Source organism: Leucopleurus acutus (genome assembly GCF_964270905.1).
Source record: "Leucopleurus acutus genome assembly, chromosome: 20".
Classification (NCBI taxonomy): domain Eukaryota; kingdom Metazoa; phylum Chordata; class Mammalia; order Artiodactyla; family Delphinidae; genus Leucopleurus; species Leucopleurus acutus.
Genome location: NC_139162.1, coordinates 53,394,507 through 53,465,432, shown reverse-complemented (window position 1 = coordinate 53,465,432; position 70,926 = coordinate 53,394,507). Strand labels below are relative to the sequence as shown.

The 70,926-nt window shown below is 49.1% G+C and overlaps 3 protein-coding genes and 1 pseudogene across 4 annotated transcripts in view; all 4 read right to left on the bottom strand.

The window, feature by feature from the left end:
* The window catches only part of SIGLECL1 (SIGLEC family like 1), a gene marked incomplete at both ends in the record, with an annotated part of 6,109 nt that extends 5,387 nt beyond the window's left edge, over positions 1 to 722 (bottom strand). The window contains one exon of the mRNA XM_082861935.1: positions 703 to 722. Coding sequence (XP_082718061.1) covers positions 703 to 722 — 20 coding nt within the window. The remainder of the gene's footprint in view (positions 1 to 702) is intronic.
* Positions 723 to 7,615: 6,893 nt separating this feature from the next.
* On the bottom strand, positions 7,616 to 8,268 carry LOC309976993 (UPF0193 protein EVG1-like; annotated as a pseudogene). The gene has a single exon. The product of its transcript is annotated as a UPF0193 protein EVG1-like (transcript).
* An 11,847-nt stretch (positions 8,269 to 20,115) lies between these two features.
* LOC309976361 (sialic acid-binding Ig-like lectin 5) lies at positions 20,116 to 50,879 on the bottom strand (the record flags this gene model as incomplete). Its single annotated transcript, XM_082861934.1, has 16 exons — positions 20,116 to 21,381; positions 25,846 to 25,927; positions 26,278 to 26,374; positions 26,683 to 26,967; positions 27,053 to 27,310; positions 29,702 to 29,749; positions 29,971 to 30,249; positions 30,465 to 30,848; positions 32,133 to 32,218; positions 36,657 to 36,826; positions 39,456 to 39,537; positions 40,465 to 40,561; positions 49,647 to 49,694; positions 49,923 to 50,201; positions 50,402 to 50,779; positions 50,846 to 50,879. The coding sequence occupies 16 exons, from the start codon at positions 50,877 to 50,879 to the stop codon at positions 21,199 to 21,201; spliced, it is 2,790 nt and encodes a 929-aa protein (XP_082718060.1). The 3' UTR covers positions 20,116 to 21,198.
* Positions 50,880 to 54,218: 3,339 nt separating this feature from the next.
* LOC309976360 (myeloid cell surface antigen CD33-like) lies at positions 54,219 to 66,439 on the bottom strand (the record flags this gene model as incomplete). Its single annotated transcript, XM_082861933.1, has 12 exons — positions 54,219 to 54,255; positions 54,568 to 54,630; positions 54,669 to 54,713; positions 55,059 to 55,155; positions 57,417 to 57,464; positions 57,692 to 57,970; positions 58,171 to 58,548; positions 58,615 to 58,675; positions 58,803 to 58,854; positions 62,354 to 62,467; positions 62,813 to 62,909; positions 66,223 to 66,439. 12 exons carry the CDS (start codon positions 66,437 to 66,439, stop codon positions 54,219 to 54,221), a joined length of 1,488 nt encoding a protein of 495 aa, XP_082718059.1.
* Positions 66,440 to 70,926: the final 4,487 nt, after the last annotated feature.

Sequence of the window (70,926 nt, the reverse complement as noted above, 5' to 3'; positions counted from 1 at the left end):
GAATTCTGTGAGTCCTTGTGAGTTACTGAACCTGAGGGTGGTCTTGAAGACTCCCAAACTGCACCAGCCCAACCTAGTCTGCTGGGTATTTTTTAGTTCTCTTGTTGTTGGTAGTAACTGTATCTTGTAACCTTGGTCATGTTGCATCATTTCTGTATCGTAGTTTCTCAAATCAGAAAAATGGGTACAGGGACTTCCCTGGTGGTTCAGTGGTTAAGAATCCTCCACCAATGCAGGGGACATGGGTTGGATCCCTGGTCCGGGAAGATCCCACATGCCGCAGAGCAACTAAGCCCGTGCACCACAACTACTGAGACTGCACTCTAGAGTCCGTGAGCCACAACTACTGAGCCTGTGCTGTAGGGCCCACGAGACACAACTACTGAGCCCAGGCACCACAACTACTGAAGCCCGCGTGTCTAGAGCCTGTGCTCCGCAGCAACAGAAGCCACCGCAATGAGAAGCCCGTGCAGTGCAACGAAGAGTAGCCCCCACTCACCACAACTAGAGAAAGCCCGCGCGCGCACCAACAAAGACCCAATGCAGCCTAAAATAAATAAATTTATTTTTTTTAAAAAAAGAGAGAGAGATTAAAGACCCTGCCTGAGGTCATAGAGAAAAGAGTAACAGCATGAGACCTGGACCCTGGCTTCCCACACGTGAAGTCCAGTCCCCAGCTCATCACATTGGGGATCTCGATACACTTGGTTCTGGGCCGCCATGCCTTTTGTCTTCTCCAAGACTTAACAGCACCCACAGCACAGGTGATGATGTTGAGAGAGCAGATGTGGATACATTGATCATTTGGGTTCTAGAGTGCCTGGGCACAGCATGAAAATGGAACTAGGAGTCAGAAGAGCTGAGCACTCCACTAGCTAAATTTCTAGTGACTTTGGCCAAGTCGCTTAACCTCCCAAAGACTGTTTCCTCATCTGTGAAATGGGGACTGTAATTCCTCAGGGAGTTGTTGGGTAGAGAAAATGGGACACAGGGTGGGTCACAATGGCAAGCACAGAAAGTGCACATGGAAGATGTCTATTACGTATTATTTATCATGCATTTAGTTCTTTAGGTCCTCACCTCTTCACCTGACCTCAGCCCAGCCCAGCTTCCACCCCCACACCCACACCCATCCCAGCACTTCCTTGGCTTTCTCAACCACCTCCTACCTGGCCTCTCGTTCCACTTACCCAACCGTAACAGTGGTAGTACCATCAGCAGCAACAGGATCTCAGGGACAAGAGAGGATCAGGACCTATTACGCTGCTAACTCTTGATCTCAGGTCCACATGTCCTGGAGGGCAGGATTTGGAATGCATAAGGAGAGGAGAAGCAGTTAGAAGCAGAAGGTGGAGGTAGAAATAAATTCACTGTTTACTGGGTATTCTTTTTTTTTTTTTTTTTTTTGTGGTACGCGGGCCTCTCACTGTTGTGGCCTCTCCTGCTGCGGAGCACAGGCTCTGGACGCGCAGGCTCAGCGGCCATGGCTCACGGGCCCAGCCACTCCGCGGCATGTGGGATCTTCCCGGACCGGGGCACGAACCCGTGTCCCCTGCATCGGCAGGCGGACTCCCAACCGCTGCGCCACCAGGGAAGCCCTGTTTACTGGGTATTCTTATCTCTGCAATCACCCTTAAGGTCCATCCACCTGTGAGTTAGGAGCCTCATGGGACCAGAGGCTGAGCACCTTCAGGAACAGGGACAGGGAAGGTTCCCCGTGACTCTCTGTGGAGTCTCAAGACCATGTCTTCTTTCTTCTCTTTCCTCTAGTCTTCACTCCCAGCCCCTTCTCCCTTTAAAGGAGCTTGGGCTTTTTCGCAAGTCAGTGGGGAAGTCGTGGAAATCATGGAAACGTTTTGAACCATGGTGGGGGGGCAGACAACAGGTGTGGATGTTATAAAGGTCTCTGTGGTCTGCATTGAGGAGGAAGCAATAGTTCAAGAGAAAGATGATGTGGTCTGAGCTGGCCCAGTGGCTATGGGGGATGGAGAGGATGGGGTATATTTACGAGACATTTGAGTGATAAAAGACATTTCTACGGCTGGCAAGATAAATTCCAAACTCCCTTGCCTTGCATCAAGGCTGTCCATGATTTGGGCTCACACTTGCCCTATCTCTACTGCTCCCCTTTCTGCCATTCTTTGCAAGCTTAAGAGAAACAAGTATGTATACATATATACCACACCTACTCCGTGCATTCCTACCTCTGTATGTTTACTTGGGCCACCGCCTTTTTCACGGCATCCTTCTGCAACTCTCCCCTCTGCCCACATTCAAATCATACCTCTCTTTCTAGCCCAGGTCAAATGTAACTTCCTCCTGGTAGCCTTCCTGGATCCTCACAACCACAAAAAAGCCTCCTTTCTCAGACTTTCTTCAGCACTTATATATATTCATCTCTTTTAGAACAATGTCTCAGGAAGAGCCCAAGAGTTGCCTGATATCTACCGTCTTGTATGTTCTTATTATTTCAAATTTGTTCAGGTGGTGAAGTTATCAGTTTAAAAAAAAAACCCTATTTCCCTTCCTCTTTTACATCTAGGGCTGGCCACGTGACAGAGTTCTGGCCAATGAAGCAAGTACAAGAAAAATGCTATTAAATTATTATCACCAAATAGAAGTCCATTCAGCCGTTACCCCATTTTTTGCCATCACAATTGAGCTCTGAAGGTCTGTTCTTTGCATATAATACTAACTAATGAAATTTGAGAGCTCTATTTTTTAAAAAAATAAGTGTTCATGATAAAGGAAACGTGTCTCAGAAAGAATTGAAGATGTTCCCTTCCCCTGCAACTGTAAATCAAAAGATACGGTTTTGTGTTATAAAAAGGTTCAGGGAGTCTGATTTGATATTGTGCAAAACTGAGAATGTTTATAAGAACATAATTTATGTTCTCTGCAATATACAGTTTCATGTGAATATTCAAGACTGGTACTGATTTGTTCTGTTCTCTGTTGATATAAGTCCGCCCTTGGAAGAACAATTCAAACAAAGCAGTCTTACGATACTCCAAAGACATTAGAAATTATTCCATGTCTTATGAAAATGATATCCAAATAAAATGGAATTCTGACCAGTGGTCTTACTTGATAATTTTTTGCTCTGGTAACAATAACATTGTAATTGACATCTCTGTTTCTTAAATTGTATACCTATCTGTAGGACGGTACTGTTCTCTTCTCCCATGTGAACAATGCAAAAATAAAAACCACAGACTCTGCTGTTAGATTTATTATTACGCAAATATCTTGAAAGACTTGCCTACTTGAAATACCAAATGTCTGAGGCTATCTGCTGGAGTCTTTTGGGGAGTTCTGGTTTTCTGATATTAGCACCGCTACTTTCTTCTTGTTGCTTTTCTTCTTCATTTTCCCTGGAATATAGATGTGATACGGGAAGTGGAGCAGCCATCTGGCGACCATGAGGAACCATGTAGATCAAAGCCACAGACTGAGGAAATTATTGACAACAGTACAGGGATCCTTATTCCCTGACAGCCTTGTGGAGCTGCTACACAAACTTGCACAGTCTACTGCACGCTTCTTCATTTGGTTACTGCTTTCATTGGGAAACTGATGAAATACCCTACCAGGGAATCTATCCAAGAGTCAGCTCCTTGAGAAAAGGCCCTACATCAAATACACCTTTGTGTCCTTCCCAGTGCTTAGAAAGGTTCTCTTCTGAAAAATATATTCCTTATTATCCTTGTAATGTCTTTAGGATCTGTAGTTATAACTACTCTTTCATTCTTGGTATTCAAAATTTGTGTCTTCTCTCTTTTTCTCAGTCAGTTTCCTTAAGGTCTATCAATTTTATTGAGTTTTTTTTTTTTAAAGAATAAGCTTTTGGTTTCAACCGATTTTTCTGTATCGCTTCTGTTTTTTTTTTAATGAAAAAGCCACTTTATTGAAAATTTAGTTGTTTCCAATTCTGGAAGGTTAATTTTTTTTAACATCTTTATTGGAGTATAGTTACTTTACAATGGTGTGTTAGTTTCTGCTTTATAACAAAGTGAATCATTATACATATACATATGTCTCCATATCTTTTCCCTCTTGCATGTCCTTCCCTCCCACCCTCCCTATCCCACCCCTCTAGGTGGTCACAAAGCACCTAGCTGATCTCCCTGTGCTATGTGGCTGCTTCCCACTAGCTATCTATTTTACGTTTGGTAGTGTATATATGTCCATGTCACTCTCTCACTTTGTCCCAGTTTACCCTTCCCCCTCCCTGTATCCTCAAGTCCATTCTCTAGTAGGTCTGCATCTTTATTCCCGTCTTGCCCCTAGGTTCTTCATGACTTTTTTTTTTTTTTTAGATTCCATATATATGTGTTAGCATACGGTATTTGTTTTTCTCTTTCTGACTTACTTCACTCTGAATGACAGTCTCTAGGTCCATCCATCTCACTACAAATAACTTAGTTTCATTACTTTTTATGGCTGAGTAATATTCCATTGTATATGTGTGCCACATCTTCTTTATCCATTCATCCGATGATGGACACTTAGGTTGTTTCCATCTCCAGGCTATTGTAAATAGAGCTGCAATGAACATCTTGGTACATGACTCTTTTTGAATTATGGTTTCCTCAGGGTATATGCCCAGTAGTGGGATTTCTAGGTCGTACGGTAGTTCTATTTTTAGTTTTTTAAGGAATCTCCATACTGTTCTCCATACTGGCTGTATCAATTTACATTCCCACCAACAGTGCAAGAGGGTTCCCTTTCCTCTACACCCTCTCCAGCATTTATTGTTTGTAGATTTTTTGATGATGGCCATTCTGACCAGTGTGAGATGATACCTCATTGTAGTTTTGATTTGCATTTCTCTAATGATTAATGATGGTGAGCATTCTTTCATGTGTTTTTTGGCAATCTGTAGTATATTTTCTTTGGAGAAATGTCTATTTAGGTCTTCTGTCCATTTTTGGACTGGGTTGTTATTTTTTTTTGATACTGAGTTGCATGAGCTGCTTGTAAATTTTGGAGATTAATCCTTCGTCAGTTGCTTCATTTGCAAATATTTTCTCCCATTCTGAGGGTTGTCTTTTCGTCTTGTTTATGGTTTCCTTTGCTGTGCAAAAGCTTTTAAGTTTCATTAGGTCCCATTTGTTTATTTTTGTTTTTATTTCCATTTCTCTAGGAGGTGGGTCAAAAAGAATCTTGCTGTGATTTATGTCATAGAGTGTTCTGCCTATGTTTTCCTCTAAGAGTTTGATGGTGTCCGGCCTTACATTTAGGTCTTTAATCCATTTTGAGTTTATTTTTGTGTATGGTGTTAGGGAGTGTTCTAATTTCATTCTTTTACATGTAGCTGTCCATTTGTCCTAGCACCACTTATTGAAGAGGCTGTCTTTTCTCCACTGTATATTCTTGCCTCCATTATCAAAGATAAGGTGACCATATGTGTGTGGGTTTATCTCTGGGCTTTCTATCCTGTTCCATTGATCTATATTTCTCTTTCTGTGCCAGTACCGTACTGTCTTGATTACTCTAGCTTTGTAGTATAGCCTGAAGTCATGGAGCCTGATTCCTCCAGCTCCGTTTTTCTTTCTCAAGATTGCTTTGGCTATTCAGGGTCTTTTGTGTTCCCATACAAATTGTGAAATTTTTGGTTCTAATTCTGTGAAAAATGCCAGTGGTAGTTTGGTAGGGGTTGCATTGAATCTGTAGATTGCTTTGGGTAGTAGAGTCATTTTCACAATGTTGATTCTTCCAATCCAAGAACATGGCATTTCTCTCCATCTATTTATATCATCTTTAATTTCTTTCATCAGTGTCTTATAATTTTCTGCATACAGGTCTTTTGTCTCCTTTGGTAGGTTTATTCCTAGATATTTTATTCTTTTTGTTGCAGTGATAAATGGGAGTGTTTTCTTGATTTCACTTTCATATTTTTCATCATTAGTGTATAGGAATGCAAGAGATTTCTGTGCATTAATTTTGTATCCTGCTACTTTACCAAATTCATTGATTAGCTCTAGTAGTTTTCTGGTAGCATCTTCAGGATTCTCTATGTATAGTATCATGTCATCTGCAAACAATGACAGCTTTACTTCTTCTTTTCCAATTTGGATTCCTTTTAGTTATTTTTCTTCTCTGATTGCTGTGGCTAAAACTTCCAAAGCTATGTTGAATAATAGTGGTAAGAGTGGGCAACCTTGTCTTGTTCCTGATCTTAGTGGAAATGGTTTCAGTTTTTCACCATTGAGGACGATGTTGGCTGTGGGTTTGTCATATATGACCTTTATTATGTTGAGGAAAGTTCCCTCTATACCTGCTTTCTGGAGGATTTTTATCATAAATGGGTGCTGAATTTTGTCAAAAGCTCTCTCTGCAGCTATTGAGATGATCATATGGTTTTTCTCCTTCAATTTGTTAATATGGTGTATCACATTGATTGATTTGCATATATTGAAGAATCCTTGCATTCCTGGGATAAACCTCACTTGATCATAGTGCATGATCCTTTTAATGTGCTGTTGGATTCTGTTTGCTAGTATTTTGTTGAGGATTTTTGCATCTATGTTCATCAGTGATATTGGCCTGTAGTTTTCTTTCTTTGTGACATCTTTGTGTGGTTTTGGTATCAGAGTGATGGTGGCCTTGTAGAATGAGTTTGGGAGTGTTCCTCCCTCTGCTATATTTGGGAAGAGTTTGAGAAGGACAGGTGTTAGCTCTTCTCTAAATGTTTGATAGAATTCGCTTGCGAAGCCAACTGGTCCTGGGCTTTTGCTTGTTGGAAGACTTTTAATCGCAGTTTCAATTTCAGTGCTTGTGATTGGTCTGTTCATATTTTCTATTTCTTCCTGGTTCAGTCTTGGAAGGTTGCGCATTTCTAAGAATTTGTCTATTTCTTCCAGGTTGTCCATTTTATTGGCATAGAGTTGCTTGTAGTAGTCTCTCATGATCCTTTGTATTTCTGCAGTGTCAGTTGCTTCTGTTTTTAATTTAATTGATGTCTGCTTTCTCTTATTTCTTTCCTTCTGCTTGCTTCAGGTTTAATTTGCCCTCCTCCTCCTCCTCCTTTTCTTTTCTTCTTCTTTTTTTTTCACGTTAAATATGTTTTATTAGCCAGTTGATCATACTGGTTAAATATTTGCCCAAAACTGTAAGAAGTCAAATAAGTAGGTCCTAAGACAGGTAGGAAGAAAAGAATCATATTCATTACTAAGTTCAGGAAACCTAATGTGCTGGACACAGGGACACGCAGTCGGGGAGGCGGAGGGAAGGGGGCCCAGTGGATGCCCTTAGACACACACCCAAGATGGTGAGACTTGGATCCTTTCTTTCACTGTGTGTGTGGCTCTTTCCCCAAGAAAAGAGTCACTGTGTGTGTGTATGTGTCTGTATTTGTGACTGGTCTCAGAGGCTCAGCTGACTGAGGATCCCTGGGCAGAGTCTCAAGGAGAATCAGCTCATTTTCTGAGACACGGTCCATTTTCTAGGGTGCTATCTATGTCCAGGGTACCCTAGGTGGGGGCAGTGCTATACAACCATTTACATGGCTGAAGGCTGGGGTGGGTGGGCTGACCTGGGGATGACCCTGCTTGGCAAGGGGGTGGGCTCCAGTGGTGGAGGTTGGGTTCCCCCGCCCCCCTCCGGAGGCAGATTAAGTGGTGGCAAGAGCCTTCCTAAGTTCCTCACTCCTCTTGTGGTCAAGGTCTTCCATTTCCTGTAGTTTCTGGGAGATTTCAGTAAGGATGAGACCTCGGTACTGTCTGCGCTGCCCTAGGGCCTCCATGTCAGCCAGGAATTCTTTCCTCTCCTGGATTTCCTTCACCAATTCTTCACACCGGTCCAGCTCAGGGGCCGGGCCCTCCTGTCGCATAGGAGGGGCTTTCTTTTCCATTCCTCTGGCTCTTTCCTGGTGGCAAAAATATTTCGGAGTCTTCGCTTCTCCTTCTCCAGATCTCGGGTGGCTTGAGGCTTCAGCTGCTTCCGGCTGCCGGCCCCGTTGTCTTGGCACACGCTGGCAGTCCGGACGTGGGACCGGGCAGCCAGGATGGGAGGCGAGCAGATGGCTGAGGCCGGCGGCTTGGAAGGCAAGACCCTCTAGCTGGAAGTTGAGCTGCACTGTAGGGGGAGAGTGTCTCCTCGTTTCATGGTGTCCATGATGTGGCGCTGTTGGAAGTGTGTCAGTTTGGATTCCTTCAACATCACTCTGAGCAGCTCGCAGGTCCCTGGGGTGTAAGTGGCTGGCTTGGGGCAGCGCCAGAACCCAGTTCCTTTGGTCACTGTCTCCACCCTCTCCTGGGAAGCCATGGGAGGGCTCCTAAGTGTTTCAGATTCTTCCTGGAAGTAGACCAGGAGTCAGAAAGCCTAATCTTTGTCTCCCGCTTCTGGAAGATTCTGGGTAAGTCAGTTCCATCCCTCTTGGTCTCTGCATCAGAGGTTGCAAACTGGTGGTACCCAAGCTGGATTTGACCCATAAATAGATTTTGTTTGGCCTCCTAAAAGCTTAATTTATTAAATCAACTTTTTTTCTTGTGTGGGGGGGATAACATTTAAAAATCAGGCTATTTCACACAAAAAAGTGGCAGTCCAGTGGTTAGGACTCTGCTCTGTCAAGGGCCTGAGTCTCATGGGGTTGTTCTTAGGATTAAACAAATTACTAGGACAGAGCCTTACATAGTATACACTCAATAAATGTTAGTTACTATTTATTAAATTACCTACTTGGCCTCTCTCAGCATTTGAATTGGGACTACTTTTTTCCACCTCTGTTCTTCTGGTGTTAGAACCAGCTCTCTGCTTTCCTTTTTTTTTTTGTTTTTTCCTGGTTCTAGAACCAGAGCTCTGCTTTCCTTTCTTTTTCTTCCTCTCTTTTCTTTTTTCCCCCTTTTTTCTTATACTTCAATTTTTTTCTCTCTCTCTTTTTAAATTTTTTTTAATTTATTTTTTTTCTGTGTTGGGTCTTTGTTGCTGCGCGTGGGCTTTCTCTAGTCGCGGTGAGTGGGGGCTACTCTTCGTTGCGGTGCGCGGGCTTCTCATTGTTGGTGGCTTCTCTTGTTGCGGAGAACGGGCTCTAGGCACATGGGCTTCAGTAGTTGTGGCACACGGGCTCAGCAGTTGTGGCTCGCGGGCTCTAGAGTGCAGGCTCAGTAGTAGTGGCGCACGGGCTTAGTTGCTCCTCGGCACGTGGGATCTTCCCGGACCAGGGCTCGAACCCGTGTCCCCTGCATTGGCAGGCGGATTCTTAATCACTGCACCACCAGGGAAGTCCGCTCTTTCTGTTTCCACTGTTTTTCTGGTTTAGAGCCAGATCTCTGCTTTCTTTCTTTTTTTTCCTAATATTTTATTTCCTCTCCCCCACGCCCACCCATTCTCCTGCTCCATATTTCTACATGCTTTACAGGATCCCTTTGAGTGGACTCTGCACCAACCCTTAATCCCCACATGTCAAAACAGATTTCCTTTCTCCTACTTACATAAATAAGATGCTGTCCAGGCTTCCAGGTAGTGAAGTATTTTCTCTTCTTCACACCCCACAACCATTCCCTTTTTGCACTGCCAATTTTTTTTTTTTTTTTCCTTTTCCGTTCTCTTATTTAAAACTGCATTGGGGTGTTGGAACGAGCCCTGTCTGGGTCCTGGCCCAGGCTTAGCCATTAAATCACGGAATCACCTTGGTCAACTATATCCCTCTCTCTGGCTTTCCTTTTATTTCTTCCTCTGTAACATGAGTGGGCTTGATTGTCTGAGATGCGATGATCAGCCTTGCTCTAAAATTCTGATTTCTTCTTGCTCCTCTCTGCCAGCCTTTAGAGATACATGGGATGAACCCTCATTACCCTCTTTTCTGTCCTGCCCTTCTACTGCCCTTCATCCATCACTTCTCCTCCCAATTTTACCTTTGTTTCTCATTCCAAGGGTTCCAGGAGATTCTTTACCCTCAGCACACCTCCCTCAGCAGAACGTAAGTAATGCAAAGGGCTTTCCAGATTTCCTAAGGGCGGGACTGAATTTTGGATGACCTACTTATGTTGCCTGGGAAACGAGTTTTCTAGAGAAACCAAGGACTAACAGTGAAACTGATTAGCTGGTTTACAACACGCGGGATAACTGTGTGACTAATGCCTGAGTGCCTTGTAGGGGGATTAACTTATTAAGAGGCTGATTTACAGGGACCCTAATTTGACTGATTAACAGGGCAGGCTGTGAAGGGGGCGGATGATCTGATTAGCTGATTAAATGATTGACGAGGGGACTAACTGTTGACTCATCAGGGCGCTAGCCTGATCCTCCATCGACACACCGATTGGCGATCTTACTGATATTGGTGACCCCCTAGTTCCCCTTCAGGCTGACTGGGTGACCCACTTGGTGGCAGGCTGACAAATACAGAGACAGGCTCCCAGTGAACTGGCTGGCTAGTTGGAGAGCTAGCTCTCAGGGAGCCTTCCAATCTGATCCAGAATTGGCCTTTCTGACTAAGGGGATCTCGGGAGCCTCTCAGGCCGGACAGCCACCTTGGGAGACCTCACTGACGTCGTAGCTGCCTAGCTGCCCAAGGTCACTCGGACTGACAGAGATGCCTTACTTTCATGGAAGCCCAGTTTGGACAGTCCCAACGCAGGTTCTACACTCAATAACTGACGGGAAAGCCAACAGGCCCAGCGCGGCCCCGTGAGGCCCTGCAAGGCCCCGCGGGGCCTGATGCCCTGGCCTGTCTGCAGGTGGAAGTCTGCAGCTCAGCGCCACGGGGAAACTGCTCTGGATCCAGGCTGTGTGCCTCCGCGCATGCGCTGTACGCATCTACCTGGCAGCCAATCAGCTACTGCATGGGCCTCTTTCATAGCCAATCAGCGACTGCATGGATTAGTAGTCCACAGCCAATCAATGAGGCAGATGAAGCTTTGGGAGTTGATGCACAGCTGCAAGAGCCAATCAGGAGCTGAAAGCACATGCCCCCCCCCCTTTGTGTGTGGGGGCCTGGTGGGGGAAGGGGATCAAGCTTCAGGGCTTGAGCCAATCAGTAGTGTGGGTGGTGCTATGGAAATTTAGGAGCCAATTTTCTTCTCAGAGAAGCCTTTTTTGACCATGTTCATGAAAACCATGCAGGGGTGGCCAATTAGGAGTTTGGGATGAACAGATACACATTACTATATATAAAATAGATAAACAACAAGGACCTACTGTATAGCACAGGGAACTATATTGAATATCTTGTAATAAAGTATAATGGAAAAAAATCTGAAAAAAAAAATAGTCACTTTGCTGTACACCTGAAACTAACACAACATTGTAAATCAACTATACTTCAATAAAAAAAATTTCAAAAACAAAAAACACTCTACCCTCACCCTGATGGCTCTCATTCACACACACACACACACACACACACACACACACCCCTTCCAGAATTCTGATTGGGATTTCATTGAATTAACAGATGAATTTGGGGACAATTTGACCAGGAACACGGCACAATATTCTTTTTAAAAACTGTGATAGGCCTTTTCTCACCTTCTGAGATGGCCCACACTATGTCTGTGGAGTGTGTTTCTCTCTAAATAAATCCATTTCTTACCTTAAAAAAACATTGCGATAAAATATACATTACATAAAATTTATCATTTTAATCATTTCCAAGTGTATAATCGAGTGTCACTAAGTACATTCACATTGCTGTGCAGCCATCACCTCTATCCATCTCCAGAAAACTTTCCATCATCCCAAATTTAAACTCTGTAACCATTAAACAGTACCTCCCATTCCTCTCTCCCCTCAACCCCTTGTAATCACCATTCTACTTCCTTTCTCTGGGAATCTGACTAGTCTAAGCACCTCATATAAGTGGGACCACATAATATTTATCCTTTTGTGATTGGCTTATTTCACTTAGCATGTTTTCAAGGTTCATCCATGTTGTAGCATGCAACAGGATTTCTCTCCTTTTTAAGGCTGAATAGTATTCTGGTGTGTGTGTATGTATGTATATATATATATATATATATATATATATATATATATATGCCACATTTTGTTTATCCATTCATCTGCCAATAGACACTTTGGTTGTTCCACCTTTTGGTTATTGTGATGCTGCTACTATGAACATTGGTTTACAAACACCTGTTTGAGTCCTTGCTTTCATTTCTTTGGGGTATATACCCAGAAGTGGCATTACTGGGTCATATGGTCGTTCTATGTGTAATTTTTTGAGGATCCTTCAGACTGTTTTCCACAGTGGCTTCAACATTTTACATTCTCACCAGCAAGGCACAAGGGTTCCAATTTCTCTGAAACTTCATCAACCTCCCTATTTTTTCTTTCTTTGATAATAGCCATCCTAATAGTTATGAAGTAATATCTCATTATTACTTTTATATCTTCTTTGGAGAAACGTCTATTCAAGTCTTTGACATTTTAAAAAATTGGATCATTTGTATTTGTTGAGTTGTAGGAGCTCTTTATATCTTGTAGATGTTAATCCTTTTTCAGAGATATGATTTGCAAATATTTTCTCCCATTCGGTGTGTTGCCTTTTCACTATGTTGATAATGTTACTAGATACACAAATGTTTTTAATTTTGGTGAAGTCCAATTTTTTCACTTTTCTTTTGTTGCCTCTGTTTCACTGTCATATCTAAGGAATATTGGTCTGTAGTTTCATTTTCTTGTAGTCTCTTTGTCTGGCTTTGGTATCAGGGTAACGTTGGCCTCAAAGAATGAGTTAGGAAGTGTTCCCTCCTCTTTGATTTTTTGGAAGAGTGTAATAAAGATTGGTGTTAATTCTTCTTTAAATGTTTGGTAGAATTCATTCATGAAGCCATCTGGTCCTGAGCTTTTCTTTGTTGCAAGGTTTTAAATTATTGATTCAATCTTATTACTAGTTATAGGTCTATTCAGATTTTCTATTTCTTCATGATTTAGTCTTAGTACATTGTGTGTTTCTAGGAGTTTATCCATTCATCTGGGTTACCCAGTTTGTTGCTATACAATTGTTAATAGTATTCTCACAATCTTTTTTTTTTTTTTTAGAATCAGTAGTAATATTCTCACTTTCATTTCTGATTTTTGTAATTTGAGTCTTTTCTCTTTCATTCTTAGTTGATCTAGTTAAAAGTTGGTCAGTCTTGCACTTCCCTGGTGGTACAGTAGTTAAGAATCTGGCTGCCAATGCAGGGGACATGGGATTGAGCCTTGGTCGGGGAAGATTCCACATGCTGCAGAGCAACTAAGCCCGTGCACCACAACCATGGAACCTGCGCTCTAGAGCCTGCGAGCCACAACTACTGAGCCCACGTGCCCCAACTACTGAAGCCCTCACGCCTAGAGCCCGTGCTCTGCAGCTAGAGAAGCCACCACAATGACAAGCCCACACGCAGCAACGAAGACCCAACATAGCCAAAAATTAAATAAATAAATTTATATAAAAAAAGGTGGTCAGTCTTGTTGATCTTTTCAAAGAATCAACTTTGTTTTGTTGATTTTTTCTATTGCTTTTCTATTCTCGTTCATTTATCTCGATTCTAATCTTTATTATTTATTTCCTTCTGCCAGCTTTAGGTTTCGTTTTGTTTTGCTTTTCTAGTTTCTCTATCTGTAAAATTATGTGGCTAGTTTGAGATCTTTCTTCTTTTTGAATGTAAGCGGCTACAGCTCTACGTTTTTCTTTTAGCACTGCTTTGACAGCATCCCATGAATTTTGGTATGTGTTTCGGGTTTCATTTGTCCCAAGGTATTTTCTAATTTCCCTGCTGATTTCTTCTTAGACTCTTGATTGTTGAAGAGCGTGCTGTTTAATTTCCACATATTTGTGAATTTTCCAGTTTCCTTTCTGTTATCGATTTCTAGTTTTAGTCCACTGTGATTGGAAGAGATGCTTTGTATGATTTCCATATTTTAAACTTTATTAAAACTTGTTTTTTAACAAAGAGAAGTTTCCTTTTCCCTGTTGCAATAATCCCATTCCCCTTATTGCAGTAATCGTTTTGAACAAACTCTCTTTTTATCTTAATCCAGATTTGTCTTTTGTGTGACAGACTGAAGGAGGAAGTCCAGCCTCCTCAACATGGCTACAAAGTCTTTGGAGAGCAAAGACCAGTCAAAGTTTCTAGGGATGTGACCTCACCTTGTCTCCTTTACCCCAGTACTCACTACTGCGCACTGATCTCTCTTGCCCAAACAGCTGCCAGAGTGTCTCCCACCTCCTTGTTTTATACCTGATGTTATTACTACCTGGGCTGCTTTGCATTTTCTCTGCTTGGCCAACTCCTACTTTTCTCTTAATACCCTATGTCCATCTTGATAGGAACCACATCACACTGTGTTTTAATAGGTTACGGATTTCTGTTCCTTCCCCAAACCTTACCCCATGAACTTGAACTCCTCTGAGTCAGAAACTGTGTCTTCTTCCTTTTGTTATTCTTGGTGTATGGTAGAATGCAGATTGGGAACAACAACAAAAAGAAGTCTGGGGAACAAAGAAATGAGGAACAAAGGTAGGAATTTCCCATGGCTCCCCTCATGAATGCGAGGCAAAGGAACTGAAACGCACTTAATTGTTTTGAAACTTTTCCAGGAGTGAAGAAATGGTGTTTGTGGTGACTTTGAAAAGGAGAACTGGAGAAAGTTTGTCGTTCCACTGAAGTATCTGTGTGAGTGCAGAGGAGGGAGGCTCTAACCCAGTGGTTCTGCTGGGGGTGGGGGACGTTTTACTCTCCCACGGGCATTTGGTAATGTTTGGAGACATTTTTGGTTGTCAAAACTGGCCAGCGGAAGCTACTGACATCTCATGGATAGAGACCAGAGGTGCTCCTTGACATCCTACAATGCACAAGACACACCCGCACAAGAAAGAGTCATTCAGCCCCCAACTGCCCAGATATCAGCAGTGCTGAGGTTGATAAACTGGACTCTAATCCACCCACGGGAAAGTGCAGGGTGGGGGCGGGGTAAAGCAGGGAATGTATTGATAGCTTGTTTGAGGAGGTGATACTCGAGTCAGATCTCAAAGGATAAGCATGTATCGCAAAGACGGAGAAAGGGGACAATATTATAGTGGAATGGGACCCTATGAATGAAGGTTGGAGAGACAGGAAGGGGTATGAGGTCTTCATGAAGTGAAAGGGATGTGGCTAAGATGTGTGAAGTGGTGGCTAAAAGGGGGTGTGTTTAGGGTAGATGAGAGCGCCAAATCCTAACCACTAGACCACCAGGGAGTGCCAAGGGTAGATGAAGGTGTGAGCGTGAAAATTCTTGAATAACTCTCACTGAAGTTGATATTTCATCTTGAGGGAAAGGGGCAGGCATGGAAGGACATTTAGGAGGAGAGGGACAGAGTTGGAGCTGCACATTCGCTCCCTCTGCTGCTGCTGGTGGTGATGGGCTGGATGGGATGACACCGGAGCCCAGATTTTTAAGGAGGAAGTGTTTACGGAGCACAGGCTCCGGACGCACAGGCTCAGCGGCCATGGCTCACGGGCCCAGCCGCTCCGCGGCATGTGGGGATCTTCCCGGACCGGGGCACGAACCCGTGTCCCCTGCATCGGCAGGCGGACTCTCAACCACTGCGCCAGCAGGGAAGCCCGAGGAGGGTGTTTTAATGATCAAGGGAGAGAGGCCAGGCTGGGCTAGAGAAGAGGGGACAGATCAGGGAGTTGTTGGCTCAGTGGGAACGGGTGAAGAAAGCGGGGGGGGGGGGATTGAAACAGAACCCTGACCACGAAGGCTTGAAATAAGCCTCATACTTCTCCTTTGCTAACTTGCATGTCAACATCCTTTACCCATGACCGCAGAAACACCCACTTATCAGGGTGCCGCACGTTTACAGCTTCAAACCTAGCAGTTGTTTAGTAAGTTTAATGATTACCTGGACGGTGTTTCTCTGGGTACACTCTGACCAGCCACCTGCAGGTGACAGTCACTGCCGGCTCACCAAGCACAGGGCACGGCACCATGCCTGTGGGCGTGAATTCACTGAATTCTCAAAACAACAAAATGAGCTAAGGAAGGTTGTCCTCCCCATTTGACACATGAGCAAGTGGTAGTAGCGAGAGGTTAAGTGGTGAAGCAGGTGCTTGAATCCTGGTGGAAGGACTTTAAATGATTATTATTAGTATTATCATTATTATTTTAATAAAGGAGAAATTATCATGACATAAAATTAACCATTTTAGGGCTTCCCTGGTGGCGCAGTGGTTGAGAGTCCGCCTGCTGATGCAGGGTACACGGGTTCGTGCCCCGGTCCGGGAAGATCCCACATGCCGCGGAGCGGCTGGGCCCGGGAGCCATGGCCGCTGAGCCTGCGCGTCCGGAGCCTGTGCTCCGCAACGGGAGAGGCCACAGCAGTGAGAGGCCCGAGTACCGCAAACAAAACAAAACAAAACATTTTAAAGTGAACAATTTAGTGGCATTTCGTATATGCACAATATTTTGTAACCAGCACCTCTATCTAGCTCCAAAACATTTTCCATCACCCCAAAAAGAAACTTCATACCCATGAAACAGTTACTCTCCAGTTCCTCCTCCCCAAAGCCCCCGGCAGCCCCTCATCTGCTTTCAGTCTCTATGGATTTATCTATTTTGGAGGTTTCATATAAATGGAATTTTACAACATGTGACCATTTGTGTCTTGCGTCTTTCATTTAGCGTATTATTGACGTTCATCCACGTCGTAGCGCGTATCCGTGCTTTTATGGCTGAATGATATGCCATTGTAGAGATGGATCACATTTTGTTTATCCATTCATCCATTGATAGATATTTGGATTTTTTCCATTTTGTGGTTATTAGGAAAGGGCTTACAATGTTTTTCTTTTCCATTATGGTTTATTACAAGATATTGAATATAGTTCCCTGTGCTGTACAGTAGGACCTTGTTGTTTATCCACGCTATATATAATAGTTTGCATCTGCTAATCCCAAACTCCCAAGCCATCCCCTCCCCTCTTCCACCCCTCCCCTCCTCAGCGACCACAAGTCTGTTCTCTATAACTGAGTCTGTTTCTGTTTCATAGGTAAGTTCATTTGTGTCATATTTTAGATCCCGCATGTAAGTGATATCATATGGTATTTGTCTTTCTCTGTCTGACTTTCTTCACTTAGTGTGATCATCTCTCCGTCCATCCAAGCTGTTACAAATGGCATTATTTCATTCTTTATTGTGGCTGAGTAATATTCCATTGCGTATGAATATCACATCTTCATGATTCACTCAACTCTCGACGGACATTTAGGTTGTTTCCATGTCTTAGCTACTGTAAATAGTGCTGCTGTGAACATTGGGGTGCAGGTATCTTTTTGAATTAGAGTTTTCTTTGGAAATATGTCCAGGAGTGGGATGGCAGGATCATATGGTAACTCTATTTTTAGTTTTTTAAGGAACCTACATACTGCTCTCCATAATGGCTGCACCAATTTACATCCCTACCAACAATGTAGGAGGGTTAGGGGCTTACAGTTTTAATAGCTGCCCTCCCCTGCCTTCACTAAGACAGGTTAGACAGCCTCTAGGCCCTGTGATTAAAACTACAGTGGAGAGATGAATGAGGTCTGCGGGGTTCCAGAGGAGGGAGTTCCAGAATCTTCCCCAGAGGACTTCCCTGGTGGCACAGTGGTTAAGACTCTGCAGTCCCAGTGCAGAGGGCCCGGGTTTGATCCCTGGTCCGGGAACTAAATCCCACATGCATGCCACAAGTAAGAGTTCTCATGCCACACCTAAGGAACTGAAAACCTGCAACTAAGGAGCCGGTGAGCCTGCCGGCTACAACTAAGACCCAATGCAAATACATAAATAAATATTTTTTAAAAAGACTCTTCCCCAGATGATAGGACAGGGTTGAAGAAGGCTTCATGCTGAAAGCTGGGCCTTGAATACTACTGGGCCTGGTAGCTGGGTCTTGAGGCACTTTATACAGTGGCCAGGGGAAGCTTACAACCCCCGGGGAGAGAAGAGGATGCAGACTCACCAATTCAGGAAGTGGTTAGGACAGTGGCTTCTTGGAGGAACAGACAGAGAGGAACCTAAATGGAAACCAGAGAGACTGGAGAGGGGAGGAGGCCTGTTTCACAAGATCCAAGACGTGCTGGGCCAGGAGTTGTGTCCTGGTGGGGAGATGGCGCTGATCCAGGCACAAGGGTGCGATGCTCTCCTGGGCTGATACTGCGAGTCAGGCACCATGCTACTGGATGGACATTCTCGAGTCCTGGACGGAGGACCCAGGCGAGAACCAGGCTTGAGGGGTGATGCAGAGTCCGGCTTGGGATACACTGAAAGCAAAGCACCTGTGGTCAATCAGGGAGAGATGTGGAGGAGGACACTGGGATTCAGAACTTAGGACAGAGGCTTGGGCTGGAAACAACATGGGAAGCCTCAGCAGAGCCCGGCTGTGTCTTCCCCTTGCACTTGAGTGCAAATCATTTCAAAGGTTTACTGAGCCCAGTTGATGTGTTGTGTCCAAGGGCTAGGCTCGGAAAACACAAGGCTGGACATGGTACTGTCCCTGCCCTGGGGAAGCTTATCGTTTGGTGGAGATCAGAGTTAGAAACTTGCAAGGATCATCTTTTTAAAGCTTAATGTAAATTTTATTCAAGAGTAATATTCATATAGAAAAGAGCACACATCATAATTGTTTGACTCAAAAATGTTTCATAGGGACTTCCCTGATGGCGCAGTGGTTGAGAATCCGCCTGCCAATGCAGGGGACATGGGTTCAATCCCCGGTCCGGGAAGATCCCACATGCCACAGAGCAACAAATCCCGTGCGCCACAACTCCTGAGCCTGTGCTCTAGAGCCCGGGAGCCACAACTCCTGAGCCTGTGTGCTGCAACTACTGAAACCATGGTGCCCTAGAGCCCACGCTCCGCAACAAGAGAAACCACTGCAGTGAGAAGCCCATGCACTGCAACAAAGAGTAGCCCCCACTCGCCGCAACTAGAGGAAGCCCGTGCGCAGCAACAAAGACCTAATGCAGCCAAAAATAAATAAAAATAAATTTGAAAAAACAAAGGATAGGAGTAGGACCCAGTATTTAAAAAACAACAACCTTTCATAGAGTGAATATATCTGAGCAATGAATGCCCAGATCAAGAAACAGATCCTTACTGGAAACCCCAGGATACCCCTACTGCCCTCCTACAGCCAGTACCCACTGAGGGTAACCAGTATGTGGACTTCTAACACCTACGATTAGGGTTTTTGATTTTTTTTTCAGCTGCGCCACATGGCTTGTGGGATCTTAGTCCCCCAACGAGGGACTGAATCTGGGCCCTCAGCAGTGAAAGCTGCTTTTTAACTTTTTTTTCCTTTTTTTTTTTCAGTACGCGGGCCTCTCACTGTTGCAGCCTCTCCCGTTGCGGAGCACAGGCTCCGGACGCGCAGGCTCAGCGGCCATGGCTCACGGGCCCAGCCGCTCCGTGGCATGTGGGATCTTCCCGGACCGGGGCACGAACCCGCGTCCCCTGCATCGGCAGGCAGACTCTCAACCACTGCGCCACCAGGGAAGCCCCTTGATGTTCTTTAAGGAAACATTTTTTATTGTGATGAAGTACCCATGACATACTGGTTTAACCATGTTTCAAGTGTACAATTCAATGGCATTAAGCATATTCACATTGTGTAACCATCACCACCGTGTGTCTCTAGAACTTTTTCATCATCCGAAACTGAACTTCTGTACCCACTAAACATTAACTGTCCACCGACACCCCCAGTCCCCAGCCCCTGGTAACCACTATACAGTACTTTTAAAAACATTGTGGTAAAAAAAAAATAACATAAAATTTACCATCTTAACCATTTTTAAGTGCACGGTACAGTAATGTTAATGATATGCACATTGTTGGCCATCAAATCTCTAGCATGTTTTCATCTTGCAAAAATGAAACTCTACACCTATTGAAGAGCAATTTCCTAACTCCCCTTCTCTGAGTCTCCCCCAGGGCCCCTCTACCTTCTGTTTCAGAGTTTGATTTCTTTAAATACTTCCTATAGCTGGAATCATGCAGCATTTGTCATTCTGTAACTGGTTTATTTCACTTAGTGTAATATCCTCAATACTTGATTTCCTTGACATTATTTTTATTATCTTAGCCAGTGTGACTATGCAGTTGGCACCACTGTGATTTTAATTTTTATTTCCTTGACAGCTACAGAAGTTGAATACTTTTCTCCATGCTTATTGGCCATTTGACTATTTTGTCTTTCTATTCGGTTGTCTGCCTTTTTCTAATGGATTCGTGGAAGCTCTTTACATAGCCCTTTAAATTTTTTTTCAAATTTATTTATTTTAAAAAATATATATTTATTATTATTATTATTTATTTTTGGCTGCGTTGGGTCTTTGTTGCTGCATGCGGGTTTTCTCTAGTCAGGGTGAGCAGGGGCTACTCTTTGTTGCGGTGCGCGGGCTTCTCATTGCGGTGGCTTCTCTTGTTGCGGAGCACGGGCTCTAGGCATGTGGGCTACAGTAGTTGTGGCACGCGGGTTCAGTAGTTGTGGCTCGAGGGCTCTAGAGCACAGGCTCAGTAGTTGTGGCGCATGGGCTTAGTTGCTCCGCGGCATGTGAGATCTTCCCAGACCAGGGCTTGAACCCGTGTCCCCTGCATTGGCAGGTGAATTCTTAACCACTGTGCCACCAGGGAAGCCTTCAAATTTATTTTTAAATTATTTATTATTAAAAAATATATTCATTATATATCCTGGGTGTCCTTTGTTAGATACATGTATTGGGAAATATCGTCTCCATCCAGAGAGGTAAATGTAGATTTACTTAAAAAAAAAAAATACATGTTTTATCTCCTCCCTCCCGGAAAAACAAACAAACAAAAAATAATTCATGTTCTTAAAAACAGTCAGGCAAAACAGAAATATGTGGTAGAGCTGACATCTCCCTCCATGCTGAGGTTAACTTAACACATAACAATGTAGTTAACAATTCCCAAAGTGTATTTTTCCCACTTAACAATGTACCTAATGGATATTATCCCCATTTTACAGAGAAGGAAACTGAAGCACAGAGAGGTAAAGTGATTTGCCTGATATAACACCCTTAGGGTTACCAGGGTCTGGATTTGAACCTAGGACTCTCTGTGCCCTTCAGCCGCTCCAAGGAGCTTCACCTTCTCATTTATAAGCTCTGGCTCAGAGGGCAGCCAAGTCCTCAAGAATCGGTGCCTGGCACACATTTTCTTCAGAGATGCATTTTCTGGGCTCCAGCCTGGTTCTGGGGTTGGGGGCGGGGGCATCATTTCTGGATCTTGATCTCTGAGTACTCAGTGGTGTCCTGGTCCTGAAAGTTGTGGGTCCTCAGCCTGTGGAAGTTGAGGGTGGCGTAATGGAGCTCCTGCTCCTTCCCTGGGGTGGAGGTGGCCGGAGCTGGGGTCTGGTAGTCTGAGGGGCTGTCTGAACAGGATTCATTGAGGTGACCCTGAGTGGGACGAGAGAAGAGCTTCAGAGCTGGCTGTTGAGGTCTGGAGAAGGGAACCTGGGGCTTGAGGGGGGCAATTATTCCCTTATCCATTTCACACCCATTTCCTGAGGATTCACTCATTCACTCACTCACTCATTCATTCATTCCTTTAATCATAGTGGTCTGTTCTTCTTGTTTCTCACCCCACTGAATGCTTACAACTTCCCTCCACGGATGATATAGATGTTATCCTCATCTTACAGTTAGGAAAACAGACTGAGTGAGCAAAGTGAAGTGACTCTTCCACAGACAAGATCCCTGACCTTGGACAGTCTGTGAGGACAAGGGACTGTATGAAATTGTTGCACACTCAAACCTTATCGAATTGCAAATTGTGATTCGATGGACAGAAGCAGGGTGCTGTGGGTGAGAGTCACAGAGGTCTGCAGGAGACCTGAACTACCCTCCAGGGGCTCACAGTGTGGTGGGGACAGGCCTGTGATTATTACAGGGATGCATGACGACAGTCGGTCTGGTATAGGGCAGGGGAATATTTAAATGACATAAATTGGCATGACATTAAAAAAGAATGAAATAAAACAGAAACAGACTCACAGACAGAGAACAGACTTGTGGTTGCCAAGGAGGGTGGGGTGGGGGAGGGATGGATTGGGAGTTTGGCATTAGCAGATGCAAACTATTATATATAGAATGGATAAACAACAAGGCCCTACTGTATAGCACAGGGGACTAAGTATCCAGTGATAGGGCTTCCCTGGTGGCACAGTGCTTAAGAATCCGCCTGCCAATGCAGGGGACATGGGTTTGAGCCCTGGTCCGGGAAGATCCCACATGCTGCAGAGCAACTAAGCCCACGAGCCACAACTACTGAGCCCACGTGCCACAACTACTGAAGCCTGTGCCCCTAGAGCCTATGCTTTGCAACAAGAGAAGCTACTGCAACGAAAAGCCCGTGCACTGCAACGAAGAGTAGCCCCCGCTTGCCGCAACTAGAGAAAGCCCACATGCAGCAATGAAGACCCAACGCAGCCAAAAATAAATAAATAAATTCATTAATTAAAAAAAAGCAATATCCAGTGATAAACCATAATGGAAAGGAATATGAAAAAGAATGTGTGTGTGTATATATATATATATATATAACTGAATCACTTTGCTGTACAGCAGAAATTAACACAACATTGTAAATCAGCTATACTTCAATAAAATACATTTTTTAAAAAAAGAAGGAAATAATGCCATTTTCAGCAACATGGGTGGACCTAGAGATGATCATACTAAGTGAAGTAAGTCAGACAGAGAAAGACAAATATCATATGATTTCACTTATATGTGGAATCTAAAAGAATGATACAAAAGAACTTATTTACAAAACAGAAACAGACTCACAGACAGAAAGCAAACTTATGGTTACAGGGGAGGCAGGGAGGGATAAATCAGGAGTTTGGGATTAGCAGATACACACTATTACATATAAAACAGATAATCAACAGGGTCCTACTGTATAGCCCTGGGAACTACGTATAATATCTTTTAATAAACTATAATGGAAAATAATCTGAAAAAGAATATATATATAGGAATCATTTTGCTGTATACCAGAAACTAACACAATATTGTAAATCAACTATAGATCAATAAAAAATAAAAATAAAAAAATTAATTGGGGCAAGAAAGATGACTGAGGGCTCGACCAGTGCAAATGGGATCAGGACAGAGGAAATCTCGAATGCAAACGCACAAAGTCACAAAGAGTGAGCCCTGCCTGGAGATATAAGGATCCTGGAACCACTTACAATATGGGGCAGGGGCAGGGGGATTTGCACACCAACAAGCACGTCTGCAGCACCAGCTGGGTGTCCTACCATTCAGCTCAATTCTGACACTGTTAAGGGCTCGGTCCCACAAGACTGTCCCACCCTCAACCTCACATGCCAATCACAAGTCCCAGATTCTCACCTGTGCTTCTGACCAGACAGCTGTCGATCAGAGATTCCCACAACCCCTCTCCTCAGATTCCATTCATTTGCTAGAGCAGCTCACAGAACTCAGAGAAATATTTCACTTATTAAATTAGCTGTTTTTTTAAATTAAAGTATATAACTCAGGAACAGCCAGATGGAAGAGATGTGTAGGGCAAGGTATAGGGAAAGGGTGCAGAGTTTCCATGCCCTCTCCGATTGCTTCAATCTCTTCAAATCTCCACTTGTTCACCAACCTGGAAGCTCTCTGAGCCCCATACGTTGAGGGATTTTATGGAGGCTTCATTCCATAGTCATGATTGACTGAATCATTGGCCCTTGGGGATTGAACTCATCCTCCAGCCCCTTTCCCATCCCTGGAGGTCAGGGCGTGGGACTGAAAGTTCCAATCCCCCAATTGCATGGTTGGTTCTCCCAGCAACCAGCCCCCATCCTTAGGTGCTTCCCAAAAGTCACTCCATGAATATAACAAGAAATACTTTTATCACTCCCATCACAGGAAAGTTCAAGGGTTCTAGGAGCTCTGTGCCAGGAATAGGGGATAAAGACCAAATATATATTTCTTATTATAAATCATAATATCATAGAATATAATAAGCTCATTTTGTGGAGAGGGACAGGATGCCGGCTGGAGAAGTTAGCAGGGGACAGATCACAGAACACCAGACTGAAGAATTTGGTCTTGATTTCCTAGGCCTGCGCTGTCCAGCGCAGGAGCCCCCAGCCACACGTGGCTTTTGAGCCCATGAAACGTGGTGAGTCAGAACAAAGATGTGCTGTGAGTACAAAATGCATACCGGAGTTCAAAGTCAAGAAAGAAAGAAAGAAAGAGAAGGAAGGAAGGAAGGAAGGAAGGAAGGAAGGAAGGAAGGAAGGAAGGAAGGAAGGAAGGAAGGAAGGAAGGAAGGAAGGAAGGAAGGAAGGAAGGAAGGAAGGAAGGAAGGAAGGAAGGAAGGAAGGAAGGAAGGAAGGAAGGAAGGAAGGAAGGAAGGAAGGAAGGAAGGAAGGAAGGAAGGAAGGAAGGAAGGAAGGAAGGAAGGAAGGAAGGAAGGAAGGAAGGAAGGAAGGAAGGAAGGAAGGAAGGAAGGAAGGAAGGAAGGAAGGAAGGAAGGAAGGAAGGAAGGAAGGAAGGAAGGAAGGAAGGAAGGAAGGAAGGAAGGAAGGAAGGAAGGAAGGAAGGAAGGAAGGAAGGAAGGAAGGAAGGAAGGAAGGAAGGAAGGAAGGAAGGAAGGAAGGAAGGAAGGAAGGAAGGAAGGAAGGAAGGAAGGAAGGAAGGAAGGGAAAGAAAGAAAGAAAGAAGAAAGAAAGAAAGAAAAAAAGAAGAAAGAAGGAAAGAAAGAAAGAAATGAAGGAAGGAATGAAGGAACAAAGGAAGGAAGGAAGGAAGGAAGAAAGAAGGAAAGAAAGAAAGAAAGAAAGAGGGCTTCCCTGGTAGGGCAGTGGTTAAGAGTCTACCTGCAAATGTAGGGGACATGGGTTTGAGTTCTGGTCCCTGGAGGATCCCACATGTCATGGAGCAACTAAACCCGTGAGCCACAACTACTGAGCCTGCACTCTAGAGCCCAAGAGCCACAACTACTGAGCCTGTGAGCCACAACTACTGAAGCTCTTGCGCCTAGAGCCCATGCTCCGCAACAAGAGAAGTCACCACAATGAGAAGCCCACGCACCACAACGAAGAGTAGCCCCCACACGCTGCAACTAGAGAAAGCCTGTGTGCAGCAACAAAGACCCATGCAGCTAAAAATAAATAAATTTTTAAAAAAAAGAAAGAAAGGGGGAGGGGGAGGGAGGGAAGAAGGAAGGAAGAAAGAAAAAGAAAGAAAGAAAGAAAACAGAGGAAGGAAAGAAGGGAGAAAGAGAGAAGGAAAGCAAGAAGGAAAGAAAGAAAGAAAGAAGGAAAGAAAGAAAGAAAGAGAAATCTCAATAATTTGTATGTTTATGTTGACTGTTGATGACATGATGTTTGAAATAACACTTTGGCTACGTTGGGTTAAATAAAATATTATTTTAAAATTGATCTCATGTTCCTTTCTACTTTACTCACGTGGCTAAGTTTTAAGTTGTATACATGGCTCGCATCATATTTCTGTTGGATCTAGACAGTGGGGGGCAAGCACAGGGTGACCGAAGGACAGCCGTTCGGGGACTTTCTTGCCGAGAGCTTGTTCGGGGAGGAGAGATGAAGCCAGTGACCCGGCAGAGAGAATGTGAGGGCTCAGCAGGGAAGGGGCCAAATGGAGATGAGCTTTGCTAAAAGGAAGATGGACAGGACTTGGGCAATTCTTGGCTCTGGGAAGTGATGAAGGGGAAAGAGGAGAGGGTGACTTGAGTGCAACAGGAAATTCAGGAGGAAGAACAAATTTGCACGTGGGGAGGACGAACTCATTTTTTGAGGTGCTGGGTAAGCTGCTACGGACCCTGTTAGGGGAGAGGTATCCAGTGGAGACACTGGATGGAAAGTTGCCCACATCACTCACCAGAGAGATGGAAGTCAGTGCGGGACGGACGCCATCTCTGCCTGATGCCTTCTCCGCTGATTTCTTCCTGTAGATCTTCACTCTGAAAAGAGAGACCAGGGCCTTTCTTGGCTTGGTGGACTCACTGCATGGAGCTGAGAAGGACTGACTGAATGCAGGCTGGCGTCCAGCTGCAGAGACCATGACCAGAACACCTGTTCCCTCCTCCAGGATGGCTGGCACCAGAGTCCACACTTGGCCAAGATGTCAGGAGGCTGCATTCCTGATGCCGCTTTGACTAATGGCCCTCCTTCCTGGCTTCATCACTCTACCAGGGCCCTCAGCTCTGAGCTTTGAGTTTTGAAAATTTCTTTAAGTCTCCCCCTCCTTCGCCCCTTGCCCCCCATACCACCACCTCGGGAAGTCTTGTCCCAAACTGGGACCACCACTCACACAAAGAAGATGAGGCAGAGGCAGAGAGCTAGCAGGGCTGTGACGCCGGATCCCCCGACGGCCCCCCAAACCACACCGGTCCTGGGTGCTGGCCTCCCTGCAAATAAGAGACTTGGGGTGACCTGCAGTCTCCCTAAGCAGGCACCTAAGTGACGAGCCTTCTCAAATCCATGACCCACGAGTGTGCCCACTTCTATCCAGGACTCTGTCCTTTGTCCCCCATCCTTCTATATAATTGTAGGTTCCTGTGTCCCCAGCCCCCACCCCAGCCAACCGACAGAGGACCCTGAACTCTAGTTCCCCTTTTGCCCTGAATCAGGCCCATTTCTCTCCCTCTCAGTATCTTCTAGGACGCAGACTCGTGTGTCCCCTTTCCCCGGACACGGCCCTTCATAGCTCCCAGACCTGGCAGCAGCAGGACAGTGGCGCTCTGTTTCCCGTGGCCGTTCTGGGCCTCGCAGCTGAGTCGGAGGCCAGAGCTGAGCCCCTCGCGGAGGCACAGGGAGCTGTTGACCCAGGGCCCAGCCGAGCTGGAGGTGACCTTGAAGGAGGCGTTGCTGAAATTCCCCTCCAGCAGCCCCTCCCCCAGCCGCCAGCTCAGGGAGGGGGCCGGCTGGGCTCGGGAGGAACAGTCGCAGTGCAGACCCTCCTCCTCCTGGGAGCAGGAGGGTCCCAGCAGCTGCGGGGGGTCTGTGGGGAGAGATGGGAGGGATCAGAGGAGACTCTCCCCTCCGTAGAACCCAGGCGTCCTTCCCTCAGGTGTGTTCCAACTCACTTTTCACAACGAGGCTCAGAGATGCTTTCTGAGAGCCTAACGGATGCTGAGCTCGGCAGACATATTTCCCATGGTCCCCCAGTTCCACCCGGGGCAGCTCCAGGACTCCAGGGTTCGAGGAATTGGAGGGGCTCAGGGTCAGGCTCCCCCGGATCCAGCTTATCCTGGCAGGAGGGTTGCTGTCGGCAACACAGTCCAGGCGTAGGAACTGGCCCTCCTGGACTGGGAGAGATAGGCTTTGGCCCAGACTTTCAGGTCCTGGCAGGACAGAGAGAAAGCTAGCTTCAGTCTGCCTGTCTGTCTGTCTGTCTCTTCCATTGCCTAAGGGCTCATATCTTCCTGCTTTGTAGCACTTGTCAATTTCCTCTGTGTAAAAACTCCCATCTTGGCCAATTTCAAGCACCTAATTTGAAGCCTCTGAACCCAGAAGTGGGAAAAGATGGACACAATGGCACAACTGGCTCTCGCCAACCAGTAAGAGCTAGTCTCAGTACATCACTGAATGCAACTTAAAAAAAAAATGGCGGGAGTTCCCTGGTGATCCAGTGGTTAGGATTCTGTGCTTCCACTGCGGGGGGCACGGGCTAGATCCCCGGTTGGGGAACTAAGATTCCACAAGCCACGCAGTGTGGCCAAGAAAAATGGCATGTTTTTGCCTAGCAAAATCACCATACACTAAGTCAAAAGCCCAAGATTAGGATGAAAATAAATCCTCTCAACTTATACACAGATGATTGCGTTAATATGAAAAGAGTTTCTTCAAATCATTAAGAAAAAGACCACAAAGAAATAGGCATGGGGCTTCCCTGGTGGCGCAGTGGTTGAGAGTCCGCCTGCCGGTGCAGGCGACACGGGTTCGTGCCCCGGTCCGGGAAGATCCCACATGCCGCGGAGCGGCTGGGCCTGTGAGCCATGGCCGCTGAGCCTGCCCGTCCGGAGCCTGTGCTCCGCAACGGGAGAGGCCACAGCAGTGAGAGGCCCGCGTACCGCAATAAAAAAAAAAAGAGAAAGAAATACACATGGTTTTTAAACGCAATGAAAGATACCCAACCTATTCACAAAATGATAATGCAAGTTAACATGATAGTGTATTCACTTATGGTATCAGCAAGGATGAAAATGTTCAGCAGGGAAATAGACACATAGCAGGGGGTAGCGTAAGCAGAACAACTTCCATGTAGCTCGATTTGGCAATATCTGTAGAAATTACAAACATACCCTTCGATCTAGGACTTTCTTCTGTCTCAAGAGTAATCTTCCAGACACACACATTTGTCTTGTCTTTGCAAAGGATTGGAAACACCATAGTTTTCCACTAACAGGAGACCTATTAAGTACTTTATCATATAATATACTTCTAATTGGAAAACCATGGGGTCATCATTAAGAATGAAGAAGGTTTCCCATGTACAGATACAGGAGAATCTCCAAGATATACCAAGTTTGAGAAAAAGGCGAGTGTAGTTTGTAGAAATGTACCAACGTCACTTCCTGAGTTGTGACAAATATGCCACGTGGATGGAGGATTTTGATGATGAGGTGAGAGATTTGCGGGAAGTCTCTGTACCATGTGAGTCTAAAATTACTCCATATGAAAAGTTTATTAAAAAATACTAATAGAGATGCAAAGCATGTGGGTCGTATGATCTGCATATATGTGTGTGTTTTAAAATGTACATGCGTAGGTTCTATTCGAAAAGATAACGAAGAGGGGGGATACACAAGTGCTGAATACTATTTCATTCTTGTTAAATTGCGCTAGGGACTGAACCATGTTCCCCTCACATTCATATGCCAAAGCCCTAACCTCCAATATGATGGTATTTGGAGGTATCTGGACGGGTCTTTGAGAAGTCATTAGGGTTAGATGAGGTCATGAGACTGAGATTCTCACGATGACGTTAGTGTTCTTATAAGAGATACCAGAGAACGTAGACAAAAGCAGCGGTGCACAAGCCAGGAAGCGAGCCCTCACCAGGAACCCGATCAGCCGGCGCTTTGAGCTCAGGCGCCCCAGCCTCCAGAGCTGGGAGAAATAAACGCCTCGGTTTTAAGCCACCTAGTCTCTGGTGTTTTATTTTGGCGGCCTGAGCTGACTAACACGCACGGTATGCTTATTCTCTTCTTTTCTTTTCTTTATCTTTTTCAACTACGTTCTACTTTTTGTTTTAGTTATTTTGGCTGTGCCGTGCGGCATGCAGGATCTTAGTTCCCCGAACAGGGATCGAACCTGCGCCCCCTGCATTGGGAGCGTGGAGTCTTAACCACTGGACCGCCAGGGCAGTCCCGTATGCTTACTATTGTAAACAATGACATTAAAATGAGGGAAGGAAACTGAAGGAGTAGGTGGGGTCTAGATCCTAAGGAGAATGAGGGCAGGATGTGGGACAAGGATGGAGCCCTGGCAGTGGGGACAGCCACGTCCGACAGACAAGGAAGAGGCCACGCATTACCCCGTGAGAGCAGGGCCAGCGAAAGGGGGAGGCCAGTGCGTAAGCTGATGAGCCAGTGGGGGTTGTCCCACCTCTGCTGTCCCCACCCCAGGCCTGAGCCTCTCTGCCGTCTGAGTTCTGATCCCCAGCTCTGCTCCGAAGGGCAGAAACACTTCCACTTCCACCACACCCCTGGAGAAGAGAGGTTTAGACCTACCTGTGTCTTCTTTCCGGAACACTCTGATGGTCGGCTTCTGGGGTGCATCTGGACAGACAGACATAACAGTGCCCTTTTCAGTGGCGGGAAGGTAGGCATTGGCCCTTTCCCCCCAGAAACATTAGAAATAGGAAGAGGGTGGAGTAGTGTCCTCTTTCCTTCCTCCCCAGTTCCAGCTTGCAGGACTCAGCACGCAGTAGCCCAGGCCCTCCCTCCCGTCCCCAACGCCCTCCGCCCTCAGGGCCCCGGCGTCCTGGCCCCGCACTCACAGGACACGTTGAGCCTGATGGTTCTGTCTGCGCTCACGCCAGCTCCGGGGAAGTTCACTCGACAGGTGAGGTTGGTGCCATGGTCCTGGGGCCCCAGGGTGAGGGTGAGCACCGAGGAGTGGGGGCCCTTGGGGTGCAGGGAAGGGAGGGCAACCCCAGTCCAGGAGAAAGTGTGGGGTGTCCCCCTCTCACAGGCCCATGGCACTGCACAGGTGATATTCCTGGGGAAGCCAGATACTAAGGTCCCCTGGACGTGGATGTCGGGTGTCTGTGTCAGAGCTGAAGAGGAGAGAGAAACAGACCCAGGCCCTGTGGGGGGGGAGCCCGAGTGTGCCCCTCAGAGCTGTCTCTGCCCCAGGTCAGCTGCAGCGGCCTGTCCTCCTAGGTCCCTTGGGCCCCTCCCAGGATGAGAAGACAGGGGGTCCCCTCCCAGCCCTGCCCTGGGGGCCCTCAGGGCCCCTGTGTCTGCGTCCTCTCCTTGACACCATCCTTACCTGTTACATGCAGGTGGAGCTTGTTCTCTAAATAACTATATTTCACAAAAGGCCCTCTCTCCACCCTAAAGAAGTATGTCCCCGTGTCTCCCTGCCGTGCATCTCTGATGTCCAGGGAGCAGTTGTAGGTCCGGGGGTCTCCAAGGAGGTGGAATCGGCCCTGGGTGTTCGTCAGCACCGCACTACCTGGTTTGTTTGTGGCCACTGGACGATCCTGGTCGATTCTGGCCCCTTCCTGGAACCAGTAGCCGAAAGCTGGGACAGACTTGTCCCACTTGTCCCAGGGATAGTAGAAGCAGCAGGGCACGTGGACACACAGGCCCTCCTGCACCGTCACGGACTCCTGCACTTCCAGCCGGTATTCGCTGTCCCAAGCCAGGGACCCTGCGGAGGAACAACGATCGGCTGCAGCCCCTGCCCTGCCCACCCGTCTCCCCGCAGCCCACCCACATGCCCACAGCAGGGACAGCAGCAGCGGCGGTGGTGGCAATAGCAGCATCTTTGGGGTAAGAGTGATGGGGCCTTTGTGTCACAGGATTGAGAGGAAGCCCCCACAGGAAGCCCAGAGCTGAGGTCAGAAGGTAACCGACCACAAAAGAGGAACTCCGCACCCACATGCTGCCGGAGCTGCGTGGACCTTGGAGAGTCACCACTTCTACTTTCCATGTGAGGCCCTGGTGAGGGTCACGAGCAGCCAATGCAGCCCAAAGGCGTCTCCCGGATCCCTGTCTACAGCCTGCCCCTCCCACACCTCTGTCCGCAGGAAATCAGGCCGGTCAGTCCCCGTCAGGTGTGAGATGCAGGAGGGGCAGCCGGGAAGGCTCCATGCATGAAAGACGGGGATGGGTCCCGCCAGAGCGAAAGAGGTGGTGATTAGTTACTGAAATTGTAACAGGGAAGAGTCAATCCTGACTCCGTGTTGGATCTGTTTCTTCTACTTTAACCTTTGCTTTCCACTGCTTTTGTTCATTAAAAGGATACTGTCTCTACATAATGGCCTGCCTCGGGGAGCCCTGCCCCTCTGCCTGAAGGTTACAACAAAGTGGCTTCGTTCAGGGAAGCATCTGGACGCTGTTCCACCCGTGGATGGCTGCAAGGAAGAAGAAATGAACGCATTCCCTCCCCGAGGCTGGCCATTCCAGGAGACGTTTGCAAAGCTTGTGGCCTTTTCACTTTACTTCCTCATCTCCTCTCCCTCTCTGTGCTGTAAAAGAAATTGGCATCCAAACCCCAGTCAAAAGGTTCTTCAGAGACACTAGTCTGCCGTCTTCTAGGTCTGCCAGCTTTCCGAATAAAGGTGTCATTCCTTCCCTCAGCACCTCATCTCCGATTCCCGCGCCCGTTGTGAGGCGAGCAGGGCAAGCTTGGACTTGGGAACAAAATGAACACGACAACGGCACAGGGGCACCTCTCCTGTCAGGGGAGTGGAGCACAAGGCAAGAATGCGGCAGACGTTGTCTCCACCCTTGAGAACTTCTCCAGCGCCCCAGCTCCTGCTGATACAGTGTGAGATAGGGGCAGCCCAGATAGAGGCTTGGAGGAAACCCCATCGCTCCATGCAGCCAGAAGGCGAGTTCCCAGGTACACATGGACAGAGAGGATGAGACCAGGATCCAGGAGGGTGGCCACCAGGACATGATCCCACAGGGGGTCCTGAGGCTTCCTGACCTGCTCGCAGCCCCTGCCCCAGGCCTCGCTGCACATGCCAGGCTTGGGAGCCGGGCATTGGGAGCAAGATGGCAGCCAGCGTGACCCTGGGGGGATGCCAGTGTTTGGAGGTAGGTGGGCCCTGCCCTTCTCCCTTCCAAGCCTCAGTTTCCTCATCTGTCACATGGAAGGATCACAATGTTCAACCCTCGCTGTGGGAGCATCTGACACAAGGACAGAGGCGGGCGTTTTCTGCAGACTCTTCTGTGGCTGTCTTGCAGGTCAGGTGTCTGGCCCTGCCCATCCCTCAGGGGTCACTCTGAGTCCCACCCTCAGTGGTGGTCAGCGCTTCCCTGGGGCTTCCTCCCCTGAGGGCTTTCATGCGGGGCTCAGGGGCACGGGCTCTGCAGCAGATGGCTCTAGGCTTGCGCTTGTTTCCCTAATCCTTGCTGTGCCACCTTGGGGAGGCGCTTAACCACTCTGTGCAGAGGTGTGCCTATGCTCGCACGGTGTTGGAAGCTGAATTGTGTCACCCTCCAGATTCCTATGTGCACGTCCTAACCCCCAGTACCTCTAAGTGTGACTGCATTTGGAGACAAGGCCTTTAAAGAGGTAATTAAGATAAAGTCAGGTCATTGGGCTGGGCCTTAATCTAATAGGACTCGTGTCCTCGTAAGAAAGAGAGATTAGGACACAGACGCATACTGAGGGAAGACCACGTGAAGATACAGGGAGAAGACGGCCATCTACAAGCCAAGGAGAGAGGCCTCGGAAGGATGTCTATATAGGTGTGACTGAATCACTTGGCTGTACAGCAGAAATTAGCACAACATCGTAAAGCAACTATACTTCAATTAAAAATTTAAGATAATAATACTAAGAAGCCAGCCCTGCTGACACTTTGATCTCAGACTTCCAGCCTCCTGATCTGTGAGAAAATGAATTTCTGTTGCTCAAGCCGCCCAGTCGGCCGTACTTCCTTACGGCAGCCCTAGCAGGTGAACCCACGGGGTCACCCCGCAGATTCGACGTGTTCCTACAAGTGGAGGGCTCAGAGCAGCCTACAGCAGCCCCAATTGACGCAGCCCACACAGTGGCCAGTGGTCAGCCTGCAGGATGGGGCCACTCCAAGGACAGGAGGAGAAAAGGGAATGAAAGAGGTGGTAACCCGAGGACACCTCGGCTTCTCCTCCTGGTCTCAGAGTGGCGGCAGGGAGTGGTGGCGTGAAGCGAGATCTTAATTCCCTGCCCAGGAATTGAACCTGGGGAGCCTGGATGAAAACCAGGAATCCCAGCCACCACACCCCCTGGCCCTTGCCCCCAGTGAAAAATGCATCTCTCACGGACGCAAAACTGGAAAACCAGGTACAAAGCTTATTATTAGAGACACAGCACAACAAGGGGGAGAGCACACAGAGACACAGTTTGCTTAGTTAAGATAGAAGCAGGGCTGAGACGCACACCCGCAGGGAAAGGGTGTGGGCGTCCCCCCAATGAGGAAGAGCGCCATAAAAAGGCGGTTACGTCATTCATATAGGGCAGTTCTTCCGGGTCTTTGTTTCCCTTTGGCCAATTATCTGGTTTCTTTTTCCACACCTGACCTGCCCTAGGACCCTCAACAGCATGCGTGCGCAGCTTTTTTGCAAGATGGATTCCAGCCCAGAGGCCTATGGGACGGCCTTAGCCTCACAAGTTATGGGGTGGCGCCCCCTCCTTTTTGACCCCAAGGAGCCTCTCTGCGCATGTGCAATGTCTCCCTTGCCCCAAGGGTGCGAAATGCATGGCCTCGTGATCTTTTAACAGGGTTTGTCCCACTCTGTTCCTGCCATAAAAATGTCCAATGTCTGGTTATTTACTCTATTATTTCTGTCGCTGGTTTTCATATCGAGGTGCAGATCTCGAAAGATAGACAGGAGTCCGGTCATAAATATGGAGTCCTGGAGCCCCTTTGTCTCTTGCTTCAGGAAGTGTAAACAGGGGGCTGGGAATGAATGTCCGGCCTGGAGCCCATCTTCTTCTCACCCCAGGAAGTGTGAACAAGAGGCCAGTTGTAAATGTCTAGCCCGGAGCCCATCTATCTCCTGCCTCACTCCGAGCACCGGCTCTGATCTCTACTCGCTCTTACTTCACTCTGGCCACACTTCCGCTCCCCTCCCCAGGCCAGGACGTGCTGAACAGGCCGCTGTTCGGGCAGGTCCCTCCACTGGCTGAGCTGGTGGCCGCTGCTGCGCCCTGGGTGCCTGTCTCCCGTCTGTTGAGCAGAGTGTCCTGTGGGGTTGCGCTAAGGCGAGGCCACCACTGGAGCAGAGCCAGCCAGGGTCAGGAAGGGGGATGGAGACACCATCACAGTGGGGCGTGGCCTGGGCTGACGCGCGGGGAGGACGGGGCTGCGGGAGCCCCAAGGAGGCGGGAGGACATCACGCGGATGATGGGGCAGGGGAGCGCGTTCCTGACACCATGATGATAGCCCTTGACTGTTTCTCAGTCAGGGTTTGGGAAACGGCGGGTGCGAGTGCTCATCCCCGTTTGGCTGTAGGAACTGGGATGCCCTGACTCTGCGTCGTTTCTCCAGTCCTGGGGTCCTAAGGCAACCTGCCTTCTTCTTAGCACTTTCCAGAATTCTCCTTTGGTTGTGTCTTGCACCATGCGCAGGGCTTATCGTTGTGAACAGAGGGAGAAGCAGGGAACAATGGGCCAGCGTCGTCTTGCCTGGGTTGGAAGGCTAACCATCGACCTTTGATGTGTGGAGTCGCATCACGCAGGCTGACGTTATCATAAACGGAAGTCTGACCTAACTGTGCTTTCTGGGTGGAGGCACCAGGCCTTTTCTTACACCACACCAGAATCTTTCATCTGTTCAAGTGTCACTTTAGAAACTGGGGCGTCATGCATTGTCCCTGCCATGGTTTTGGTGCTGCTGGTATGTTTGGGGCTGTTTTTGTTTCAACTGATTTGCAGTAAAATTAGAGTGTTAGGCTTTGTAGGAGGACGTTTCCAAGCTCTCGCTTCCCTCTACCTTCTCAACCCAGACTATAATTTTGAACTCACTTTGAAGGCTAAGAAGGTGTTAGCCAGATGACTTCATGGGGCTGGGTCTTCCTGGAAGGAGAGATGCAGGTGCTCAGAGACAGTGAGGGATGCATCAGAATGGGTTCTTAGAGAATGGCTTGAGGGATAGGTGGTTTGGGGTACGGTGATGGAGAAGCAGATTGGGTGAGACTAAGAATAACCTAGAACAGAGGTCAGAAAACTACAACCCTGGGGCTGCCTGTTTTTGTGAATAAAATTTTGTTGGCACCCAGCCACATTAATTCGTTTGCAAATTGTCCACGGTTGCTTTTGCACTACAGTTGAATAGTTGCAACGGAGACCCTATGGCTTGAAAAGCCTAAATACTTACTATCTGGCCCTTTAGCAGAAAGGTCTCCTGACCCCTGACCTAAAACGTCAGGTTGAGAAGCTTGTAAATTATTCTTTGGGCTTGAGGAGAGAGCGGTATTTTGGCTATGGTCAGCTCTAAGATTTAGGAAATTCTCTAAATGTTATTACTTGATTTTGGCTATAGCAGGACTAGTAGAAGACAGGGAGGGTGGAAAGGGAAGATTCAGGAATGGCAAGAGATGGTGCTGGAGGTCCAGTCAAGGAAGGGATCCATGGGAGGGTTTTGAGTAGACAGTGAGACTGACATGTAGCCGATGTGGTGCCCGGGACAGGACATACCCAGCCTCTGGGTGAAATGTGCAAACAAACAAACAAAATGTTGCCTGCGGTTTCAGTAAACAAAGGATGTTGTCCGCCATTAAACAATCAACCACTGCGGTCTCCCCCGAAGGTGTGCCCTGAGGGGATCCTGGCCCTAGAGTGTTAAGGCGCATATCTAAGGAATAATTTCCAATCAGCTCAGACTCATGCATCTTCCCATACACAGAAAAGCTCTAAAGCTCCAAAGTCATTACTCTGATCGTCTGATGTTTGTGGTTGGACATCTTTTGATGTTCGACTACATGTTTGTTTGTTTCTTTTCAGCAAAAACACCTTTATATCCTGGCTCCTCCCTGACCTCTTTGGAGCAGCTCCTCAGAGCTATGGGAGAGGCTCTCTCCCAGGCTATAGTCCTCAGTAAGGTCCCCAAATAAAACATAACGTGCAACTTTTAGATTGTGAGCTTTTTTTCCAGTGGACAAAGGTCACAATGCATGAAGACTTCTGTTGCATATTTGGTACTTTCGTTTAATCCTCACAACAACCTTGTGATGCTGGACCTCTCGCATCCATTTCACCAAAGCAGAAAACCAAGACATGGAGGGGTTAGGTGCCTCGCATGATATCGTACTCTTAATGAATGAAAAAGCGTGGACTTGATGCCAGGTGTCTCTGAATGCAAAGCCTAAGATAGTTCCAATAGAGCAGGAAAGTCACTAACAGCAGTTCATAAACCCATCACCTACGGGGATGTTAAGTCTCTAAGGATTAGCCTGTGGGTCCCCCTTCCCGTAGAGGAAATGGACGTCCTGCCTGAGGCTGATGCCGCGTGCGGTCCCTCACTTGGTCCTGATCTCCGTGTATTCTGAGTGGGGGCTCTCCTGAGGATGACGCATCCCATGGAAGCTGAGGGAGGCGTAATGCAGCTCTTCCTCCATCCCCGAGGTGGGGGTGGCCCCTGCCGAGCTTGTGGGGTCAGGAGGATCCTCTAACTTAGACTCTTGCCGGTGATCCTGGATGGAGAGCAAAGGAAGGGGTCAGATCAAGGTAGTTTCGGGGGGAGAAGGGAGAGAGGGTCCAGGAAGTGAATTTGACTCTGGGACAGAGCATCTATTCATTCTTCCATTCTGCTACCAAACGTTTCTGAAGGTTCCATTTATTCAGTCATCCAACAAATATAACGCTATAGATTGTTTCCCAGTTCTACTGAGCACCCACACAGACCTATGGAGGAAATATTACTACGTTACAGGGAGAGAAACGAAGTCTCAGAGAGGGTAGGTTCTTCCCAAGCTCACACATCTATTGATCACAAACTCAACTCCTGGCCCTCTGAGGTTTCCTGAGGTTTTCCGTAAACAGGAGGGTGTTTATGGAAACTCACTTCTCCTGTGTGTCTCTCCTTTACTCTCGCACTGTTATGACACTCACAACACTTCTGTCACCAGATGCGTGGGTTCTTTGTACCCCCACACCAAGGAATTCTCCCACACCAGCTGGGTGTCCTACAATGTAACTCAGTTCTGATACTATCTGCCTGGAGAGAGTGTCAGATCCCACAGGTTAAGGGCTCAGTCCCATGAGACTGCCTCCCCCCAACTTCAGGTGTCAATCACAAGTCCAGGTTGTCACCTGTGCTTCTGACCAACTGGCTATAAATCAGAGGTTCCTATGGCCTCCTCCTCAGGGTTGATTAATTTGCTGGAGTGGCTCACAAAACTCAGGAAAACCGTTTACTTAGTAGATTACTAGTTTATTATAAAAGGATATACCTTAGGAAGGCATGAAAAGTCCGATGAAGAAATACACAGGGCAAGGTATGTGGGAAGGGGTGCAGGGTTTCCATCCCCTCTCAAGACACGTCACTCTCCCAGCACCTCCACTTGTGCACCAGCCAGAAGCTCCCTGTGCCCCACACTATTGGGATTTTTATGGCGGCTTCGTCATGATTAAGCGATGCGTCTCTCCAATGCATCAGCTTGTCCCAACCTCTGAGCCCAGCACTTGCGGCTCCCTCTGTCTAGAGCCCTTCAACGACTCTCTTTCAGGCTCCCACTGTGTTCCTTCACTTCCTGCAGGGGTTTTCTCAAAGCCTCCCACCCCCAGAACTGCCCCTCCCATGGCGTCTCCCTCCATAGCTCTCATTTCCCGTATACTTTCACTACTCACCTGTCCATTGCTTTCACCACAACCGCCCACTCCCCTCAATAAATGTAAGTCCTTGACAGCAAGGGACATTTTCCACTGTCTCTGTAAAAATACAGAGATTACCCAAGTGCTCAGAACAATCAACAAGTGGGAGATAGTTGCTGAAGGAATAAGTGAATGCATGCGTTATGGATTTGCTCAAAAACGTCAGTGATGGCCACATTAGCCATAGGTCAAGAAATAAATGAAAGTCAGGGATCAGATGATGAGCATGAGTAGGGCTGGTTGATACGGACATGGGAGGAGAAGGGGGCAGATGGGCAATGATTCTGAGGGGCAAAAAACTTACTTTGCTTGAGTAAGCCTGTTTGGAAGAAGTGCAGCGTTAAAGCTGTCTCTGGTTTTCCTGCCCTAAATGTCAATCAAGTTGTTTGGCAGTGTGGAGAAACAGTGCATTTCAGACTTGGGCAGGATGGGACGACTGTCTAATACAGATGCAGGCAATGCAGGTGCAGGTAATGCAGGTGCAGGTAATACAGATGCAGGTTATGCAGATGCAGGTAATACAGATGCAGACAACGCAGGTGCAGGTAATGCAGGTGCAGGCAATGCAGATGCAGGTCATGCAGGTGCAGGTAATGCAGATGTTTGGGGGAAGGTGAGGAGGCTTCAGCAGGATAAGTGCTAAGTGGGGAGCTCAGCTCAAAGGCAGTGTTTGTATCAAGCTGTATTTAGAAGAAACACAGACATGCTTTGCAGTGTATCAGTGCAGGAAGAGGTGATGGGGGAAAGGGATAGATTGCTGGTTGGGAGTCAGGAACAAGAGTACCACTGATGAATTGGAGAACCCAGCAGAAGTATGTTTAGGGATGTATTCACCATGTGCTTCTGATGTTTTGACCACCGGGGCTTTGTTAACCCTCGAGGGATTGCCCCTGCCAGTGCTAGTCAAGTTCTAGAGATTCTAAGGGATCTGCCTGCAAGCCTGCCCTTCATATTGCAAATCGATCAGCCCAAACCACATCCTTTATCAAACTCTTACTCTCTGGACCATTATCCTGCTCTCATCGCCCCGGGGCCAGGTACCAGAAAACTACAGACAACCCCTACACCCCAGAGCATTCTGAAATCATTCAACTAGACAGTCCTCAGTCTGCTTACCCTGCCTGTTCCTTCCCACGTAAACCACAAAATCTCTTGCCCAGGTTGCCTCCTCACTCCCTCTGCCTCTTGACAGACCCTTGTGCTGCCCCTCATGGCCCTGCAGGGTGTGGCACGGCCCCTCCTCTTGGGAACTGTGCTACCTGTCTTTTTTGTGGCAATCGTCTCCTGATCTGTTGGCCTCACACAGAGGAATAATAATAAATCCTACATTTTCAAAGAAGCAGGAAGGGGAAGAGCTCAATTCTGGTCATGCTGAATGGAGCATGGCTGTGGGCCGCCCCGGGAGATCTGCAGGGCAGGCTGCATTGCCGGGATGCCCGTGTCACTCACCAGGGAAGTTGGTCCTATGACAGGGTGGATGTCCTCCATACCCACTGCAGTCCTGGCTGCTCTCTTCCTGTAGGTCTTCACTCTGTTGGGAGACACGAGGGTCTGTGACACAGGGTATCTCTTTTGAGGCTGGAGTGAGTGACTAAGGCAGGTCAAGAGTAGGGTGAGCCCAACATATTCAGAAAAAACCATAATTCGAAAAGACACATGCACCCCAACGTTCATAGCAGCACATTTACAATAGCCTGGACGTGGAAGCAACCTAAATGTCCATCAACAGAGGAATGGATAAAGAAGATGTGGCACATATATACAATGGAATATTACTCAGCCATGAAAAAGAACAAAATAATGCCATTTTCTGGGACATGGGTGGACCTAGAGATTGTCATACTGAGTGAAGTAAGCCAGACAGAGAAAGACAAATGTCATATGATATGGCTAATATGTGGAATCTAAAAAAACGGTACAAATGGACTTATTTACAAAACAGAAATAGAGTCACAGACGCAGAAAACAAACTTATGGATACCAAGGGGGAAAAGCGGTGGGATAAACTGGGAGATTGGGATTGACATATGCACACTGCTATATATAAAGCAGATGACTAATAAGGACCTACTATATAGCACAGGGAACTCTACTCAGTACTTTGTAATGACATATGGGAATAGAATCTAAAAAAGAGTGGATATATGCGTATGCATAACTTATTCAATTTGCTGTACACCAGAAACTAACACAACATTGTAAATCAACTCTACTCCAATAAAAAGTAAAGATTAAAAGGGTAGAGGGAGCCCAGAAGCCTTTACAACAAGACTGTGACAAGGTCCCTTCTCCCTCCCGGCTTCTGGATCGGGACCAGGGCTGGGAACACGCTCAAGCCTGGCCAGGTGTCTACGAGCTCGATCTTCACTACCCCTGCACCGCCCCGCCCTTGCTCTGGGTCCTACAACCCCTCCAGGCCCCTCTTATCCTCCCCTGGCCCACAGCCAGCCCAACTCACGTGAAGAAGATGAGGCACAGGCAGAGAACAAGCAGCGTGGTGACACCAGCTCCCCCAAGGGCCCCCTCAATCACTCCTGCCCTGGCCCCCGAGTTTCCTGCAGACAAGAGAGACTTGGGGAGAATTCCAATCCTGAGGAGCAGGCATAGGTCTCCTCCTCTCCGTAGCAGGTAGAGAGGGGTGCCCCCCCTTCCCACCGAGGGTTCAGCCCCTAGGTTCCCCCACCATTTGTAGGACCTGAGCCTTCTCCAGAAGGGCACAGTCTATGCCCACCTCCTCTCCAGCCCACATACTCCCAACAAACTTCAGCTCTTCGTGGAGTCAGCTATTTCTCCATCCAGGGTCTCTCTGCAAAAGACTCCAGACCTGGCCACAGCAGAGCCATGAGGTTCTGGGCCCCGTGGACATTCCAGAGAGACAGACAGACAGAGAGCACTGTGGGCTGCTGAAGGGCCTTGTCTCTCCTTCCTTCCAGGGAGGGGGTCTAAATCTGCTTTCCTGGCCTCTGTTGGCCCTGTCACTCAGGGCCCACGGTGATCTTTTGTGCCTTCAGAAGGAGGTAGAAGCAGGAAGCTTCTCAGACCTCCAGGTCAGGCCCAGACAGCTCTCCTGGCCCTGCCTGGTGGCACCCCAACACCCAGGGCAAGGGATGTGTGACCGGGCATCACCTGTCAACAGATTGGTGGGCACTGCTGAGACAGCCCTAATGGGGCTCTGTCCAGATGGGGGACCAGGTGTTATGACCAGTGGGAATACAGCAGTGAGGGGAGCGCTGGGCTCCAGAGAGGGCTCAGGGTGAGGGCTGAGGGGCTGACAGTCACAAAAATGGCCCAAAGAGATGTTGGGACAACGAAACTCTTCTGTATGATACTATAATGGCAGATACATGTCATTATACATTTGTCCAAACCCATGAAATGTACAACAGCAAGAGGGAACCCTAATGTCAATCATGCACTTTGGTTGAAAATGACGTGTCAGTGGAGATTCATCGATTGTAACAGGCACCCTCTGGCGGGGCGTGCTGTTGGGGGTAGGCCGTGCGTGTGTGGGAAAGTGCAGCGGGGACGAGGGAAGTCTCTTTAACTTCTGATGAATCTGCTACGAACCTAAATCAGTTCCTGAAAATAAAGTCTACTTAAAAAAATGTCCCCCCCGCAAGGCCTTCGGTGACCGGAGAAAGATAAAGACCATATTTAGAATGGGCAGGGAGGGAGGTGTGGGTCACTTTGGCAAGACCAGAGTCGGAGGATACGGCAGGAAGAGACCTAATGGGGGCTTCTTGTGTCTAATTGCAGGACCACACCCGACCTGCGCCATTTGAGCTCTGAAAGTGCAGCTCTGAGCCAACCTGGAAGAGACCCCACTCCAGTCGATGCCCCGTGGATGGGGGCTCCGTCTCACCTGTGGCATCCCCTGAGCACACTCCTCTTGCTGGGCTCCGTGGAGCACCTGGGAGTGGAAGACAGTGTTTCCTTCGTCAGTGAGAGGACTGGGGTGAGATAAGCGTAGGCACCCGCCCCACACACCCAGAAGCCACAGAAACTCAGGAGGGACAGGGCTTCTGTCCTTCCAGGCCCTCCTACTCAGCCGGGTCTCCAGGCAACAGCACCAAGCACCCCGGCCTGGCCCACCTGCCACCATCCCCTCACGCCCCGGGCATCACGGCGCAGCGCTCACAGGTGACGCTGAGCTGGATGGTCCTCTCCACGATCACACCGCTTGCGGGGAACTTCACCTGACAGGTGACATTGCTGCCATTGTCCTGGGGCTGTGGGGTGATGGTGAGCACTGAGGACAGGTGGGTCCTGGGGCCCAGGGAGGTGAGGGCGGCTGACGTCCAGGAGAAGATGGGGGACGCGCCCTGCTCACAGGCCCAGGGCACAGAGCAGGTCAGGTTCCCGGGGCGGCCCGCCTCCAGCGTCCCAGAAATGAGGATGTGGGGTGTGTGGTTCAGGGCTGATGAAGAGAGGGGGAGATGGGGTCAGGAGGTGGGTTAGAGGTGCAGCCCTGGGATAAGCTTCAGGCTTTGGTCCAGCCCCTCTTTCTGAACCCCCACTTGCTCTCCCCCCGACCCCTCCCAGGAGGGGGTCCTATCCGAGTCCTGCCCTGGGGCTCCAGGTCCTTCCCCTGAGGCCTCTCCCGGTCCCCACTCCTTACCCGTCACATGCAAGGAGAGCTTGTTAGACTTATAAGTCCGTAATGTCGTTCCTCTTTCCACACGAAAAAAATATGAACCTTGATCCCTCCTCCTGGCGTCTCTGATGTCCAGGGAGCAGTTGTTTCCATGGTCCCCTGGGAGGTTGAATCGGCCTTGGGTCTCTTCCTGAACTTCACGTCCTGCGTTGTTTGTGGCCACAGGGGCATCCAGGTTCACATCGGCCCCTTCCGGGAACCAGTAGCCGAAAGCTGGGGCAGAGTTGTCCCAGCTGTACCAGGGAACGTAGAAGGAGCAGGGCACGCGGACACACAGGCCCTCCTGCACCGTCACGGACTCCTGCACTTGCAGCCGGTATCTGCTGTCCCAAGCCAGGGACCCTGCGGGGAAACGAGGGTCAGCCGCAGCCCCTGCCCTGCCCACCCCTCTCCCCGCAGCCCACCCACCTGCCCACAGCAGGGACAGCAGCAGCGGCAGCATCTCTGAGACGGAGGGCTTCTGGGCGTCCTGTGTGTGAAAAGAGAAGGGGGAGGAGAGAGGGAGGTAAGGCTGCGGGGAGACCCACGGGAAGCCGGGAAGGAACACGAGACCCAGCTGTTCACAGAAGAGGAACTGCAGAGCCGGAGCTCGGTCCCCCCTCTGCACAGAGCAGACGCACACCCCTCGGTCCAGAGACCCAGGAGACCTGCCCAGAGAGGAGCAGGCAAGGAGGAGAGCCCTGTCCTGCCCCCCATCTCGGGTGGGTCCTTCCAGCACCAGAGCCTCTGAGGACACGGAGGCGTAGGACACGGTGAGCCTCCTAAGGTCCTCCCATCTGAGCACCGCTGTCTACACCAGGGAGCCGCTCAGCTCCTGTCTCGACCTGCAGGGTCCCAGCCTCACCTAGACCCTCGGGTGGTCGGTCCCGCAAGATGTCGGGTTCTTTAGGGTCTGTGTGAGCGTCTGGGGCAGAAGACAAGAAGGGGCTCCTGGGTGACGTGAAGGCAGCCGCCAATCATGCCTTCACTCCTTCCCCCAACACTGAGCATCTTGGGCTGGTGACCTGGAGACCAGAAGGGCTACGGCTGGCCTGGTCCCTGTGCAGGAGATGTTCCCACCCGGGCCCATCACTTCCTCCCCAAACAGGCAGCACTGTCGGGCTTTAGAGCTGCGTCAGTGGTGAGATTGCCGAGTGTCCGGCAGCATACTGGGTATTTTCTAAAAATATGATATGGGATGTTTTTTTAACTTCTACTATGCTGATTCCCAAACTTTCAGTGGCATCTTCAGAATAAAAACCATGTAGCATCTTCATGTAAGACAAACGGGAAGCACATGTTCTATGTCAGCGCAAAGGAAATTTCTTTTTTTAACGAGCCTCCAAATTATTTAGTTTTCAATTTAGTTTCATTTTTATTTTGTATTGGAGTAGAATTGATTTACAATGGTGTGTTAGTTTCAGTTGTGCAGCAAGGTGATTCAGTTATACATATACATATATCTATTCTTTTCAGATTTTTTTCCAATATAGGTTATTGCAGAATATTGAGTAGAGTTCCCTGTGCTATGCTTTGTCCTTGTTGAGTGTCGATTTTATATACAGCAGTGTGTATGTGTTAGTCCCAAACTCCTAATTTATCCCTGCCCCATTCCCTTTCCCCTTTGGTAACCATAAGTTTGTTTTCTATGTCTGTGAGTCTGTTTCTGTTTTGTAAATGAATTTAGTGGTATTATGTTTTAGATTCCACATGAAAGTGATATTATATAATGTTTATCTCTGTCTGACGTACTTCACTTAGTGTGATAATCTCTAGGTCCATCCATGTTGCTGCAAATGGCATTATTTCATTCTTTTTATGGCTAGGTAATATTCCATTATATATATTCATATATATATCTCACATCCTTATCCATTTCTCTGTGGATGGACACTGAGGTGGCTTCCATGTCTTCGCTGTTGTGAATAGAGCTGCTATGAACATTGGGTTGCACGTACCTTTTTGAATTAGAGGTTTCTTCAGATATATGCCCAGGAGTGTGATTGCTGGATCATATGTTAACTCTATTTTTAGTTGTTTTTTTTGTTTTTCTGTTTTTTTTTGCAGTACGCCTCACTGTTGTGGCCTCTCCCGTTGCGGAGCACAGGCTCCGGACGCGCAGGCCCAGTGGCCATGGCTCACGGGCCCAGCCGCTCCGCGGCATGTGGGATCTTCCAAGACCGGGGCACGAACCCGTGTCCCCTGCATCGGCAGGCGGACTCTCAACCACTGTGCCACCAGGGAAGCCCCTATTTTTAGTTTTTTAAGGAACCTCCATACTGTTCTCCATAGTGGCTGCACCAGTTTACATTTCCATCCACAGTGCAGAGGGGTTCCCTTTTCTTCACACCCTCTCCAGCATTTATTATTTGTAGACTTTTTGATCACGGCCATTCTGCCTGGTGTAAGGTGATACTTCATTGTAGTTTGGATTTGCATTTCCGTGAGGATCCTTTTCAAATGAAAGTTCAATCGTCTCTCTGCTCTACTCAAAGGCTTCCGGATACTTGCATTGGCCTGGAAGCCCTTGGGATAATTGTCTCTTACGGAAACACAGAACCTGCTTTCTTCCACTTTCAAGTCTTGGCTCAAACATCACCTCGGGCACACTCTCAGCAACAGAAAACAGCCCCCAAATGTCACGTGTTCGCTCCCTGCCCGATGCTTCTCCAGACACATGTTACCATCAAACACACTCAATATTTTTCCTTATTTTTAAAAAATGTTTCTATCCTTTTATCCAGAAGGACAGCTTCTTGATGATAGAGATTTTAAAAAATTTCTTTATTGAAACGTAGTTATTTACAAAGTTGTGTGTAATGTCTGCTGTCCGGCAAAGTGGCTTAGTTATTCATATACATATAATACATGTGCTTTTCCATATTCTTTTCCATATGGTTTATCACAGGATATTGACTATAGTTCCCTGTGCTGTACAGTAAGACCTTGTTTATCCATTCTATATATAATAGTTTCATCTGCTAACCCCAAACTCCGAATCCATCCCCCCCCCCGACCCCCAGGTAACCACAAGCTTATTCTCTCTGCTTCATGACAGAGAATTTTTTTTTTTTTTTTCCCGGTACGCGGGCCTCTCACTGTTGTGACATCTCCCGTTGCGGAGCACAGGTTCCGGACGCGCAGGCTCAGCGGCCATGGCTCACGGGCCCAGCCGCTCCGCGGCATGTGGGATCTTCCCAGAGCAGAGCACGAACCCGTGTCCCCTGCATCGGCCGGCGGAATCTCAACCACTGCGCCACTAGGGAAGCCCGAGGACAGAGATGTTTGATGCTGTGCTCACTGATGCGCCCTGGGAACCTCCAACAAGGGGGCACAGAGTACATGTTCAATAGTTCTTGCCGGATAGTCTATAGTTAAGTGTATGCCACTCTTCCACCCAAAACCAGACAATGAGACACACACACGCACACACACACACACTCACACGCGGTGACATTTAAGCCTGAGCCTGAGGATATGCTCAGGACTTGGAGAGGCAGGAATGGGGAGGGAAGGATGTTTCAGGGGAAGGGACTGCACATACAAAGTCTCAGAGTCACAGAGGTCTGGCCAGGCTGGGTGTGGTGATGTGGGGACTTGCAGGGAGAGGAGGGATGTGGGTGGAGAGTCCGGCAAGGCAGAGCCCGCCAGGGCTGCAACTCCAGCCAGTGGTGTGTGCACCTTGGTCTCTGGCCGTGGAGAGGAAACACAGCTGTCCCTGCTGTGCAGCAAGTGGATGGTAACAGTCTCTGCGAACAGTGCGGAGGCCTGTGTTTCCCAGGGAGTTGGAGGCAGGAGGTGGGTCGGTTCAGAGACCCAGGGAAGAGAGGAGGCTGCTGGAACGACTGGGGTCAAGATGGGAAGGAGACGGGCATCAGGACGAGCTGTGCTTAGGAGGAAGGATGGACAGCACTTAGTGATTATTGGATCCTGGAGAAGAGGAGCGGGGATGAAAGGGGGCAAACCCCGTCCTTCCTTCTGGCCTTAGAGATGGGGGCCACCTTGTCATCAGTGTGACAGGGAACCCAGCGGAGAAGTGGGTTTGGGGAGGAAGATGGCAGCTCCACTTTGGGTATGCTGAGCGGAGCAATCCTGGGGGCCATTCTGGGGCAGGTGTGCAGTGGGATGTTGGGTGGTAGGATGCCGACATCACTCACCCAGAGGGGTAACCTGGAATGGCGTTTGCAATAGACGCGCCCCCTGCCGGCCTGGCTTTGCATCTGACACGCCCCCTGCAGGCCTGGCGTTTGCATCTCACACGTCCCCTGCAGGCCTGGCTGCCTTCCTCCTGCGGGACGTCACTCTGAGCCAGAGAAGAGACCAGACTCTGGTCAGATCGGGTGCCGCGGGCCGCACACTCACCCTGTTCCTTGTTCAGGGGCGGGGGGATGACTGAGGTGGGAGAGGGCAGGTCTGGCCCCACAGACCCTCTAGAGCACAGCGGCTACCTTCAACCCTGACACTGGGCGGGGAGGAGCCCCTGCCCCAGGGGACTCCTCTCCGCCCCCAAGCCCCGCCCCCCCACTCCCCTTCCCGTCAGCCTCCTGCCGGCCCCGCCCCCGCCCCCTCCAGCGCTGGTTCCAGGGTGCAGCCACCTGCGCCCTGCCCTCCCCATCCCTCCCCTCTCCCCTCTCCCAGGGGTGCTCACAGGAGGGCGATGAGGACCAAGAAGAGTAACGGGATCTTGACAGCCGCTTCCCAGATGGCCGTCAGAATCACCTGTGGTGCGACGCGCCCCGACTGCCCTGCAGGAAAGTGGGACAAGGATGAAATCATCTGCTCAATCCTGTGTCCTTCCGCTCCCAGGAGGACTCTGGACGTTGGTCTTCCAGGCTTTCCTCATCCACCCGATGCCGAACCCCGTGTGCCCGGGGTATCAGCCCACCCCATGCCCTTACCTTCCAGCAGCTGAACAGAAAACAAAAATGCGTAAGTTGGACTTCATGAAAATGAAAAATTCGGCTCATCAATCGACTGAGAAAGTGAAAAACCCACCCATTTAATGGGAGAAAATATTTGCAAATCATAGATTCGATATGTGTGTGATATCCAGCCTATATAAAAGCCATATAGAAAACAATACAAGGGCTTCGCTGGTGGCGCCGTGGTTGAGAGTCCGCCTGCCAATGCAGGGGACGCAGGTTCGTGCCCCGGTCCGGGAGGGTCCCACGTGCCGCGGAGCGGCTGGGCCCGTGAGCCATGGCCTCTGGGCCTGCGCGTCCGGAGTCTGTGCTCCGCGACGGGAGAGGCCGCAGCAGTGAGAGACCTGTGTACCGCAAAAAAAAAAAGAAAAAACAAACAAACAAAAAAACAATTCAAGAACAAAGAGACAAACAGTGCAATTTTTTAAAACGGACAAAGGAATAAAAAAATTCTGCAAATAACCAATACATTCATGAATAAAATGAACGATGTAATTACTCGCTCCATAAATGTAAATCAAAACATGATGAGATATTTCTTCACACCCACCAGCGGGTTCCAATCTTTTTTTAAGGAAAATAATGTCGACAAGGATCTGGAGAAATTGGAACTTTGCTGGTGGGAATGTAAAATGGTGCTGCCAGTGTGGAAAACATCTGGCATTTCCTCCGAAATTTAAAATTAGAAACTACCATTTGACCCAGAAATTTCACTCCTAGGTATATGCCCGAGAAAACTGAAATCAATGATCCCAAAAAAAAATAAAAATAAAAAGGAAAAGTATAGCAACGTTCACAGCAGCATTGTAAGAGCCAAAAAGTGGAAACAACCCAAATGTCCATCCACTGCTACCTGGATGAAGACAAGCTGGCGCATCCGCGCAATGGAATATTATTCAGACAAAAAGGAATTGATACTGATGCACGCTCTACGGATGATGCTTGAAAACGTTTAGTGAGAGAAGCCGGACAGAAAAGGCCACTGTTTTGTAACATTCCACGTGTATGAAGTATCCACTATAGGCAGATCCAGAGACATGGAGAGCAGCCTCCAGACCTGGCCACTGCATAGCCATGAGGTTCTGGGCCCCGTGGACATTCCAGAGAGACAGAGAGCACTGTGGGAGGCTGAAGGGCCTTGCCTCTCCTTCCTTCCAGGGAGGGGGTCTAAATCTGCTCTCCTGGCCTCTGTTGGCCCTGTCCCTCAGGGTCCACGGTGATCTTTTGTGCCTCAGAAGGAGGTGGCAGCAGGAAGCTTCTCAGACCTCCAGGTCAGGCCCAGACAGCTCTCCTGGCCCTGCCTGGTGGCACCCAACACCCGGGGCAAGGGATGTGCGTGCGGGCATCACCTGTCAACAGATGGGTGGGCACTGCTGAGACAGCCCTAATGGGGCTCTGTCCAGATGGGGAACCAGGTGTTATGACCAGTGGGAATGCAGCAGTGAGGAGAGCGCTGGGCTCCAGAGAGGGCTCAGGGTGAGGGCTGAGGGGCTGACAGTCACAAAAATGGTCCAAGGAGATGTTGGGACAACGAAACTCTTCTGTATGATACTATAATGGCAGATACATGTCGTTATACATTTGTCCAAACCCATGAAATGTACAACAGCAAGAGGGAACCCTAATGTCAATCATGCACTTTGGTTGAAAATGACGTGTCAGTGGAGATTCATCGATTGTAACAGGAACACTCTGGCGGGGCGTGCTGTTGGGGGGAGGCCGTGCGTGTGTGGGAAAGTGCAGCGGGGACGAGGGAAGTCTCTTTACCTTCTGACGAATCTGCTACGAACCCAAATCAGTTCCTGAAAATAAAGTCTACTTAAAAAATGCCCCCCCACCCGGCCAGGCCTTCGGTGACTGGAGAAAGATAAAGACCATATTTAGAATGGGCAGGGAGGGAGGTGTGGGTCACTTTGTCAAGACCAGAGTCGGAGGATACGGCAAGAGACCTAATGGGGGCTTCTTGTGTCTAATTGCAGGACCACACCCGACCTGCACCATTTGAGCTCTGCAAGTGCAGCTCTGAGCCAACCTGGAAGAGACCCCACTCCAGTCAATGCCCCGTGGACGGGGGCTCCTTCTTACCTGTGGCATCCCCTGAGCACACACCTCTTGCTGGGCTCCGTGGAGCACCTGGGAGTGGAAGACAGTGTTTCCTTCCTCAGTGAGAGGACTGGGGTGAGATAAGCGTAGGCACCCCCCCCACACACCCAGAAGCCACAGAAACTCAGGAGGGACAGGGCTTCTGTCCTTCCAGGCCCTCCTACTCAGCCGGGTCTCCAGGCAACAGCACCAAGCACCCCGGCCTGGCCCACCTGCCACCATCCCCTCACGCCCCGGGCATCACGGCGCAGCGCTCACAGGTGACGCTGAGCTGGATGGTCCTCTCCACGATCACACCGCTTGCGGGGAACTTCACCTGACAGGTGACATTGCTGCCATTGTCCTGGGGCTGTGGGGTGATGGTGAGCACTGAGGACAGGTGGGTCTTGGGGCCCAGGGAGGTGAGGGCGGCTGACGTCCAGGAGAAGATGGGGGGCGCGCCCTGCTCACAGGCCCAGGGCACAGAGCAGGTCAGGTTCCCGGGGCGGCCCGCCTCCAGCGTCCCAGAAATGAGGATGTGGGGTGTGTGGTTCAGAGCTGATGAAAGAGGGGGAGATGGGGTCAGGAGGTGGGTTAGAGGTGCAGCCCTGGGATAAGCTTCAGGCTTTGGTCCAGCCCCTCTTTCTGAACCCCCACTTGCTCTCCCCCCGACCCCTCCCAGGAGGGGGTCCTATCCGAGTCCTGCCCTGGGGCTCCAGGTCCTTCCCCTGAGGCCTCTCCCGGTCCCCACTCCTTACCCGTCACATGCAAGGAGAGCTTGTTACACTTATAAGTCCATAATGTCGTTCCTCTTTCCACACGAAAAAAATATGAACCTTGATCCCTCCTCCTGGCGTCTCTGATGTCCAGGGAGCAGTTGTTTCCATGGTCCCCTGGGAGGTTGAATCGGCCTTGGGTCTCTTCCTGAACTTCACGTCCTGCGTTGTTTGTGGCCACAGGGGCATCCAGGTTCACATCGGCCCCTTCCTTGAACCAGTAGGCGAAAGCTGGGGCAGAGTTGTCCCAGCTGTACCAGGGAACGTAGAAGGAGCGGGGCACGCGGACACACAGGCCCTCCTGCACCGTCACGGACTCCTGCACTTCCAGCCGGTATCTGCTGTCCCAAGCCAGGGACCCTGTGGGGAAACGAGGGTCAGCCGCAGCCCCTGCCCTGCCCACCCCTCTCCCCGCAGCCCACCCACCTGCCCACAGCAAGGACAGCAGCAGCGGCAGCATCTCTGAGACGGAGGGCTTCTGGGCGTCCTGTGTGTGAAAAGAGAAGGGGGAGGAGAGAGGGAGGTAAGGCTGCGGGGAGACCCACGGGAAGCCGGGAAGGAACACGAGACCCAGCTGTTCACAGAAGAGGAACTGCAGAGCCGGAGCTCGGTCCCCCCTCTGCACAGAGCAGACGCACACCCCTCGGTCCAGAGACCCAGGAGACCTGCCCAGAGAGGAGCAGGCAAGGAGGAGAGCCCTGTCCTGCCCCCCATCTCGGGTGGGTCCTTCCAGCACCAGAGCCTCTGAGGACACGGAGACGTAGGACACGGTGAGCCTCCTAAGGTCCTCCCATCTGAGCACCGCTGTCTACACCAGGGAGCGGCTCAGCTCCTGTCTCGACCTGCAGGGTCCCAGCCTCACCTAGACCCTCGGGTGGTCGGTCCCGCAAGATGTCGGGTTCTTTAGGGTCTGTGTGAGCGTCTGGGGCAGAAGACAAGAAGGGGCTCCTGGGTGACGTGAAGGCAGCCGCCAATCATGCCTTCACTCCTTCCCCCAACACTGAGCATCTTGGGCTGGTGACCTGGAGACCAGAAGGGCTACGGCTGGCCTGGTCCCTGTGCAGGAGATGTTCCCACCCGGGCCCATCACTTCCTCCCCAAACAGGCAGCACTGTCGGGCTTTAGAGCTGCGTCAGTGGTGAGATTGCCGAGTGTCCGGCAGCATACTGGGTATTTTCTAAAGATATGATATGGGATGTTTTTTTAACTTCTACTATGCTGATTCCCAAACTTTCAGTGGCATCTTCAGAATAAAAACCATGTAGCATCTTCATGTAAGACAAACGGGAAGCACATGTTCTATGTCAGCGCAAAGGAAATTTCTTTTTTTAACGAGCCTCCAAATTATTTAGTTTTCAATTTAGTTTCATTTTTATTTTGTATTGGAGTAGAATTGATTTACAATGGTGTGTTAGTTTCAGTTGTGCAGCAAGGTGATTCAGTTATACATATACATATATCTATTCTTTTCAGATTTTTTTCCAATATAGGTTATTGCAGAATATTGAGTAGAGTTCCCTGTGCTATGCTTTGTCCTTGTTGAGTGTCGATTTTATATACAGCAGTGTGTATGTGTTAGTCCCAAACTCCTAATTTATCCCTGCCCCATTCCCTTTCCCCTTTGGTAACCATAAGTTTGTTTTCTATGTCTGTGAGTCTGTTTCTGTTTTGTAAATGAATTTAGTGGTATTATGTTTTAGATTCCACATGAAAGTGATATTATATAATGTTTATCTCTGTCTGACGTACTTCACTTAGTGTGATAATCTCTAGGTCCATCCATGTTGCTGCAAATGGCATTATTTCATTCTTTTTATGGCTAGGTAATATTCCATTATATATATTCATATATATATCTCACATCCTTATCCATTTCTCTGTGGATGGACACTGAGGTGGCTTCCATGTCTTCGCTGTTGTGAATAGAGCTGCTATGAACATTGGGTTGCACGTACCTTTTTGAATTAGAGGTTTCTTCGGATATATGCCCAGGAGTGTGATTGCTGGATCATATGTTAACTCTGTTTTTAGTTGTTTTTTTTGTTTTTCTGTTTTTTTTTGCAGTACGCCTCACTGTTGTGGCCTCTCCCGTTGCGGAGCACAGGCTCCGGACGCGCAGGCCCAGTGGCCATGGCTCACGGGCCCAGCCGCTCCGCGGCATGTGGGATCTTCCAAGACCGGGGCACGAACCCGTGTCCCCTGCATCGGCAGGCGGACTCTCAACCACTGTGCCACCAGGGAAGCCCCTATTTTTAGTTTTTTAAGGAACCTCCATACTGTTCTCCATAGTGGCTGCACCAGTTTACATTTCCATCCACAGTGCAGAGGGGTTCCCTTTTCTTCACACCCTCTCCAGCATTTATTATTTGTAGACTTTTTGATGATGGCCATTCTGACGGGTGTCAGGCGATACCTCATTGTAGTTTGGATTTGCATTTTCGTGAGGATCCTTTTCAAATGAAAGTTCAATCCTGTCTCTGCTCTCCTCAAAGGCTTCCGGATACTTGCATTGGCCTGGAAGCCCTTGGGATAATTGTCTGTTACAGGAACACAGAACCTGCTTTCTTCCACTTTCAAGTCTTGGCTCAAACATCACCTCGGGCACACTCTCAGCAACAGAAAACAGCCCCCAAATGTCACGTGTTCGCTCCCTGCTGATGCTTCTCCAGACACATGTTACCATCAAACACACTCAATATTTTTCTTTATTTTTAAAAAATGTTTCTATCCTTCTTATATCCAGAAGGACAGCTTCTTGATGACAGAGAGTTAAGAACAATTTTTTATTGAAACATAATTATTTACAAAGTTGTGTTTAATGTCTGCTGTCCAGCAAAGTGGCTTAGTTATTCATACACATATAATACATGTGCTTTTCCATATTCTTTTCCATATGGTTTATCACAGGATATTGACTATAGTTCCCTGTGCTGTACAGTGGGACCTTGTTTATCCATTCTGTATATAATAGTTCACATCTGCTAACCCCAAACTCTGAATCCATCCCTCCCCCTTGCCCCCCAGGTAACCACAAGCTTATTCTCTATGCTTGATTACAGAGAGTTTTTTTTTTTTGCGGTACGCGGGCCTCTGACTGTTGTGGCCTCTCCCATTGCGGAGCACAGGCTCCGGACGCGCAGGCTCAGCGGCCATGCCTCACGGGCCCAGATGCTCTGCGGCATGTGGGATCTTCCTGGACCAGGGCAAAAACCCGTGTCCCCTGCATCGGCCGGCGGAATCTCAACCACTGCGCCACTAGGGAAGCCCGATGACAGTGATGTTTGATGCTGTGCTCACTGATGCGCCCTGGGAACCTCCAACAAGGGGGCACAGAGTACATGTTCAATAGTTCTTGCCGAATAGTCTATAATTAAGTGTATGCCACTCTTCCACCCAAAACCAGACAATAAAACACACACACACACACACACACTCACACGCGGTGACATTTAAGCCTGAGCCTGAGGATATTCTCAGGACTTGGAGAGGCAGGAATGGGGAGGGAAGGATGTTTCAGGGGAGGGACTGCACATACAAAGTCTCAGAGTCACAGAGGTCAGGCCAGGCTGGGTGTGGAGATGTGGGGAGATGCAGGGAGAGGAGGGATGTGGGTGGAGAGTCCAACAGGGCAGAGCCCGCCAGGGCTGCAAATCCAGCCAGTGGTGTGTGCACCTTGGTCTCTGGCCGTGGAGAGGAAACACAGCTGTCCCTGCTGTGCAGCAAGTGGATGGTAGCGGTCTCTGCGAACAGTGCGGAGGCCTGTGTTTCCCAGGGAGATGGAGGCAGGAGGTGGGGGGGTTCAGAGACCCAGGGAAGAGAGGAGGCTGCTGGAACGACTGGGGTCAAGATGGGAAGGAGACGGGCATCAGGACGAGCTGTGCTTAGGAGGAAGGATGGACAGCACTTAGTGATTATTGGATCCTGGAGAAGAGGAGCGGGGATGAAAGGGGGCAAACCCCGTCCTTCCTTCTGGCCTTAGAGATGGGGGCCACCTTGTCATCAGTGTGACAGGGAACCCAGCGGAGAAGTGGGTTTGGGGAGGAAGATGGCAGCTCCACTTTGGGTATGCTGAGCGGAGCAATCCTGGGGGCCATTCTGGGGCAGGTGTGCAGTGGGATGTTGGGTGGTAGGATGCCGACATCACTCACCCAGAGGGGTAACCTGGAATGGCGTTTGCAATAGACGCGCCCCCTGCCGGCCTGGCTTTGCATCTGACACGCCCCCTGCAGGCCTGGCGTTTGCATCTCACACGTCCCCTGCAGGCCTGGCTGCCTTCCTCCTGCGGGACGTCACTCTGAGCCAGAGAAGAGACCAGACTCTGGTCAGATCGGGTGCCGCGGGCCGCACACTCACCCTGTTCCTTGTTCAGGGGCGGGGGGATGACTGAGGTGGGAGAGGGCAGGTCTGGCCCCACAGACCCTCTAGAGCACAGCGGCTACCTTCAACCCTGACACTGGGCGGGGAGGAGCCCCTGCCCCAGGGGACTCCTCTCCGCCCCCAAGCCCCGCCCCCCCACTCCCCTTCCCGTCAGCCTCCTGCCGGCCCCGCCCCCGCCCCCTCCAGCGCTGGTTCCAGGGTGCAGCCACCTGCGCCCTGCCCTCCCCATCCCTCCCCTCTCCCCTCTCCCAGGGGTGCTCACAGGAGGGCGATGAGGACCAAGAAGAGTAACGGGATCTTGACAGCCGCTTCCCAGATGGCCGTCAGAATCACCTGTGGTGCGACGCGCCCCGACTGCCCTGCAGGAAAGTGGGACAAGGATGAAATCATCTGCTCAATCCTGTGTCCTTCCGCTCCCAGGAGGACTCTGGACGTTGGTCTTCCAGGCTTTCCTCATCCACCCGATGCCGAACCCCGTGTGCCCGGGGTATCAGCCCACCCCATGCCCTTACCTTCCAGCAGCTGAACAGAAAACAAAAATGCGTAAGTTGGACTTCATGAAAATGAAAAATTCGGCTCATCAATCGACTGAGAAAGTGAAAAACCCACCCATTTAATGGGAGAAAATATTTGCAAATCATAGATTCGATATGTGTGTGATATCCAGCCTATATAAAAGCCATATAGAAAACAATACAAGGGCTTCGCTGGTGGCGCCGTGGTTGAGAGTCCGCCTGCCAATGCAGGGGACGCAGGTTCGTGCCCCGGTCCGGGAGGGTCCCACGTGCCGCGGAGCGGCTGGGCCCGTGAGCCATGGCCTCTGGGCCTGCGCGTCCGGAGTCTGTGCTCCGCGACGGGAGAGGCCGCAGCAGTGAGAGACCTGTGTACCGCAAAAAAAAAAGAAAAAACAAACAAACAAAAAAACAATTCAAGAACAAAGAGACAAACAGTGCAATTTTTTAAAACGGACAAAGGAATAAAAAAATTCTGCAAATAACCAATACATTCATGAATAAAATGAACGATGTAATTACTCGCTCCATAAATGTAAATCAAAACATGATGAGATATTTCTTCACACCCACCAGCGGGTTCCAATCTTTTTTTAAGGAAAATAATGTCGACAAGGATCTGGAGAAATTGGAACTTTGCTGGTGGGAATGTAAAATGGTGCTGCCAGTGTGGAAAACATCTGGCATTTCCTCCGAAATTTAAAATTAGAAACTACCATTTGACCCAGAAATTTCACTCCTAGGTATATGCCCGAGAAAACTGAAATCAATGATCCCCAAAAAAAATAAAAATAAAAAGGAAAAGTATAGCAACGTTCACAGCAGCATTGTAAGAGCCAAAAAGTGGAAACAACCCAAATGTCCATCCACTGCTACCTGGATGAAGACAAGCTGGCGCATCCGCGCAATGGAATATTATTCAGACAAAAAGGAATTGATACTGATGCACGCTCTACGGATGATGCTTGAAAACGTTTAGTGAGAGAAGCCGGACAGAAAAGGCCACTGTTTTGTAACATTCCACGTGTATGAAGTATCCACTATAGGCAGATCCAGAGACATGGAGAGCAGCCTCCAGACCTGGCCACTGCATAGCCATGAGGTTCTGGGCCCCGTGGACATTCCAGAGAGACAGAGAGCACTGTGGGAGGCTGAAGGGCCTTGCCTCTCCTTCCTTCCAGGGAGGGGGTCTAAATCTGCTCTCCTGGCCTCTGTTGGCCCTGTCCCTCAGGGTCCACGGTGATCTTTTGTGCCTCAGAAGGAGGTGGCAGCAGGAAGCTTCTCAGACCTCCAGGTCAGGCCCAGACAGCTCTCCTGGCCCTGCCTGGTGGCACCCAACACCCGGGGCAAGGGATGTGCGTGCGGGCATCACCTGTCAACAGATGGGTGGGCACTGCTGAGACAGCCCTAATGGGGCTCTGTCCAGATGGGGAACCAGGTGTTATGACCAGTGGGAATGCAGCAGTGAGGAGAGCGCTGGGCTCCAGAGAGGGCTCAGGGTGAGGGCTGAGGGGCTGACAGTCACAAAAATGGTCCACGGAGATGTTGGGACAACGAAACTCTTCTGTATGATACTATAATGGCAGATACATGTCGTTATACATTTGTCCAAACCCATGAAATGTACAACAGCAAGAGGGAACCCTAATGTCAATCATGCACTTTGGTTGAAAATGACGTGTCAGTGGAGATTCATCGATTGTAACAGGAACACTCTGGCGGGGCGTGCTGTTGGGGGGAGGCCGTGCGTGTGTGGGAAAGTGCAGCGGGGACGAGGGAAGTCTCTTTACCTTCTGATGAATCTGCTACGAACCCAAATCAGTTCCTGAAAATAAAGTCTACTTAAAAAATGCCCCCCCACCCGGCCAGGCCTTCGGTGACTGGAGAAAGATAAAGACCATATTTAGAATGGGCAGGGAGGGAGGTGTGGGTCACTTTGTCAAGACCAGAGTCGGAGGATACGGCAAGAGACCTAATGGGGGCTTCTTGTGTCTAATTGCAGGACCACACCCGACCTGCACCATTTGAGCTCTGCAAGTGCAGCTCTGAGCCAACCTGGAAGAGACCCCACTCCAGTCAATGCCCCGTGGACGGGGGCTCCTTCTTACCTGTGGCATCCCCTGAGCACACACCTCTTGCTGGGCTCCGTGGAGCACCTGGGAGTGGAAGACAGTGTTTCCTTCCTCAGTGAGAGGACTGGGGTGAGATAAGCGTAGGCACCCCCCCACACACCCAGAAGCCACAGAAACTCAGGAGGGACAGGGCTTCTGTCCTTCCAGGCCCTCCTACTCAGCCGGGTCTCCAGGCAACAGCACCAAGCACCCCGGCCTGGCCCACCTGCCCCCATCCCCTCACGCCCCGGGCATCACGGTGCAGCGCTCACAGGTGACGCTGAGCTGGATGGTCCTCTCCACGATCACACCGCTTGCGGGGAACTTCACCTGACAGGTGACATTGCTGCCATTGTCCTGGGGCTGTGGGGTGATGGTGAGCACTGAGGACAGGTGGGTCTTGGGGCCCAGGGAGGTGAGGGCGGCTGACGTCCAGGAGAAGATGGGGGGCGCGCCCTGCTCACAGGCCCAGGGCACAGAGCAGGTCAGGTTCCCGGGGCGGCCCGCCTCCAGCGTCCCAGAAATGAGGATGTGGGGTGTGTGGTTCAGGGCTGATGAAAGAGGGGGAGATGGGGTCAAGAGGAGGGTTAGAGGTGCAGCCCTGGGATAAGCTTCAGGCTTTGGTCCAGCCCCTCTTTCTGAACCCCCACTTGCTCTCCCCCCGACCCCTCCCAGGAGGGGTTCCTATCCGAGTCCTGCCCTGGGGCTCCAGGTCCTTCCCCTGAGGCCTCTCCCGGACCCCACTCCTTACCCGTCACATGCAAGGAGAGCTTGTTACACTTATAAGTCCATAATGTCGTTCCTCTTTCCACACAAAAATAATATGAACCTTGATCCCTCCTCCTGGCGTCTCTGATGTCCAGGGAGCAGTTGTTTCCATGGTCCCCTGGGAGGTTGAATCGGCCTTGGGTCTCTTCCTGAACTTCACGTCCTGCGTTGTTTGTGGCCACAGGGGCATCCAGGTTCACATCGGCCCCTTCCTTGAACCAGTAGGCGAAAGCTGGGACAGAGTTGTCCCTGGTGTCCCAGGGAACGTAGAAGGAGCAGGGCACGCGGACACACAGGCCCTCCTGAACCGTCACGGACTCCTGCACTTCCAGCCGGTATCTGCTGTCCTGAGCCAGGGACCCTGCGGGGAAACGAGGGTCAGCTGCAGCCCCTGCCCTGCCCACCCCTCTCCCCGCAGCCCACCCACCTGCCCACAGCAGGGACAGCAGCAGTGGCAGCATCTCTGAGACGGAGGGCTTCTGGGCGTCCTGTGTGTGAAAAGAGAAGGGGAAGGAGAGAGGGAGGTAAGGCTGCGGGGAGACCCACGGGAAGCCGGGAAGGAACACGAGACCCAGCTGTTCACAGAAGAGGAACTGCAGAGCCGGAACTCGGCACCCCCCTCCGCACAGATCGGACGCACACCCCTCGGTCCAGAGACCCCGGAGACCTGCCCAGAGAGGAGCAGGCAAGGAGGAGAGCCCTGTCCTGCCCCCCATCTCGGGTGGGTCCTTCCAGCACCAGAGCCTCTGAGGACACGGAGGGGTAGGATACGGCGAGCCTCCTAAGGTCCTCCCGTCTGAGCACTGCTGTCTACACCAGGGAGCCGCTCAGCTCCTCTCTTGACCTGGAGGGTCCCAGCCTCACCTAGACACTCGGGTGGTCGGTCCTGCAAGATGTCAGGTTCTTTAGGGTCTGTGTGAGCGTCTGGGGCAGAAGACAAGAAGGGGCTCCTGGGTGACGTGAAGGCAGCCGCCAATCATGCCTTCACTCCTTCCCCCAACACTGAGCATCTTGGCCTGGTGACCTGGAGACCAGAAGGGCTATGGCTGGCCTGGTCCCTGCCCAGGAGATGCTCCCACCCGGGCCCATCACTTCCTCCCCAAACAGGCAGCACTGTCGGGCTTTAGAGCTGCATCAGTGGTGAGATTGCCGAGTGTCCGGCAGCATACTGGGTATTTTCTAAAGATATGATATGGGATGTTTTTTTAACTTCTACTATGCTGATTCCCAAACTTTCAATGGCATCTTCAGAATAAAAACCATGTAGCATCTTCATGTGAAACAAACGGGCAGCACATGTTCTGTCAGTGCAAAGGAAATTTCTTTTTTTAACGAGCCTCCAAATTATTTAGTTTTCAATTTAGTTTCATTTTTATTTTGTATTGGAGTAGAGTTCATTTACAATGGTGTGTTAGTTTCAGTTGTGCAGCAAGGTGATTCAGTTATACATATATCTATTCTTATTCAAATTTTTTTCCAGTATAGGTTATTGCAGAATATTGAGTAGAGTTCCCTGTGCTATGCTTTGTCCTTGTTGAGTGTCGATTTTATATATAGCAGTGTGTATGTGTTAGTCCCAAACTCCTAATTTATCCCTGCCCCATCCCCTTTCCCCTTTGGTAACCATAAGTTTGTTTTCTATGTCTGTGAGTCTGTTTCTGTTTTTAAATGAATTTAGTGGTATTAGTTTTTAGATTCCTCATGAAAGTGATATTATATAATGTTATCTCTGTCTGACTTACTTCACTTAGTGTGATAATCTCTAGGTCCATCCATGTTGCTGCAAATGGCATTATTTCATTCTTTTTATGGCTAAGTAATATTCCATTATATATATTCATATATATATCTCACATCTTTATCCATTTATCTGTGGATGGACACTGAGGTTGCTTCCATGTCTTCGCTGTTGTGAATAGAGCTGCTATGAACATTGGGTTTCACGTACCTTTTGGAATTAGAGGTTTCTTCGGATATATGCCGAGGAGTGTGATTGCTGGATCATATGCTAACTCTATTTTTAGTTGTTTTTTTTTTGCAGTACGCCTCACTGTTGTGGCCTCTCCTATTGCGGAGCACTGGCTCCGGATGCGCAGGCTCAGCGGCCATGTCTCATGGGCCCGGCCGCTCCGCGGCATGTGGGATCTTCCCAGACCGGGGCACGAACGCATGTCCCCTGCATCGGCAGGTGGACTCTCAACCACTGTGCCACCAGGGAAGCCCCTATTTTTAGTTTTTTAAGGACCCTCCATACTGTTCTCCATAGTGGCTGCACCAGTTTACATTTCCATCCACAGTGCAGAGGGGTTCCCTTTTCTTCACACCCTCTCCAGCATTTATTATTTGTAGACTTTTCGATGATTGCCATTCTGACCGGTGTCAGGCGATACCTCATTGTAGTTTGGATTTGCATTTCTGTGAAGATCCTTTTCAAATGAAAGTTCAATCCTGTCTCTGCTCTCCTCAAAGGCTTCCGGATACTTGCATTGGCCTGGAAGCCCTTGGGATAATTGTCTCTTACCGGAACACAGAACCTGCTTTCTTCCACTTTCAAGTCTTCGCTCAAACATCACCTCGGGCACACTCTCAGCAACAGAAAACAGCCCCCAAATGTCACGTGTTCGCTCACTGCCCGATGCTTCTCCAGACACATGTTACCATCAAGCACACTCAATATTTTTCCTTATTTTTTAAAAATGTTTCTATCCTTATATCCAGAAGGACACCTTCTTGATGACAGAGATTTTAAAAATTTCTTTATTGAAATGTAGTTATTTACAATGTTGTGTGTAATGTCTGCTGTCCGGCAAAGTGGCTTAGTTATTCATATACATATAATACATGTGCTTTTTCATATTCTTTTCCATATGGTTTATCCCAGGATATTGACTATAGTTCCCTGTGCTGTACAGTGGGACCTTGTTTATCCATTCTGTATATAATAGTTCACATCTGCTAACCCCAAACTCCAAATCCATCCCCCCCCCCGCCCCCCAGGTAACCACAAGCTTATTCTCTATGCTTGATGACAGACATTTTTTTTTTTTTTTTTTTTTTTTTTGCGGTACGCGGGCCTCTCACTGTTGTGGCCTCTCCCGTTGCGGAGCACAGGTTCCGGATGCGCAGGCTCAGCGCCATGGCTCACGGGCCCAGCCGCTCCACTGCATGTGGGATCTTCCCGGACCAGGGCACGAACCCGTGTCCCCTGCATCGGCAGGCGGACTCTCAACCACTGTGCCACCAGGGAAGCCCGATGACAGAGATGTTTGATGCTGTGCTCACTGATGCCCCCTGGGAACCTCCAACAAGGGAGCACAGAGTACATGTTCAATAGTTCTTGCCGAATAGTCTATAATTAAGTGTATGCCACTCTTCCACCCAAAACCAGACAATGAAACACACACACACACACTCACACACACACTTACACACACACACACACACACACACACTCACACACGGTGACATTTAAGACTGAGCCTGAGGATATGCTCAGGACTTAGAGACGCAGGAATGGAGGGGAAGGATGTTTTAGGGGGAAGGGACTCATTTTCAAAGTCTCAGAGTCACAGAGGTCTGGCCAGGCTGGGTGTGGTGATGTGGAGAGTTGCAGGGAGAGGAGGGATGTGGGTGGAGAGTCCGGCAAGGCAGAGCCCGCCAGGGCTGCAAATCCAGCCAGTGGTGTGTGCACCTTGGTCTCTGGCCGTGGAGAGGAAACACACCTGACCCTGCTGTGCAGCAAGTGGATGGTAGCGGTCTCTGCGAACAGTGCGGAGGTCTGTGTTTCCCAGGGAGATGGAGGCAGGAGGTGGGTGGGTTCAGAGACCCAGGGAAGAGATGAGGCTGCTGGAACGACTGGGGTCAAGATGGGAAGGAGACGGGCATCAGGACGAGCTGTGCTTAGGAGGAAGGATGGACAGCATGTAGTGATTATTGGATCCTGGAGAAGAGAAGCGGGGATGAAAGGGGGCAAACCCCGTCCTTCCTTCTGGCCTTAGAGATGGGGGCCACCTTGTCATCAGTGTGACAGGGAACCCAGCGGAGAAGTGGGTTTGGGGAGGAAGATGGCAGCTCCAGTTTGGGTACGCTGAGCGGAGCAATCCTGGGGCCATTCTGGGGCAGGTGTGCAGTGGGATGTTGGGTGGTAGGATGCCGACATCACTCACCCAGAGGGGTAACCTGGAATGGCGTATGCAATAGACGCGCCCCCTGCAGGCCTGGCGTTTGCAGCTGACACGCCCCCTGCAGGCCTGGCTGCCTTCCTCCTGCGGGACGTCACTCTGAGCCAGAGAAGAGACCAGGCTCTGGTCAGATCGGGTGCCGCGGGCCGCACACTCACCCTGTTCCTTGTTCAGGGGCGGGGGCATGACTGAGGTGGGAGAGGGCACGTCTGGCCCCACAGACCCTCTAGAGCACAGCGGCTACCCTCAACCCTGACACTGGGCGGGGAGGAGCCCCTGCCCCAGGGGACTCCTCACCGCCCCCAAGCCCCGCACCCCCATTCCCCCTTCCCGTCAGCCTCCTGCCGGCCCCGCCCCGCCCCCTCCAGGGCTGATTCCAGGGTGCAGCCACCTGCGCCCTACTCTTCCCACCCCTCCCCTCTCCCCTCTCCCGGGGGTGCTCACAGGAGGGCCATGAGGACCAAGAAGAGTAGCGGGATCTTGACAGCCGCTTCCCAGATGGCCGTCAGAATCACCTGTGCTGCGACGCGCCCCGACTGCCCTGCAGGAAAGTGGGACCAGGATGGAATCATCTGCTGGACCTCAATCCTGTGTCCTTCCGCTCCCAGGAGGACTCTGGACGTTGGTCTTCCAGGCTTTCCTCATCCACCGGATGCCAAACCCCATGTGCCTGGGGTATCAGCCCACCCCATGCCCTTACCTTCCAGCAGCTGAACAGGAAACAAAAATGCATAAGTTGGACTTCATGCAAATGAAAAACTCGGCTCATCAGTGGACTGAGAAAGTGAAAAACCAACCCCTTTAATGGGAGAAAATATTTGCAAACCATAGATTCGATAAGTGTGTGATATCCAGCCTATATAAAAGCTATATAAAAAAGAATTCAAGGGCTTCGCTGGTGGCGCCGTGGTTGAGAGTCCGCCTGCCGATGCAGGGGACGCGGGTTCGTGCCCCGGTCTTGGAAGATCCCACATGCCGCGGAGCGGCTGGGCTCGTGAGCCATGGACGCTGGGCCTGCGCATCCGGAGCCTGTGCTCCGCAACGGGAGAGGCCGCAGCAGTGAGAGGCCTGCGTACCACAAAATAAAAAAGGAAAAACAAACAAACAAACAAACAAAAAACAATTCAAGAACAAAAAGGCAAACAGTGCAATTTTTCCAAACGGCCAAAGGAATAAAAAAATTCTCCAAATGACCAATACGTTCATGAATAAAATGACGACGTCATTACTCGCTCCATAAATGTAACTCAAAACATGATGAGATATTCCTTCACACCCGCTAGCGGGCTCGAATTTTTTTTCCAGGAAAATAATGTCGACAAGGATCTGGAGAAATTGGAACCCTCATACTTTGCTGGTGGGAATGTAAAATGGTGCTGCCAGTGTGGAAAACATCTGGCATTTCCTCAGAAATTTAAAATTAGAAACGACAATTTGACCCAGAAATTTCACTCCTAGGTATATGCCCGAGAAAACTGAAATCAATGATCCAAAAAAAAAAATAAAATAAAAATAAAAAGGAAAAGTATAGCAACGTTCATAGCAGCATTGTAAGAGCCAAAAAGTGGAAACAACCCAAACGTCCATCCACTGCTAACTGGATGAAGACAAGCTGGCGCATCCGCGCAATGGAATGTTATTCAGACAAAAAGGAACTGATACTGATACACGCTCTACGGATGAGGCTTGAGTATGGTTAGTGAGAGAAGCCGGACATAAAAGGCCACTGTTTTGTAACATTCCACGTGTATGAAGTATCCACTATAGGCAGATCCAGAGACATGGAGAGCAGATCAGTGGTTGCCAGGGGCTGGGGAGGGGAGTGTGGGGAGTGACTACTTCATGGGTACCAGGCTTCTCTTTGGGGTGATGAAAACATCAGATGGATGGAATTAGGTAGTGGTGATGTTTGTACAACATCGTGAATGTTCTCAAAGCCAACTATTGTACGTTTTAAACTGGCTAAAATGGTGAATATTATTTTATCTGATTTTTCCTCAATAAAAAATAATGCATTTAGGGACTTCCCTGATGGTGCAGTGGCTAAGAATCTGACTGCCAATGCAGGGGACACAGGTTTGAGCCCTGCTCTGGGAAGATCCCACATGCCGCAGAGCAACTTAGCCCGTGTGCTACAACTACTGAGCCTGCACTCTAGAGCCCACGCACCACAGCTACCGTAGCCCAGGCACCTAGAGCCCATGCTCCACAACAAGAGAAGCCACCACAGTGAGAAGCCTGTGCACCGCAATGAAGAGTAACCTCACTCGTAACAGCTAGAGAAAGCCCACGTGCAGCAATGCAGACCCAATGCAGCCAAAAATAAATTAAAAAAAAAAAACAACCTTCTCTGAAAGCCACTGGGGAGGGGAGTTCAGGTCGTTTGAGTACGAACTACTCATTCTCCCTGCTTGGTGTCCTGCAATAAATGCTGTACTCTCCTTCACCACATCTTGGTATCAGTAGATTGGCTTTGCTATGCAGACCCAAGCTTGGTTTGGTAACAGAGTGTTGGTGGTTCTGTGTGGGTGTCTGGGGCATAACAGATGAGTAAGGGTCTTAGGTAACTGTTGGAAGCAGTTCACCCATTCATTCATTCACTCCTTCATTCATTCACTCAACAAACACAGAGTGAGCGTCTGGCCTGTGATGAGTCTGGAGGCAAAGAGGAGACACAGCCAACTCTATTCATGTCCTGATGCTCCCCGCCCCGGGGAGACACAGACAAATCTACAGGCGTCTGGTGGAGACCCTGAAGCTGGAAACACGGGCTGGGGCAGCAGGGTTACAGGCTTCGTCAGCAGGTTGCTTTGGACACAAGTGATCAACTGGACATGGCCTGGACTCTGAGGGGACAAGAAGGAAGGTTCTCAGCTCTTGGACCCTGCTGTGGGCCCAGGGTCAATGAAGAGGCCAGATCGCCAAGAGGGTAGATCAGGGGAGGGGGGCTCTTCTCACCTCTCCCCTCATCCTCGCTGCTCATGGGACACCTGGCATTTCACAGCGCCCTCAGCTGGCCTTCAGGTCTTGCCTTATTTCTCACCTCCCTTCGTCCTGGGCTGACACTCTGTCATCCTGCCACTCCTGCTGGAGGCCACACCTGCGCTCACAATTGACCCCCGGTTCCCGCGAGAGGATCTGATGGGCTCGTTTGAATAATCCCACCGCTGATTGGGAACTTGTCTTAGTCAGCTCAGCTTCTGTCACAAAATGCCAACCAGGTGACTTGAACAAACACATTTATTTCTCACGGTTCTGGAAGCTGGCAAGTCCGAGATCGCAGTGTCAACAAATTTGGTTCCTAGTGAGAACTCCCTTCTTAGCTTACAGATAACTGCCTTCCTGCTGTGTCTTCACAAGGTCTTTCCTCACAGCATGCATGTGGCAGGGAGTGTGGCGGGGAGAGGGAGAGTGCTCTTTCTCTTCCTCTTCTTATAAGGCCATCAATCTTAGGACTCCACCCTTACGCATTTATTGAATCTCAATGATCTTGGAAAAGCACTCTCTGAATAAGTCAATGCTGGGGAGTTAAGGCTTCAACATATGAATCTGCAGGGGACACCATCCAGTCTGTAGCATTCAGGTTCCATGGGGTCCCCACATTCCGTCTTGTCCTCTTCATAGGAAATTCCATACCTGTCATATGCAAAGAAAGCAAGCCACATTAGTAATTATGTTCTGCCTCTCCTCTCTCCACTGGAAAGAAGTATGTCCCATTCGCCATCATCCTGGTTTCCATGACGCTGAAAGCACAGCTATGTTTCCCAGGGTCCCCCAAGGAGTTGGAATCACCCCCTGAATCCCAACCTGCAGTATTTAGTCCAGGTGGGTTGTGGCCACAGGTACATCCTTACCAGGCTTGTCCCTCTTCTGGAACCAGTAGCCACAGGCAGGTGTGGATTCATTCCAGCCATCCCGAGGGTAGGAGATGGTGCAGGACACAGGGATGCACAAGCCCTCCTGTATCGTCAAGGACTTATTCACTTCCAGCTGGAAATCCAGATGCTCAGCCTGAGGCCCTGGCGGTGAGAGGCTTGACCTCAGCCCCCCGCCCCCATCCTCCTTCCTCATTCCCAGATGGTAGGGGCAGCTCCAGCTCTGGAATGGGAAGGGCCAAGCCCTTTTCTGGCGTCTATGTTCCCTCTTTCAAGGAACCAAGAGCGCTAAGACCAAGAGGAAGTCCTGAAAACAAGTGTGGGGGGGGGAGGGGGAGAGAGGGAGGGGCAGAGAGAGAGAGAGAGAGAGAGAGAGAGAGAGAGAGAGGGAGAGATTGTGTGTGTTTGCAGAAGAGGAGTCTTAGACCTGCTCTCATCAATGCTAGGCTGTCTTGGGAGATGGTCCTTACTCATTTTTCAGAGAGACACTGCAGTCCAGAGAGGGCAACGGACAACCCAAGATACTTGGAAAGGCAAGATCTGCTCCCCCCGTCTCCTGGCTGCCTCTCCATGTCCTGTCCTTTGGAACCTGCTTTGCATACCAGGGACCCAGGCACTCCCGGGCAGACATCAGAGAGTCACTACTTTTCATCATGCTGGCATATTATTCCTGCTGGGGATTAGTTCTGGAGTGGCCCGAGTTGGCTTTAAAGGCAGAAGAGTGTGGAAGAACCCCAAGTGAGCTGAGGGAGGAAGATTTTCACTCCTTCGTGTAATTAGCAATACAGAGTGAACACATTCAGTGCACCAGGGGCTGGGACTAAGACCTGGCCTCACTGCTCACTGTTTAGTGGGGTGGGTCGTAAGGCAATTCCAGAATTTCAGTGATAGGAGCTGGAACAGGGGAAGAGCAGAGCCCTCGCTCTTCTAGGTTTTCCCCTGAATCACCACACACCTGATCCCAACATCTGTTTGTTTTAAAAGGTGGGGGTGGGGGGTCATTACTACCATCCGGTGGCCACAACCTGAACTTCTGCTTCTGTAATTTCCCACGTGAAGAGGTGGTCCAAACAGCAGCTCACTACAGGTTTCTGTGAAAGAATGCTTGAGTACCTGGATGAAGGCTGTTCCTCTCCGCCTAATTCAAAGTGCAAAGCTGCTCTGGAACTTGCATCCCACATCAATCTTTTTTTTTAACGGAGGCTTTTGCTCTGGGCAGCACCTCCTTTACTCAAGGTTAACACGTGCGACTGTTTCTCTTGCTTTTCACGTGCTTTGAGCACCTTGTACGCGTGTGCCCGGAGATGCCTGATTCACACAGGCTACTGTTTATTCTGTGGTGGGAAGAGCAAATTGTGTCTGGTATGAAGGCAGGACATAGGTTTGTATCAGTGTGCAGTAAGGTTCTGTTACAAAATTTCCTGTGTAGCGGCCGCGAAAAGCCCTCCTCTCTCTCTGCAGAGGTTCCTGGAATGCTACTTTTTACCAACCTCCCATCTAGTGCAGAGAAGCCAGAACAGAACCTACCGTGAAACCGCAGTTCACCAAACGAGGATGAGGGAGGCATCCTTGCCTGTTTGAGACCACCGTCCTTTGGGAATTTTCAGAGGCAGAGATCAGGTTGTGGCCATCAGATGGCAGTAACAATTCCTCAACTTCCAGTCTTAATTAAACCCAACAGCTATTGGAATCAGGTGACAGGTTATCTGAGACTTGTATGATTAGCCAGATGCAGTCCAGTTATGGTTGAAGCATGTTAGAGTGAGCATTTAGTGTCAATTAATTACTGTTCTAAACTATTTACCTACAGCAGATCCTCTGAGCCTTAGGAAAACCTGCCGAGGTCAGTAGTAATGATCCACTTACCAGTGATGAGGTTCAGAGATGTCAACACATTTTCTTTCTTCTTTTGTTTTAAACTGCGTATTGAGATATAATTTATATATGAATTTATATATCATATAATTATATATGATATCATTTATATATGATATAATTTATAAACATGGGACACATTTAATGTATACAATTTGATGAGTTCGGACATATGCATTTACCTGTGAAACAATGACCACAACCAAAATAAGAGAAATACTCATCACCTCCCAGAGTTTACCTGTGCACAGTACCGGTAACTACAGGCGCTACGTTGTACAGCATATCTCTAGAACTCATTCATCTGGCATAAGTGAAACTTTATATCCCCATTTCCTCTCCCTCAAGCCCCTGACAACCACCACTCCATTCTCGGCTTCTCTGAATTTGCCTATTTTTGATACTTCATAGAAGTGGAATCAGGAAGCATTTGTCTTTCTGTGACTGACTTATTCCACTTAGCGTAATGCCTTACAAGAAATGCCTGAGAGAGTTCTTCACGTTGAAATGAAAGGATGGTAAAGAACAACATGAAAGCATATGGGAGCATAAAACTCACTGGTAAAGGCAGATAAAGAGAGAAATACAGAATACTGTAACAGGGCAATGGTGGTGTGTAAATCACTTTGAATTTGAGTCTGAAAGTAAAAGACACAATTATTAAGGATAACTGTAAGTACCCACTATTTGTTAATGGATACATAAGATCAAAAGATATAAGTTGCCACACAAAGAACGTGAAGTGTTGGGGGTGAAATCGTAGCGTTTGGTTATGGGATTAAAGTTAAACTGTTGTCAACTTATAATAGACTATTACCACATGGTGATATTTCATGACCCCGCTTTCTAGAGAGCAGATCCAGCTCTTGCTTGGAGACAAGATTTGAGTCTCATCTTCCTGTCTGTAGAGCAGGGGTCCCCAACCCCCGGGCTGTGGACCGTACGGTCCTCGGCCTGTTAGGAGCTGGGCCGCACAGCAGGAGGTGAGTGGAGGGCGAGCGAGTGAGCCAAGCTTCATCTGCTGCTCCCCACTGCTCCCCATTTCTCGCATTACCGCCTGAACCATCCCCCCTCCCTGCGCCTGTCCATGGAAAAATTACCTTCCACGAAACCGGTCCCTGGTGCTGAAAAGGTTAGGAACCGCCGCTCTAGAGCATCTGGGGTTTTTTTTGTTTTTTTGTTTTTTAAATTGAAGTATAGGTGACTTACCATGTTGTGTTAGTTTCAGGTGTACAACAAAGAGATTCAGATTTATATATTCTTTTCCTTTATAGATTATTACAAAATACTGAGTAGAGTTCCCTGTGCTATACTGTAGGTCCTTGTTGGTTATCTATTTTATATATAGTAGTGTGTATATGTTAATCTCAGACTCCCAATGAATCCCTCTCTCCTCCACCCCCACCCTTTTCCCTTTGGTAACCATAAGTTTGTTTTCTGTGTCTGTGGGTCTGTTTCTGTTTTTAACAGTATACTCCAAATCCCCAACCTGCCCTCCACCCCACAAAAATATATATAGTGAGGGATAAAATGTGGATTGGAGTTAAGTATTGACTCGTCCAGCAGGTCTGGGGCTCCTGTCTTATATGTCTCTGCCTCCTGAGTCCCCTTTAGTTTTTTTATTCAGGACATAGTTTGGCCTGGCTTTAGATGTGGCTGGATTTCAGGGTGCGGATGATGGAAGGGCCTCTCTCTCTCCTCGCTTTTTTGGTGGTGTTGATGATTTGATTCAGACTGGTTTTTGCTCTCAGATTCATACAGGTAGGAGCTGTGACGCCCACTTTGCAAATGAAGACACTGATGCCTGCCGAGGTTAGGTAAGTTTCCTTTAGAAACTGGAGTCTGGGCACATCTCACTGCCTCATGAGGTCCGGACCCTTGCAGCTGCGCATCTAGCTCAACGTTCCCCGGGGAACGTTGGTAGCGCGCCCTCTGCTGCTCATCCAGGGAATTACCGGGATCACTGCACAGATTTCCACTGCCCTGATCATTTTTTTTTTTTTGGCAGCGCTGTGCTTAGTTCCCCCGCCGGGGATTGAACCCACCACGGCAGTGAAAGCACTGAGTCCTAACCACTGGACCTCCAGGGAATACCCCAACTTTTTCAATTCATATTTTTTCACTATCAACTTCTTCCTGATGCCTAGTTCCCACCCTATCACTCAGGGGCTAATCTATCTCAAGATTTACAGTCTCACTACATAGGTATGATAAATAAGAAATAATAATATTATTATTACTGTTATTATTAACAGTGCTATTGGTTTTTTTAAAAATTTTATTTATTTATTTATTTTTGGCTGCGTTGTGTCTTCGTTGCTGCGCGCGGGCTTTCTCTAGTTGTGGCGAGCAGGGGCTACTCTTCGTTGCGGTGCGCGGGCTTCTCATTGCGGTGGCTTCTCTTGTTGCTCTAGGCACGCGGGCTCAGTAGTTGTAGCTCGCGGGCTCTAGAGCGCAGGCTCAGGAGTTGTGACGCAGGGGCTGAGTTGCTCCGCGGCATGTGGGTGTCTTCCGGGACCAGGGCTCAAACCCGTGTCCCCTGCATTGGCAGGCAGATTCTTAACCACTGCGCCACCAGGGAAGTCCCGCTACCGTTAATCTTAATCTTATTACTATTTTCCCATTCCACTCCCTTCTTCTCTGGAAGCTGATAGGGGACCCTGCCACTTACCCTCTCTATCCAATTCTTACTGTACCCCCATGAGGATGTAGACCAAGAACGGGATTGCCGCGTTTCACAACTCCATGGCTCCCCCTGGTGGTCGGATGCACTTGGGGTGATGGGGTTTGCCCAGGCAGGTCCACAAG